At 44.6% G+C, this 72,089-nt stretch overlaps 1 protein-coding gene across 1 annotated transcript; it reads right to left on the reverse strand.

Moving 5' to 3' along the window:
• Positions 1-6,213: 6,213 nt before the first annotated feature.
• Positions 6,214-13,474, reverse strand: PRR35 (proline rich 35). Its single transcript, XM_089682409.1, has 2 exons — positions 11,945-13,474; positions 6,214-9,987 (listed from the first exon to the last, which is right to left on the reverse strand). The coding sequence occupies exons 1-2, from the start codon at positions 13,432-13,434 to the stop codon at positions 9,351-9,353; spliced, it is 2,127 nt and encodes a 708-aa protein (XP_089538535.1). The 5' UTR covers positions 13,435-13,474; the 3' UTR covers positions 6,214-9,350.
• Positions 13,475-72,089: the final 58,615 nt, after the last annotated feature.

Here is a 72,089-nt window from a genome sequence, read left to right on the forward strand (position 1 = left end):
ACTATTCTCTGTATTAAAGGGTTGACCTACCCAAAAGCAATATTATCATATGCTTTTTGGAATATCCGATTGCCTCTCGAGGGATCAGGAAGGAATTTATTTTACCAACAGAAGCAAATTGGATCGTGCTTTGCTGGGAGTTTTTTTGCCTTCCTCTGGATCAACTGTTGGTGTAGGATTATATCTTTTTTTTTCTATGGTTGATCTGGATGGACTTTTGTCTTTTTTTAGCCAGACTAACTATGTAACTATATAGACTGGTAGGCTGAATCATTCCCTGGCATCTTATATGTCTCCCATTGTAATGTACAGCGCTGAGCAAACTGTTGGCGCTATATAAATACTGTGTAATAATAATAATAATATGTCTTGGATTCTCTAATAGTGAGATTTCCAGTATACGTAATACATAATTCCTTTTCCATTCACTGGAAATATTCTGGGGTTTTCAGCAAACCTTTGTGTGTTGCAGCTCATCCAGTTGAAACAAAAATTTAACAAGGGAAACAGATGGAAAAAAGAGTGGAAATTATTTTTTAGGTGCTTCTAAACATCCACTCCTTTAACCAAAGGAGAGGACACCACTCTTTCTCTTCACCTGGGCTTCTCTAGGGGACAGGGGCGGACTGACCATTTGGAAACTTGGGCACTGCCCAAGGGCCCGGGGTCAGTAGGGGGCCCCATGAGATGCCCCTGGTACCTTTTTCATAGGCTTTTTTGAGTCTGGGCAAGGACACAGGGGCCCCATGATCCCCTATTGCCCGAGGGCCCCATGAGTTGTCAGTCCGCCCCTGCTAGGAGAACTTCTTTTCAATGTATTTATTAAAGATTTTTCAATGATAATATATTATAAATACCAATCTCACATATCACCTGTAAGGCATTGGTGTATAATCAAAATTCTAGGGGAACTTCTAATTCCCAACCTAAAGGCCATCAGATCTGGTTGACTATACCCAGGTTCCCTGGCCCTTCCTACTTATCTCATTGCCCTGACAATCTCTGCATTCCTCGCCTGTGGACCCCTTTCCTCTCCTGAAGTATTTGTATTACCTTCAGAACAGGTACTCCTTATGCTGGTTAAAATGTGATCTATGTCCGCACAATTGTGGTCGACTTTCAAAGTTTCTCTTTTACTGTAATGTTATTCTGTGCAGAATGAGCAGCAAGAATCCTCCATTTCAAAGTTCAAGGCTCACATCATGCTTGAGTTCCTATGAGTACACTTTCTCCTAAACCAGGGGTAGGTCTCCAGCTGTTGCAGGACTACAAGTTCCATCATGCCTCTGCAAGTCATGGCTGTAAACTGTAAATTTTGCAATGTCTCATGGGAAATGTAGTTCCACAACAGCTAGAGAGCCGCAGGTTTCCCACCCCTGACCTAGACCAATTAGTCACATGGAGTAGCAGTGACTTTCCCTCCTTAATAGAGGAGGTACAGTATGGTCATATGGAGCACAGATGGAACACAGCCAAAGGTGCCAGACTATCCTGGGTTGGGGGAAGATGGCGACTTTTCATTTACCCACCCATTGGAGGGACCAAAAACATGACTCCTTGCACTTCAGGTTTTCTCTGAACTATCCAGTGTCACACACACCAATGGTTTGATGGGAAATCAACCAATCTCAGAGTAAAGGCTAGGTTTTACATATTCTTTGCTGTAGCTGGTACAGGGGCAGACTGACAACTCATGGGGCCCCCGGGCAATAGGGGATCATGTGGCCCCTGTGTCCTTGCCCAAACTCAAAAAAGCCTATGAAAAAGGTACCAGGGGCATCTCATGGGGCCCCCTACTGACCCCGGGCCCTCGGGCAGTGCCTGAGTTTCCAAATGGTCAGTCCACCCCTGAGCTGGTATGAACCAGACCATCAGCAAGATTAAAATTCATATCTTCTGAATGGCTGGGACAGAAGACCAAATTCAGAGTATCCTCTGCTGTTGCTTTCTACACATCTACAATGGATTATCAAATCTGTTATCTCTCTATTCAACACTTTATGGAATGGGGGCCTGAAGGGAGAGAGCCTGTGTGGGATTATATTTTAAGGGATGCAGTTAAGCATCTGTTTCTAGTTTATCTAAATGAATGCCAATAATGAACATTAAAGTCCAACTCTGGGAAACTGTAAGGGTGTCCCTTGTTGGGGCCATACCCATGTTGCAAGGGTTAATTGCTTGTTTAGGTCTAGGGGACACAGAAAAGCAGATTTACCTACCTGATCCTCAGTTCTTCCCTGCTGCTAGACCAGTCCCTGCTGCATCTTTTCCCCCACGCTCCACCGCTCTAAGGTCCTGACATTATTAAGGCCAGTGCAGGGTCCACAGCTCTGCACTGGATGTGAGGTTGCCAAGGGACAGTCCACTGTTTTAGTGTGGAGGAGTGCTATCTGTGGAGGATCAGGTAAGTAAAGGACCTTCTTCTCTCCCCTAGAAAGAACAATAAGTTAACCCTTGCTGTGCGGGTGAATCCCTTCTGTAAGGGATACTTTTTTTATAGCTTCCTGGAGTTGGGCTTTAAACGAATTGTAAAAGCTTTTTTTTAATAACAAATATAATATACTTACCTGCTCTGTTCAATGGTTTTGACCCCAAACCTCTTCTTCTCGGGTCCTCCGCTAGTGCTCTTGGCTCCTGCTCTTCTCTAAATGGCCGTTTCTTATGGGGGCACAGAGGCGGACTGACCATTTGAGCTCTCGGGCACTGCCCGAGGGCCCGGGATCAGTAGGGGGCCCCATGAAATGCCCCTGGTACCTTTTATAGGCTTTTTTGGGTGTGTTTTCAGTGTGGGCAAGGACACAGGGGCCCCATGATCCCCTATTGCCCGGGGGCCCCATGAGTTGTCAGTCCACCCCTGTGGGGGCACTAAAGCAGGCTCAAACCTGAGCCAGGCTGTGTGCAACTACAGATCAGCCTCACCCCACACTCCCTCCTCACAGGTTGTGACTGACAGCAGCAGGAGCCAATGGCTCCCCCTGCTGCAGAGTCTCCTGTGAAAAGAGAAAGAGCTGCTGCAGATGGACACAATGCTGAATCGAGATCAGACTCATGTAAGTGTTTGAGGCTGCATTAAAGTGATTGTAAAGTCTAGATTTTTTTAAATTACAATAACACACGTTATACTTACCTGCTCCGTGCAATGGTTTTACACAGAGCAGCCCTGAACCTCCTCTTCTGGGTCCCCTGCTGACAGTCTTCCTTTCTGTGTGCCCCCATAGCAGGCCACTTGCTATGGGGGCACACGTACGTGCTCGCTCCCAAGCTGCGTGTGTCTATGGAGTCCCTGGGAGAAGAGGAAGAGAGGGGAGAGAAGGCTGTAGCCAGCACAGCGCTTGACTGCTGACAGGCTCAGGTAAGTGGTTGGGGGGGATAGTTAGTGGGGTGTTTTTTCTCTTAATGCAGGGAATGCATAAAGGCAAAAAACTCCCAGCCTTTACACCCACTTCAATGTGTTACATATATAGGCTGATGCAGGTTCCAGGACTGTCACCTTAATCATGGCTTCACTATATACTTAGACACTACTCTGGATCAATTGTGCAGAACAGGAGTTTAAACTATTCAAAATGTATTGCTTGTTATGCTCTTTCTTACTTTTGGGCTCGGTTTACACCACTGCGATGCAACATTGCTGCCATTTTCAGTGCGATTATGTAATGTGACTTTGATTCAACTTGGCTGCATTTTTGCATATTCTATGGGGCCAAATCATACCAAAGTAGCACAGGAACCAAAATCATTCCATACTGAGTTGCATTGATTTGAATGGGCAACATTGAAAATAATGTGATTTTCATTGTCATGCAATTCGGTGCGATTCAAGTTGCATCAGAAGTCACACTAGTGTGAACCAGCACTTAAAGCGGTTGTAAACTCCAAATGTTCATTTTGGGGGGCCCTCACCCATGGGTTATGCCATAATGAGCTGGCATGCATGGCATATTAGTACATTTTGGCAGACTTACCTGTATAACAGTGCCCTCCAAAGCCCAATCTGGAGAGCCCCCCACGCTTCCATCTTCGCCTGGTCTTCTTTTCGGGTCCTGTGCCTTTGGCCTTGTGATAGGCTGGGCCACGATGACATCACTCCCCCGCATGCGCACGGGTGTCACATGGTCACAAATCAGGCCCATAAATGTTCGCTGAGCTGGGCATGCATGTACATGACAGCTGACAGACAGGAGGATGCATTTATGGCAGAAGAGACTAGTAGGGTCTCTTCTGTCATAAATACCCTGCATGTCAGCAACTTTTTAAAAATTGACTTTACTTCCACTTAAAAGTTGTAAGCTATTTTTTGTTGTCTCCACCAACAGGATCTCTGCGCCTGAATTCTTTGGTCTCTCTCCTATCAGCTGTTACAAGCCGATCTCCATGCAGCAAGAAAACTGATATTTCTCCTTCTGCAGAAGGAAGACAGAGACTCCATGGAGTACCCAAGATACATATCAGGGGTGGACTGACCATTTGGAAACTCAGGCACTGCCCGAGGGCCCGGGGTCAATAGGGGGCCCCATGAGATGTCCCTGATACCTTTTTCATAGGCTTTTTTGAATTTGGGCAAGGACACAGGGGCCCCATGATCCCCTATTGCCCGGGGGCCCCAAGAGTTGTCAGTCCGCCCCTGATACATACACTATATGTCCAGAAGTATTGGGCCAGCCCTCCAAATCATTGGATTCAGTTGTTCCAATCACCTCCATGGCCCCAGGTGTATAAAAGCAAGCACTTAGGCATGCAGACTGCTTCTACAAACATTTGTGAAAGAATGGGTCGCTCTCAGGAGCTCAGTGAATTCAAGCGTGGTCCCGTGATAGATTGTCACCTGTGCAATAAGTCCTTCCATGAAATTTCCTTATTACTAAATATTCCACGGTCAACTGTTAGTGGTATTATAACAAAGTGGAAGAATCCGGGAACAACAGCAACTCAGCCACCAAGTGGTAAGCCACGTAAAATGAGCGTGCTGAAGCGCATGTTGAAGCGCACAGTGCGCAGTAGTTGCCAACTGTCTGCAGAGTCAGAAGCTAAAGACCTCCAAACTTTGTGTGGCCTTCAGATTAGCACAACAACAGTGTGCAGAGAGCTTTATGGAATGGGTTTCCATGGCCAAGCAGCAGCTGCATCCAAGCCTTACATCACCAAGTGCAATGCAAAGGCTCAGATGCAGTGGTGTAAAGCACGCCGCCACTGGACTCTAGAGCAATGGGGACGTGTTCTCTGGATTGACCAATCACGCGTCTCTGTCTGGCAATCTCATGGACGTGTCTGGGTTTGGTGGTTGCCAGGAGAATGGTACTTGCCTGACTGCATTCTGCCAAGTGTAAAGTTTGGTGGAGGGGGGATTATGGCGTGGGGTTGTTTTTCAGGGGTTGGGCTTGGCTCCTTAGTTCCAGTGTAGGGAACTCTTAAGGCGTCAGCATTCCAAGACATTTTGGAAAATTTCAGGCTCCCAACTTTGTGGGAAGAGTTTGGGGATGGCCCCTTCCTGTGCCAACATGACTGCGCACCAGTGCACAAAGCAAGGTCCATAAAGACATAGATGAGCCAGTTTGGGGTGGAGGAACTTGACTGGCCTGCACAGAGTCCTGACTTCAACCCGATAGAACACCTTTGGGATGAATTAGAGTGGAGACTGCGAGCCAGGCCTCCTCCCCCGACATCAGTGCCTGACCTCACAAATGCACTTCTGGAAGAATGGTCAAACCTTCCCATAGACACCCTCCTAAACCTTGTGGACGGCCTTCCCAGAAGAGTTGAAGCTGTTATAGCTGCAAAGGGCGGGGCCAACTCAATACTGAACCCTACAGACTAAGACTGGGGGGCCATTAAAGTTCATGTGTGTGTAAAGGCAGGCCGACCAATACTTTTGGCAACATAGTGTATATACTAATACAACCTGCTGTCTCCTAACTCCTGAGTGTGAATAACAGTATAAAATAACAAAACACTCGTAGTTGTTTTACACTTTTACTCCAGTGGAGAATATAACCAACTGATTTTGATTTTTTCCAGCTCATTGTTATTATACTCTAGAGATAACTCGATTATAGGAATATGAGCATGTACACTCCAGTGAATCTGTTCATTGAAAAAAAAGTATTTGTGTATCTACAAATCTATTTTATGTCTTTAGCCAGATTTAGATGACTACCTCCAATCTTGTTACGTTGTGTTGTCTCCTTTTAATAATGAAATCTGCATCCCAGTCGGTGTGATGTAGCCGTGTTTAATCTCCAAGATATCTACCACCTTCTATGTACAAAAACGCACAGACAACTACTTTAATATAAGTCGCCAGAGATTCATTTCATTGACATAGTTTTACATAAAACTTAAATATCTCATTAACAGTACATTTCACACATTCCATTTCATATTTACAATAAACAGACAAACCCACCCTTGGATGGTGACTTGTTCACCAAAACATGATTGATTGAGCCAAAGGGAATATATCCTTCTTCCACCAGCATCAAGTACTGGAAGATGACAGAAAATTGGGATTAGCCAGTAAATTTACGGGAACTTTTTAGTGCTCCAATATGGCTGCACTTTGGTGAAAGAAGACCAGAAGGTCTCTCTGCAGAGACAAAAATGAGGAAAAGTCTGCAGATATTCTATTATGAGAATTTGAAGAAACGTATGTGGGGATTCCAGACTCTTAAAGTGTTCCCATAATACCAGACTTCATTTAAACTGTAGAATTTAACATTTTAACTTTCAACGTTACTAAAACTTTAAAGACTAAACAATATGAAATGAATAGATTTGAAAGCACACCGTTTTCTTTGTGGCAGGTAGCAAATATAAACTCTAAATGTACATGGTATGTTTCATCTTTCATATATGCTCTTTGATTATTTGACTCTTTTGTATATGTAGCACCTTTCCATGGACCGGCTCAGTCTTAAAATCTTGTATTTCTTCTTTCTTTCGTTTTTATCTTCCAATTTCTCATAGATCATCTTAGCGTCAAATCAATTCTTCTTTTCTGTGCATCTTAAATTATCCACGGTTGCAGTCAACCCATTACCTTTCTTGGGGGGTTGCATTTTTGCTGTCCTGGGAACACCAGCAGGATGATGCCCTTTTGTTATGTGATTTTAGTAACACTTTCTTATTGGAGACTTTATGTAGTCTGTTTTATACTTAGAATCACATTTTAATTGAGCAGACCACCAAACAAAAAAGAAAAGGGGGGGTAGTTTCATATTTCACAAGTATAAAGAGTTGTTTAATTCCTTTAACTCTTGCAGACATTGGGTGCAAGCCCTTTACGTGGACCATGATGCCTCAGGCTGTTGGGTGGGGACTCCCTATAATGGGGCAATGTGATTGACTGAACAGTGATGATGTTATCAGGAGCCCATTCTACTAGTTTTCGATCATGGGTAGTTGACTGTAAGCTATAGATGACAGCTTGGTCACAGTTCTGGAGGTGCCAATTAAGCATGCCCCAGAACAACACAGCAATGCATTATAGCCCACCCATAAGGCTGTCGTAAAGGGGGTTAAAAATCCCCTGCACCCCCCTCTGGTCTACAAGTTTTTTCCTAAATTTAGCCACAAGTTTCCAAAGGTGGACAAAAGAGGAAAACAAAAAAGAAACATTTGTACCATTTGTAAAGTTTGAGGCTTTGTGTTGCCCCCTTCCCCCAACCTCCTATCAAACTGGAGCATAAATGCCATTATATTTTTAATTATAAATATATCTCTAAACCTTTTAGGGCACTTATAGCCCAACTGAAGTCATGGTAGAAGATTTTTGGTAGACATTGAACGAAAAACCTCCATTGGTATATTCTTACCTTTACTGCCCTACTATAGTAGCTGCACTGTGTATGTAAATGTGACTATGCAGTTCAAGAGGCACCATAGCTGGACCATACTGTCCAATTGACCTGGTCACACACACCCGCTCCCTTATTCTGCACTACAAATCTGTGTGAGGACCAGGGGCGGACTGACAACTCATGGGGCCCCCGGGCAATAGGGGATCATGGTGCCCCTGTGTCCTCGCCCAAACTCAAAAAAGCCTATGAAAAAGGTACCAGGGGCATCTCATGGGGCCCCCTACTGACCCCAGGCCCTCGGGCAGTGCCCGTGTTTCCAAATGGTCAGTCCACCCCTGGAGAGGACTGTGTCCTGGGGGGGGTGGCTGTTACTCAGCTCTGCCGGGACAGAACACTTAAGTGGAAAGTAGGAAGAACATTTCCAATAAGAGAAAGGGGTATTTTAAAGCATTTCCAAGAAACAATAGTTCAAAATAATGACATACAGCACTACAGGACTAAAAAGAGGAAAAAAAGGTGTGGGACTTCAATTGGGCTTTAATCCTTTCCCAATATTGGTTCTATTTCCATTGCCTCTGTGGATATGTATATATTCTCTGTATTCACACACTGGTTTTGCACTCAGGAGATCCCTAAGCTGCAGGTAGGTACGACTCTCTTTCAGGGATATCACTCTGCTTTTCGGCCATTCTGTGCATACGCCACAAAGAGCACAGTGACAGTCATACAAAATGCCTCCAGTACAATAAATATAATTAAATAGTAAAAACTGTACATTTTAGTTTCTATGAAAACACCCCTTACAGAATTAAAGCAGTGTGTTTATCTGAGTAAGCTACAGCTGTGATACAGTGATCTAAGAAGTAGTTTCGTAGCGGTGCTGCAAGTTTTACTTATTTAGTGGTCCTCTGAGTCATCCACAGGCAGAAGTTAATACTGGAACACAGTATCACATAGGAACAGGAGCTTTGAGTACTCCTGAAAGTACTTTAGAAGTAAAAATATAGAATTAGAACCAACGTTAGACATAATAAATATGTATGCAACAAATGTGTTACAGCTTTTTTACTGTGTCTGCCTTTTGAGGACATTTTGAGTCAACTCCAAAGACCCCATAACCATCTGTGCTCTATTTTGTTGATACAGCTAAGCTTTGTGCACTATGGGCCTTATTAAGCTGTCTGAAATAAAAACTGCCTGGGTTGCCTCCCTCAGATTCAAACCCTATCTGAAAAGGACAATAATGGAGCCCAACTGGTTCCTCTAGGGCAGTACAGACAACTGTTAATTTGAACAGTCTGATATATTGGCCTCAATATAATCTGGGAAAACTATGGACAGCCCACAATGCTATTGATTGTCGACCCACTTAGATGCTGAGAATTTCACTTCGATCTCCAGTTTCTGTCTTTCTGAAACTCATTTAAAAGAAAGAAATATCAAGTGCATGTAATGTAGACTCAAGTAGGTTTACTGACATGTTTCACTAACTGGAGTTTTTTTCTTAAAACTGGTGACAGTGGTTAAGGTGTTAGGATCAGTAGTTCGGAGACTCTAAATGCTCTCCATTTGTATACGCCCCCTACTAAATCCTACACCTGCTCCACCCCCCTCCTCTTGTGCAGGAACCTGTGCTGGTGCAACCCCAGTGCTACCAACTCTGCCATCTGGGCAGACCAGCACACTGGAATCAGCCTCACACTTGGTGGGACGGGCGTAACATGTTACCATCTCTGGGGGCAAAAGCTCTACTTTCACTACTTGTTTTGCAGAGCACTCAGGAGGAGACGGTATTAGTAGATCCACACTTGGATGAACCTTTATTGGATCTTCCTTGGTCATATCTTCAGCTTTCTTGACAGAAAGATCTAGTGGACCTTCATGTGTACAGGAAGCCTTCTCCAGAGCATGGTGGATATGCAGCAGCTCCAATCTTATCTTGCCAAGTTGTTCTGACAGAGTTTTCTGTCGTCCGCTGTCATCAGATGCAAGATTGGCCAGCTTCCGCTCCACCCTCCCATATTCTTCCAGGGTTCTGGAGAGATCCCCAATGAGCAGAGATGCATTGACTGCCATAGGTTCTGAATTTTCTGAAGTGGTCTCGGATCCTCGTCTCCTCTTACTGGTGGCCACCTCAAGAATTGGGCTTTTCTCCCTCCAGTGATCTGGAGTGGTTATGGGAGAACAAGGGCTAACAAAGAAGGAAAAAAAAGAAGTTTTATATTTTTTAGAAGATCATAAACTTGAAAAAAAAGTTCTAATATTGGCTGGTGGTAAGAAATGTATTTACAGGAAACCGCTTTGTACTACTTCACTTTGCAATGTATATGGCTGTCTCGTTTTAGTGTGGTTTCCTTCATATTTGCCATAACTTTGAACCCTAGCTGTTCAGGCTATGAGTTATATAGTTTGATATGATGTCATATAGTTTTGACAGGTGATGACATATAATTTGCTGTTAGGGTATGCCCCCAAGCAATTGTATTATGAAGATTATGAAAGTCCTTACAGGACATGAAGGGTTTACTTTCCATGATACAATATATTTGCACAAATTCAGCTTTAGGTAATAAAGGAAAGCAAAGGGCAATCACTGCAAAAAGAGTAACCCTTCAGATTTAAGTTTTTAATGTAGTTTGGTAATATATATTTTGGTTAGTTGCAACAGGTTACTGTATTTTACACATGACTGTGACGGGAGTCGCTTAGGTGGGGGTCCCATGGAACACAGCTCATTTTGGAGAGGTGGGGAGACCCCTGCCTCAGCTCCCCATATCCCTATTATGTGTAAGTCACCCTGTGCCTGTTAGGGGTACAGGGTGATCTGTCCTAATATTGGGGTGGGGGGGTTGTTGATTGTTTAATGCCATGTGGTTGCATCCCATTGTTCTATTGTGTGTCTTGCTTGGGAGAAAACTATTATGGGATGTATGTGTTTGTGTATTGGCTTGGTGGGGGGGGGGGTTCCAGCAGCCCTCCCTCCTGACTGTCTGTTGATGTGTCTCTTGTTACTAAAGGTAGCTTGCCCCACCCTGTGTCATTATGCAGGGGGGAGGGGGGGGGTTGTTCCCTTGAATGTATATATCTTGTATCTGTGTTAAAATAAAGTAGTCTATTTCCTGGTTTACTTCAAACCTGTGGTGTCTGTGGTCGGTGTTCGGACGGGGAAGCAGTATTATAACAGAAGTACCCAAGCGCAGACTGGGACAGTTCCGTTACAATGATTATTCAATGTTGTCTTACCTTAAAAAAAAGTTTTAAACTTTGAAAATATCCTTGTCATTAAAAATTAGGACAAAATCCAAATAAAACCTTTTACACTTACCCTAATGAATGAAAACCAATTACAGCTGGATAAGCATCTAAATATTCATTTTTAAATTATTGTACATTATTTGTAAAGGATTTATATCTACCACTAATTAAGCTTGCCTGATTCTTGCAAAAGCCAAAATGAGTCCGGTTCTCTTGGATATCTAACAAATGCATTGTTAAAAAATGTAGACAGGCACTAATAAAGATGACATGTGTTAAGCACTATTTTTATCTAAATCTAGAAAAAAAATAGGATTTGTATGTGTGGCCACTCCCACTCGTTAGCACTCATAGAGCTAAAAAGCTTTCCCATTAGAGACTATAGACATGTTTTATTATGTAATGCTTAATACTATACAAGAATATCGGCAACAAATACATACAGCATAAAATAGCCAAATCTAAATACTCTATACTAGTAAAAAGCAAACTAATTAAAAAATGCTGAAGGCAATGTACACCTCCCTAAACTCCAAATGAAGGGTGCTTTATAGGCTTCAGGAAAGTTCATCAAAGCCTGCTGGAAGACTGTGAATGCTCTGTAACATGCTTAAAAAAAATAAATAAAAGAGCAGTATGCTACAAAATTTGAAAATGCCCAAAAGTGCTATATTTGGAGATGGGGCTGGTCTAAAGTATTGAAAATGTGATGATCACCGCTAAGTGTCCAGGTGATTGGACCTTAGAATATCTTGGGGCTTTTTGAATCATATTGCACCTTATATTTACTTTAAAATGTGTTTGACTCATGACTTTATCCCATTGACACTGTTTTTCCAGGTATAGAATGAGCTACTAAACAAACTGGTGTTACTTCCAGAGGTCATATTTACCTGTTATGGAAGGTTCTGTCCCTTTCTAGTGAAGATGTGGTCTGGTCAGTTATAATTTCTGGTTTATCTCTGTCCAACCATGTCTTTCTTTTGACACATCTTGTAGGGCTTGCTTTTTCCCATAGAGTTCCCTCCATTGTCCCTTTTTGTGTGGGGTTTTCATTCATTCTGGGAGCTTGCGACCCATAAACACCCAAAATTTCTTTCTGTTGTTGTATGATTTCCCTTACTGTATGGGGTACCCATTTTGGCTCAGCTTCTTGTGTTGACTTGTTATGGGCAAGAGTTGGGTTTTGCAGCTTGTCTCCTGCCCCCCAGGAAAGTAGGCTATTCGCTTCTTGGGTTTTAGGTAAGCAGTTCTTCTGAGATTCCACAGGTGTCTTTGCTTTTGCAGTAGTGACAAATGCTGCATTTCCTGGTTGACCTTGGTTCACTGGCTTCCCTGCAATCTTGGTGTCGGATGTGCCAAACGTATGGTCAAAAAGCAAGGGGTAGTAGAATTGGGGAATAAATGAGGAACGTTCAGTATTTTGTAGAGCTTGGAAATGGGAGAAATGTGCAGGATGCATTAGCTGAGCTGTAGATGCTAAGAAGGGCAATTGAGCTGTGCCACTAGCCATGGTAGGGTTCAGGTAGGAGAAGAGGTTGCTGCTTTTTGGGTAGTTGAGGCCCAGAAGTGAAAGTCCCTGGTGTTCCTGATAATCAGTATATGTTGGAGGTGGGTAGCAAGGAATAATATTAGCTCCACTGTAACCTATTGGTGTGTCAATTACATTTTTTTTAAGTGAATTTGTTAATAGTTTCCACTGATCAAGTCGAGAGTTTCCTAAACTGTTGGACGTCTTCCTGGGGGCCTTTGCAAATCTCTGTTCTTCTCTGTCCTTTTCACACTGCCCTTCTAAAGAGAAGACATCAGTGATAATAAACTCTGGCTCACCTTCTTTACCTATCATTTCCCTCTTGCTCTTCAAACCTGTTGCATCATTAGCACTGGCTTCATTTTTGCCAGCAATGATCTGATGAGGGGGCACGTTTGTGCACTTTTCCTTTGAAGCCTGACTTGCTATTTCCTCCTCTTCATCTTCCAACTTCTCCTCCTCTTCTTCTATGAACCTCTGAACCTCAGAGGAAGATTTTTCAGCAATGTGTCTCAATTTTGTAGATGATGCAGAAGAATCGCAAGCTTCTTGCTTGTCTCGATTTCCCTCTGTCTGTGCTTCATGATTCAGGCCAACTTCTGGAACAAGGAAATTGTTTTTTTTGTAGGGCCAGTCAGACTCTATTAGAAGGGACAATGAGTTCTTGCACAGACTGTATTTCATGTGGTTGTAGAGGTGTGACTTTTCCATGCAGGTAAAGGGGCACTGGAAGCATTTGTAGTTGTATGGCTTCCCCCATGGCCGGGGGATATAATGAGGCTTTTTGGGCTTGCGCTCTTTATGTTTACAGGTAGAGTTTAACTTACAGCCAACTTCTTCATCCTTAGACATGGCTTGTAGTGTGATTAGACAGCCAGGTGCCTTATAAGAACAAATGTTGCTATGCCCAAGTTTACACAGCGCTCTATCAGTCAAACAGTGCAAAGAACCTGTAGCAAGAAAATACACCAGTAAGAATCTTTAAGATATAACATGTCAAATAGTCTCTTTACCTAGCTGCAAATATATCTGCCTTATAGAAAACTGGAACCACTTCCATAGCAACCAATATTCTTACTTTTCTTGGTGCAAAATATTGAATGAAAACTAACCTCCAAAAGATTAACCTGAAAGAATATTAAACAAAACAAAACTATTTAAAGAGATGTTATCGACAATGAACTATAACAACAAAACAGTGTTCCTATCTATTCTATCTATCTATCTATCTATCTATCTATCTATCTATCTATCTATCCATTATCTATCTATCTATCTATCTATCTATCTATCTATCTATCTATCTATTGTCTATCTATCTATCTATCTATCTATCTATCTATCTATCTATCTATCTATCTATCTATCTATTACCATTATAAGGCTGGAGACCTTGAATTTCCTGTAGTGGTTAAGTGGTTAGCACTTCCACCTAGCAGCACTAGGGATGAGGATTTGAATGTCAAACCCTACGTGCATAGAGTTTGCATGTTCTCCCTGTGCCTGCGTGGGTTTCCTCCCACACTCCAATGGCATGCTGGTAGATTCAATGGCTCCTGTCTAAATTGGCCCTAGTATAAATGTGAGTTAGGGATCTTAGAATGTAAGCCCCTGGAGGGCAGGGACTGGTGTGAATGTACAGTATATGTAAAGCACTGTATATACTGTAAGTACCTGTAATAAATAAATGTGACTTGATATGCACGTTTGACATTTAGTCCTCATGCACGCTTGACGTTTAGTCCTCATGCACGCTTGATGTTTAGTTCTCATGCACACTTGACGTTTAGTCCTCATGCACACTTGACGTTTAGTCCTCATGCACACTTGACGTTTCGTCCTCATGCACGCTTGACGTTTAGTTCTCATGCACACTGGATGTTTAGTCCTCATGCACACTTGACGTTTTGTCCTCATGCACACTGGATGTTTAGTCCCAGGACTGACCATTTGGAAACTCGGGCACTGCCCGAGGGCCCGGGGTCAGTAGGGGGCCCCATGAGATGCCCCTGGTACCTTTTTCATAGGCTTTTTTGAGTTTGGGCAAGGACACAGGGGCCCCATGATCCCCTATTGCCCGGGGGCCCCATGAGTTGTCAGTCCGCCCCTGTTTAGTCCTCATGCACACTGGACGTTTAGTCCTCATGCACACTTGATGTTTAGTCCTCATGCACACTTGACATTTAGTCCTCATGCACACTTGACGTTTAGTCCTCATGCACACTTGACGTTTAGTCCTCATGCACACTTGACGTTTAGTCCTCATGCACACTGGATGTTTAGTCCTCATGCACACTGGATGTTTAGTCCTCATGCACACTTGACGTTTAGTCCTCATGCACACTGGATGTTTAGTCCTCATGCACACTGGACATTTAGTCCTGATGCACACTTGACGTTTAGTCCTCATGCACACTGGACGTTTAGTCCTCATACACACTTGACGTTTAGTCCTCATGCAGACTTGACGTTTAGTCCTCATGCAGACTTGACGTTTAGTCCTCATGCACACTTGACGTTTAGTCCTCATGAACACTTGACGTTTAGTCCTCATGCACACTGGATGTTTAGTCCTCATGCACACTGGATGTTTAGCCCTCATGCACACTGGATGTTTAGTCCTCATGCACACTGGATGTTTAGTCCCCATGCACACTTGACGTTTAGTCCTCATGCTCACTTGACGTTTAGTCCTCATGCACACTTGACGTTTAGTCCTCATGCACACTTGACGTTTAGTCCTCATGTACACTTGACGTTTGTACTGCTGCTGTTTTTGGCATTTGACATTTTTTTCCACAGCCAATAAACTCCTCAGCATGTTATCCTAGGTGTCCATGCACACATAGGCCGTAATCAACGTTTTTTTTAGCGGGGCGTTTTTTGGCTGGAAAAAAAAACAAAACTAGTGGGTTTGTAGAGGAGTTTTTGATCATAGCAGCTTTCCTTTTAAATCAATCGGATGGCTTCTTTTGGTTTGTACTGTTGCTGGCCATATACTGAGTGAACATAGACTGGGTCCAAATGAACCAGCCATAATTCAATCAGTGGTTGCCCTACCAGCACCACTCCACTCAACAAGAAGCAAGGTGGAAAAATTGTTGGCTTAATAACACCTGCATCCAATCAGCTGCAAGCACTATTTGAGTATGCCGAAATACGATAGCTGCAGTGGGAGATTCTTCTGTCCAGGCTGTTTAGCATGGATGGAGAAATCTTTGTGTGTAGGGCCAGCTTTAGAGATAGGATGGGACTGTTTTTGGTCCAATTAATTAATCTTAACTGCTATGTATAGCTTTTGGGAAGGAATTTTCTTCCACCCCTTGAGACATTATCTGCACCGGGAAGGTGGAGGACGTGTTGTCTTGCCTTCCTAAGGACCAGCAGTGCTAGAATTTGGGAAATACGCCATCTTTTCGACCCAACACACTCTATAACAATATAACAAGAGAGGTAGATGAACTTTTTGAGGTATGGGGGTGAAGATAAGAAGAGCATATGGTACGATAGTGAATATCTTGCAATTATTTGTTGGGTGTTAAATAATTGAGCTTTTTGGCTGTGGTCTTCTTCTTGGTCCCCCATGATGTATTGGGGAGAAGGAATTAATCCAACTGCTATGTATGGCTTTTGGGAAGGAATTTTCTTCCATCCCTTGAGACATTATCTGCACCGGGAAGGTGGAGGACGTGTTATCTTGCCTTCCTAAGGACCAGCAGTTCTAGAATTTGGGAAATGCGCCATCTTTTCAACCCAACAAACTCTATAACAAGAGAGATAAATGAACTTTTTGAGGTATGGGGGTGAAAATAAGAAGAGCATACGGTACAATAGTGAACATCTTGCAATTATTTGTTGGGGGTAAAAGAATTGAGCTGTTTGGCTGTGGTCTTCTTCTTGGTCCCCCATGATGTATTGGGGAGAAGGAATTAACCCAAATGCTATGTATGGCTTTTGGGAAGGAATTTTCTTCCACCCCTTGAGACATTATCTGCACCAGGAAAGGTGGGCGACGTGTTGTCTTGCCTTCCTAAGGACCAGCAGTGCTAGAATTTGGAAAATGCGCCATCTTTTCAACCCAACAAACTCTATAACAATATAACAAGAGAGATAGATGACCATTTTGAGGTATGGGGGTGAAGATAAGAAGAGCATACGGTACGATAGTGAATATCTTGCAATGATTTGTTGGGGGTAAAAGAATTGAGCTTTTTGGCTGTGGTGTTCTTCTTGGTCCCCCATGATGTATTGGGGAGAAGGAATTAATCCAACTGCTATGTATGGCTTTTGGGAAGGAATTTTCTTCCACCCCTTGAGACATTATATGCCCCGGGAAGGTGGAGGACATGTTGTCTTGCCTTCCTAAGGACCAGCAGTGCTAGAATTTGGGAAATGCGCCATCTTTTCAACCCAACAAACTCTATAACAATATAACAAGAGAGATAGATGAACTTTTTGAGGTATGGGGGTGAAAATAAGAAGAGCATACGGTACGATGGTGAATATTTTGCAATGATTTGTTGGGGGTAAAAGAATTGAGCTTTTTGGCTGTGGTCTTCTTCTTGGTCCCCCCATGGTGTATTGGGGAGAAGGGATAAAAGACGGAGGAGGCAGAGACAGGTGTTTGAGCCGCGCTCTCTGCAAACACTTCCCAACATATCTTCTTGGTCTGCTGGATTCCTCTACCTGCCACAAGACATTACTTCCACTGGTCTGTCAGGCAAGGCACGGGGGGGACCTGCCTGAGGGGAACACTGCGTCAGGGACCCTGCACCTGTGCATGGGAATTACTGTATCACTGCACAGTCTCACACTGAGGGCAGCCTCTAACCAGCCAGGGGGGAGAGACAGGCAGAGAGCATTGTAGGGAGGGGGCAGATGAGAGACAAGCAAGCAAGGAGCCGAGGAAGACTGCAGCAGTGAGCAGGAGGTGTTGAGAGACCTTCCGTTGTTAAGGCAAAGAGGAACATGCGAAGATTGGTAACCCATAGCAACCGGTCAGACCGTCTACTGCGGTGATCTGACGGCAGCAAATTGGTCGCCATGGACTAATGCTTTTGGTTTGCTTCACCAGTTTAATAAGGAAGAGTTCAGCCATAGCGATCACATTATAAAACCTCTTTGACTTGTTTGTATCTAAAATCTGATTGGCTGCCCTGAGTAACTGCACATAGCACAATGCATTATGGGGTTTGGGGGATGACATAGACATTTCAATACCTGGAGTACATGTCTTAAAGAGACACCAGAAAAGGCACAGAAAACCCCCCCCCCCAAGTATTTTAAAAGCTTGCTTGAAGTGTTTCCATAAATACATTTTTAATCGGTTTGCTTCTTTTCATAAATACATTCTTATTCACCTGCAGTTGGTTCGAATTCCAACCATGGCACCACCTTCCTGGAGTTTGCATGTTCTCCCTGTGCCTGCGTGGGCTTTCTCTGGGTACTCCAGTTTCCTCCCACACTCCAAAGACATGCTGGTAGGTAATTGGCTCCTGTCTGAATCGAATCCCAACCACAGCACCAGCTGCCTGGAGTTTGCATGTTCTCCCTGTGCCTGCGTGGGCTTTCTCCGGGTACTCCGGTTTCCTCCCACACTCCAAAGACATGCTGGTAGGTTAATTGGCTCCTGTCTGAATCGAATCCCAACCACGGCACTACCTGCCTGGAGTTTGCATGTTCTCCCTGTGCCTGCGTGGGTTTCTCTGGGTACTCTGATTTCCTCCCACACTCCAAAGACATGTTGGTAGGTTAATTGGCTCCTGTCTAAATTGGCCCTAGTATGTGTGTGTATGAATGTAAGTTAGGGACCTTAGATTGTACACCCCTTGAGGGTTAGGGACTGATGGGAATGTACAATATACATGTAAAGTGTAGAAATGCCCGCAGCAATAAAAGAAGAAAAGAATTAGCGCAGGGCAGGCATGACTAGGCCCAGAGTGGGAAGGAAGACGTGTGAGGGTTAATGATAGTGTTAGGGTTGGTAAAGGATAGCTGGGGGATCTGGTTGGTAGAGGAGAGTGTAGGTGGGGTCTTCTGCACCTTAGGGTGGGGTGTCCTGGGGAGGGGCGTCAGTTGGGAGCTGGACGTAGGAGAGAGAGCTTCCTTCCTGCCCTCCCTGTTTGGTGAGTGTTGTGGGAGGGGGGGGGTAATGCGGTTCCTGGGCGGTGGTTGGTCTTTGGAGGCGGTTCTTATCTTGGAGGTACAAAATGGTGTGGGACCCATCGTTGGTATGGGATGCCCGGGGACATTCCAGTTAACCGAGGTTTAACTGGAAGGTGGTGGTGCTGCACTGCGGACGGTATGGTTGTCTCCGAGCTGGTTGGTTGCGGCTGGAGGCCTAGTGGAATATGGTTGTCCACAGGTGCATTTCGGATCGTTTTCGGGGGTGCCTTCAAAGACCAACGACAACTCTTTATGTTTTCTGTTATAAGGAATGGTTGATGTGTTTAAACTTGATTTGTTAATAAAAGGCCGTGCTGGCCATTTTACTCCAAAATTGATGTTGTGTTTTCTGTAAGTATAGTAAGTAAAGGGGATTGGTATGGAAGGGTAAAGGTGGTGTAGTGGGGTCTGGATGAACCTATCTCTGGTGCACTAGTCATGTGTAAATTGACACCTGCAGACACCTAAGTACCTGTAACAAATAATAATAATGATGGCTGGTAAAGATGGGTGCTGCATGCAGAAGCACACTCAGCAGGTGACTTTAGCAGAACATATACATTATAGACATAGGACTCTTTCACACCAACGACCCGCCCCCCCCCCCCCCCCCGACCAGCCACCTAAATTCTAACATTACAGATGGACAGAGGTGTATACTTGCCGTAATTGGCTCCTGTCTAAATGGTCCCTAGTATGTGTATGTATGAATGTGAGTTAGGGACCTTAGATTGTACGCCCCTTGAGGGTTAGGGACTGATGTGAATGTACAATATATATGTAAGGCGCTGCGTAAATTGTTGGCACTATATAAGTACCTGAAATAAATAAATAAACTTGCAATGTGCCTTTGAATTTGCTGCAAGTATTGATTACTCCAGGAAGAGTCAATTCTCTAGGTGCCCCTTCCTCCTTTTATGCCATAGCCCTCTCCTCTTCTTGGAGTTTCCAATTACTCTCTGTACTGGCCCAGCTCCTCTGCCCCTCCCTTTACTTCCCCACATTAACTTTTTTGAAGCTGCAAGGGGAGGAACAAAGGGTGAGATTATAGAGTGTGATTTGAGTGACAGCTCTGAGTCGACTGGGGCTGCTGACATCATATGCACGATGGTGGCACCCAGCTTCAGTCTACACAAGGAAGGCTTTTATACGTAAATACCATGCATAAAAAACTGAATGCACATATAATCTTCAAGAATGTTTTTTTGGTTGAAATGACTGATATGAAGGCAGGGTCTCTTTATTTATTCCAGGCACGGACAATTTACGAAGCACTTTAGACATATATTCTGCCACATTCACAACAGTCCCTACTCTCAAGGAGCTTACCATCTAAGGTCCCTAACTCAAGTATATACACATACTAGGGCACGGGTGTCAAACTGGCGGCCCTCCAGCTGTTGCCAAACTACAAGTCCCATGAGGCATTGCAAGATTGACAGTTACAAGCATGACTCCCAAAAGGCAGAGGCATGATGGGACTTGTAGTTTCGCAACAGCTGGAGGACCGCCAGTTTGACACCCCTGTGCTAGGACCAATTTTGACAGGAGCTAATCGACCTACCAGCATGTCTTTGGAGTGTGGGAGGAAATCGGAGTACCTGGAGGAAACTCACACAGGCACAGGGAGAACATGCAAACTCCAGGCAGGTGGTGACGTGGTTGAGATTCGAACCGACTGCAGGTGAATAAAAATGTATTTATGAAAAGAAGCAAACCGGCTAAAAATGTATTTATGGAAACACTGCAAGCAAGCTTTTAAAATACTTGTTTTTTTTCTGTGCCTTTTCCGGTGTCTCCTTAAGACATGTACTCCAGGTATTGAAATGTTTATGTCATCCCCCAAACCCCATAATGCATTGTGCTATGTGCAGTTACTCAGGGCAGCCAATCAGATTTCAGATACAAACAAGTCAAAGAGGTTTTATAATGTGATCGCTATGGCTGAACTCTTCCTTATTAAACTGGTGAAGCAAACCAACAGCATTAGTCCATGGCGACCCGTTTGCTGCCGTCAGATCACCGCGGGAGACGGTCTGACCGGTTGCTATGGGTTACCGATCTTCACATGTTCCTCTTTGCCTTAACAACAGAAGGTCTCTCAACACCCTCCAGCTGTTGCCAAACTACAAGTCCCATGAAGCATTGCAAGATTGACAGTTACAAGCATGACTCCCAAAGGCAGAGGCATGATGGGACTTGTAGTTTCGCAACAGCTGGAGGACCGGCCAGTTTGACACCCCTGTACTAAGGCCAATTTTGACAGGAGCCAATCGACCTACCAGCATGTCTTTGGAGCGTGGAAGGAAATCAGAGTACCCGGAGGAAACCCACACAGGCACAGGGAGAACATGCAAACTCCAGGCAGGTGGTGCCGTGGTTGGGATTCAAACCAATGATCCCAGTACTGCCAGGCGGAAGTGCTAATCACTTAGCTTACTTAGCTTGATTCTGGTGCCTTTATAGTGCACAGGAGCTCATAAACAAGAGAAATCTCTGAGGCAGACCAGAGGTGCTGTATCCTCACTCATAGAGAATTTGCATTGGTATAGTTACTTGTAGAGATGGAGTAATATGTCTTCACAGCAGGGGCGGACTGACCATTTGCAAACTCGGGCACTGCCTGAGGGCCCGGGGTCAGTAGGGGGCCCCATGAGATGCCCCTGGTACCTTTTTCATAGGCTTTTTTGAGTTTGGGCAAGGACACAGGGGCCCCATGAGTTGTCAGTCCACCCCTGCTTCACAGCCTTTAAATAATCAAATGAGGCTCATAATAATAGGGGGGGTCCTCAGAAAAGCTGTGACAGATTTGTCAGACGAAGTACAAGATGTCCTAAAACAGTTCCAAGTACTCAGCAATCATTTTGTCTAAGTGGAATTTGTATTTTCTCCCTGTGCTTGTGTAGGATTCCTACAAGTGCTCAGATTTCCTCCTATGAGCTATATCATTTAGGGCCACCAGTTTGACACCCCAGAGTCAACTCATGGCATCCCTAAAGCTGGACCTACTACTATGTGCAAGTATGTCTGCCTTTGTGCGCCCACCACGGAGGCTCTGGACTGCTCACTTCTTCAGGGTCAGGGATTGGCGCGTTGTTTTCTGTAAAAGGCTAGAGAAACAAGCCACCTCTTTATAAATACCTAAAACAACTCTTCTTCTACTTGCCCTATCTGTATGAAAGGTGACGGTTTGTTGCTGCAGATTGACATAGGCTACAGCAGTTTGCATATCATCATTGCTCTTTGCGCTATTTGTGAACAGAGCTTCAGAATAGAACTGGAATTATTATACCAAACAGGTTTTTGGAAAGGTTTAGGGTGCCTTGGAACCGCGCAGGCGGTCACAGAGCAGCACAGGGTGTCTTATAGCTGCACAAGCAATTACATATTGGACAGGTGATCTTGAAGGTGTGCAGGCAGTTACATTGCAGCACAGGGGGTCAGAGAGCTGTGCAGGCAGTCGCATAGCTGAATATTGTGCCCCAGGACTGTGCAGGCAGTCGCATAGCTGAATATTGTGCCCTAGGACTGTGCAGGCAGTTACATTGCAGCACAGGGGGTCAGAGAGCTGTGCAGGCAGTCGCATAGCTGAATATTGTGCCCTAGGACTGTGCAGGCAGTCAAATAGCTGAATATTGTGCCCTAGGACTGTGCAGGCAGTCAAATAGCTGAATATTGCGCCCCAGGACTGTGCAGGCAGTCAAATAGCTGAATATTGTGCCCCAGGACTGTGCAGGCAGTCGCATAGCTGAATATTGCGCCCCAGGACTGTGCAGGCAGTCGCATAGCTGAATATTGCGCCCTAGGACTGTGCAGGCAGTCGCATAGCTGAATATTGCGCCCCAGGACTGTGCAGGCAGTCGCGTAGTTGAATATTGCGCCCTAGGACTGTGCAGGCAGTCAAATAGCTGAATATTACGCCCCAGGACTGTGCAGGCAGTCGCGTAGCTGAATATTGCGCCCCAGGGCTGTGCAGGCAGTCGCATAGTTGAATATTGCGCCCTAGGACTGTGCAGGCAGTCGCATAGCTGAATATTGCACCCCAGGGCTGTGCAGGCAGTCGCATAGCTGAATATTGCGCACCAGGGCTGTGCAGGCAGTCACATAGCTGAATATTGCGCACCAGGGCTGTGCAGGCAGTCACATAGCTGAATATTGCGCCCCAGGGCTGTGCAGGCAGTCGCATAGCTGAATATTGCGCACCAGGGCTGTGCAGGTAGTCCCATAGCTGAATATTGCGCCCCAGGGCTGTGCAGGCAGTCGCACAGCTGAATATTGCGCCCCAGGGCTGTGCAGGCAGTCGCACAGCTGAATATTGCGCACCAGGGCTGTGCAGGCAGTCAAATAGCTGGATACTGGACACATATTATATTTATTGAAACTAGAGGCATTCAGAGAGTCACACAGTGGCACAGGGTGTCAAAGAGCAGCACAGGGTGTCCCAGAGCTGCACAAGGTGCCTTAGATCTATTAAAGGCATTAACACAGCAGCACAGGGTGTCACAGAGCAGCACAGGGTGTCACAGAGCAGCACAGGGTGTCACAGAGCAGCACAGGGTGTCCCAGACCTGCACATAGTGTCACAGAGCAGCACAGGGTGTCACAGAGCAGCACAGGGTGTCCCAGAGCAGCACAGGGTGTCACAGAGCAGCACAGGGTGTCACAGAGCAGCACAGGGTGTCACAGAGCAGCACAGGGTGTCCCAGAGCTGCACAGGGTGTCCCAGAGCTGCACAGGGTGTCTTAGATCTGTTGCAGGCATTAACACAGTCGCACAGGATGTCTCAGAGCAGCAGAGGGTGTCACAGAGCAGCACAGGGTATCCCAGAGCATCAAAGGGTGTCTAAGCTGTGCAGGCATTAACACAGCAGCTCAGGGTATCTTGGAGCAGCACAGGGTGTCACAGAGCTGCACAGGGTGTCACAGAGCAGCACAGGGTGTCACAGAGCTGAACAGGGTGTCTAAGAGCTGTGCAGGCATTAACACAGCAGCACAGGGTGTCTCAGAGCTGCTCAGGGTGTCTCAGAGCTGTACAGGCAGTCTCAGAGCAGCTGAGAAGAGGGTTGTGTTGGTGCACACAGATTGCACCCCAGGGGATGGCACTGATGTCGGTGGGGGAGAACATGCCCATTTCCCGCAGCATCTGCTGGTGAGAGAGCCTGGTACAGACCCATTTTTCATATTCCACAGTTTGATGCCACAGGCTGCTCCCAACAACTACCAAATGGCGCAGCCTCCTGTGTATGAGATCCCTGGGGGTCCGACAAAAGCCCCTGCGGGGCCACAGACTGCTGGTTACATCTTGAGCACCAACACAGAACACAGCTAACCCTCTCCATGCCATTAGCCACTATTCATCAAACTGAGGACACTCAGCAAAGACCAAGAATGCACAAAAAGCTGCAAGTGTGATGATAACATATAGCACATGTATTTATATCCACTACAGGTTTATAATAAGTCCTCATGCACACTGGATGTTTTTACAGCGGCTGTTTTTGGCTTTTGATGTTTTTTTCTACAGCCAGTAAACCCCCCAGCATGTTATCCTATGTGTCCATCCCCAGCATGTTATCCTATGTGTCCATCCCCAGCATGTTATCCTATGTGTCCATCCCCAGCATGTTATCCTGTGTGTCCATCTCCAGCATGTTATCCTGTGTGTCCATCCCCAGCATGTTATCCTATGTGTCCATCCCCAGCATGTTATCCTATGTGTCCATCCCCAGCGTGTTATCCTGTGTGTCCATCCCCGGCGTGTTCTCCTATGTGTCCATCTCCAGCATGTTATCCTGTGTGTCCATCTCCAGCATGTTACCCTGTGTGTCCATCCCCGGCATGTTATCCTACTGTATGTGTCCATCCCCGGCATGTTATCCTATGTGTCCATCCCCGGCATGTTAACCTATGTGTCCATCCCCAGCATGTTATCCTATGTGTCCATCCCCAGCATGTTATCCTATGTGTCCATCCCCAGCATGTTATCCTGTGTGTCCATCTCCAGCATGTTATCCTATGTGTCCATCCCCGGCATGTTATCCTGTGTGTCCATCTCCAGCATGTTATCCTATGTGTCCATCCCCAGCATGTTATCCTATGTGTCCATCCCCAGCATGTTATCCTATGTGTCCATCCCCGGCATGTTATCTTATGTGTCCATCCCCGGCGTGTTATCTTATGTGTCCATCCCCGGCGTGTTATCCTACGTGTCCATCCCCGGCATGTTATCCTACGTGTCCACCCCCAGCATGTTATCCTACGTGTCCATCTCCAGCATGTTATCCTACGTGTCCATCCCCAGCATGTTATCCTATGTGTCCATCCCCAGCATGTTATCCTACGTGTCCATCCCCGGCATGTTATCCTACGTGTCCATCTCCAACATGTTATCCTATGTGTCCATCCCCGGCATGTTATCCTATGTGTCCATCCCCGGCATGTTATCCTACGTGTCCATCCCCGGCATGTTATCCTACGTGTCCATCTTCAACATGTTATCCTATGTGTCCATCCCCGGCATGTTATCCTATGTGTCCATCCCCGGCATGTTATCCTATGTGTCCATCCCCGGCGTGTTATCTTATGTGTCCATCCCCGGCATGTTATCCTATGTGTCCATCTCCAGCATGTTATCCTATGTGTCCATCCCCAGCATGTTATCCTATGTGTCCATCCCCAGCGTGTTATCCTATGTGTCCATCTCCAGCATGTTATCCTATGTGTCCATCCCCTGCGTGTTATCCTATGTGGCCATCCCCAGCGTGTTATCCTATGTGTTCATCTCCGGCATGTTATCCTATGTGTCCATCCCCAGCGTGTTATCCTATGTGTCCATCCCCGGCATGTTATCCTATGTGTCCATCCCCGGCATGTTATCCTATGTGTCCATCCCCAGCATGTTATCCTATGTGTCCATCCCCGGCATGTTATCCTATGTGTCCATCCCCAGCATGTTATCCTATGTGTCCATACACACATAGACTGGAATCAGCGTTTTTTGGCAGGGACGTTTTTTGGCTGGAAAAAAAACCCAGGACTAGTGGGTTTCTAGAGGAGTTTTTTAGCTGTAAAAACGCTCCAACTCTGCAAAACGCTGAAAAAAAAGTGGTAAAATGCCACAAACTGGCGTTTTTGGACTTCTTCTGACCCAAAAAATGTTTTGGGGTAAAAAAAACGCTAAAAACCAGAAACACGAAAAAAAACGGGGGGAAAACGCCACTAAACGGGGCAAAACGTCGCTAAGCGCTAATGCAAAAACGCTAAAAAAATGCTGAAAAACTCATGTTTTTAACGTGACTTTACACAGCTAATGTTACCAGCATTATCAAAACATCCCGTGTGCATGAGGGTTAAGAGAGGAAAGGGCAAGGGGTATATGCAGAATGTAGTAACCCATGCCGACCAATGAGATCTAACCTTTCTTACATTTAGAGCAGTCAGATCCATGAAAGATGATTACTTATTGGTTGATTTCAGTTAAAAGACTTTGAATATATTAAATGTGTCTGTCTCTCATTTCAGATATATTTGTAGAAAGATATGTCAGTATTAACACCCAGCTTGGTCTTCAAAGTCAAGAATGGAGTGTGCGGCTGAATAATGAACACTGGTACAATGAACCATAGGGCGGTTTCCCATAGCAACTATCAATTCTATAACTGATGTGAGAAAATGAAGCATAGAACCTGGATGGTTGCTATGGGCAACATCACCACTATTCATTTCTCCATTCTCCTTTAAGGAATGTTATATATAATTGCTTGGTTAATAATAGTGTCCATTCTTTGCCCAATAGCAAGACATGCAATATGACCAATTCCAGTATTGTCTGCAAATATTACAAGGCGCATTATGGCACACACAGGTTTTCCAAAATCTTAGATCATTTCTATGCTATCAGATGACCTTTGTGTTCATGAGATGGACCCCACAAACATACTGCCCCAAAAACCAAGGGAGGCCAAGCAGATCTATCATTGGTGGGACATCTGCCTGTCTATAGGAAACCTAAAGCCTCCTCTGGGGAAAAAAACAATAGGATATGCCCAAACCTTGTCCAACCGCCCTTATTTTTGGGTTGCCCCCCTAGCCTTTTTCTATAGGACCGAAGTGACAATTAGAGAGGGTCTGACCAGCAAACCTTGGCAGAGGGTCAGTTTGAGCTTGCATATCCTTTTACTGTTCTGCCAATTACAATGGCAAAAGCAATGACAGATTGTTCCCTTGCCTAAATCTTGCCATAGATCTGTCCACCAAGGACCATTCTAGAGTCCATCAAACACTCCAGTACAGTGTTCTAAGCTCTGGTGATGGGGGTTGTCCTTTGGCCTCTCAAAATGTGTTGGATGCTTTTTGTGCTATAACCAGTTGTAATATTAAAAACATTGGACATTGCAATGTTCATTTGGTGCCCTCATTGGTTTGAGTGAACCTGTTTTTTCAGGATTTGGTGTGGGGCTGCCTAAGCCAAGTAACTAGACATAAAGACTGACCTCCTGTGACCATCTGAAAGTCTGTGTCCAGTGCCTCACCCTTATTCTCTTTTTGAGCTTGCATATCTGATCGTCCTCTAGTACCTACTATCATCTGAGGTCGTTCACCAATGAGAAGCTGTGCCATGCTGAGAAACTGTTTGGGATTGCAATCAAGTATCCATTAAGGTCAGTTCTCATTGGAGCAATGCTTTTCTTGTTCTCTTTAGAGTCGGGGTAGCACAGTGGCTAAATGGTTTGCACTTTTACTTGATAGTACTAGGATCATTGGTTCAAATCCCAACCACAGCACCACCTGCCTGGAATTTGCATGTTCTCCCTGTGCCTGCATGGGTTTCCTCCAGTTTTGTCCCACACTCCAAAGGCATGCTGGGAGGTTAATTGGCTATGGGTGATCCCTCAATGCTGGGCTATTAACCCTGCGCTGTATGTGGGGAAGGCAGGAGTGTGACTGCAGCCATGAGTTCCTTAGAGAGGAACCAGTCATGTAGCTGATGGAACCTTGGAATAAGCCAGCTCTCGCCTCCTGAGCAATACCTGTCCTAGGTAAATGCATGCAACAGTGCAATATGGGGTGGTGCCATTGGAAGACACCCTAAAGTACAGGTGGTGCAAAACAATGGACATACATTGGGGTGCACTGCCTAGGTGCACAGGGGTGCCTTTCAAAATTAATGGAACCACCCAGGTGCACTGAGGTACCTTTGAAAATAAATGGAACCACCCACGTGCACTGGGGTGCCTTTCAAAAAAAATGGAACCACTGGGGTGCCTTTCAAAATAAATGGAACCACCCAGGTGCACTGGGGTGCCTTTCAAAATAAATGGAACCACTGGGGTGCCTTTCAAAATAAATGGAACCACCCAGGTGCACTGGGGTGCCTTTCAAAATAAATGGAACCACTCAGGTGAACTGGGGTGCCTTTCAAAATAAATGGAACCACCCAGGTGCACTGAGGTGCCTTTCAAAAGAAATGGAACCACCCAGGTGCACTGGGGTGCCTTTCAAAAGAAATGGAACCACCCAGGTGCACTGGTGTGCCTTTCAAAATAAACGGAACCACCCAGGTGCGCTGGGGTGCCTTTCAAAATAAATGGAGCCACCCAGGTACACCGAGGTGCCTTTCAAAATAAATTGAACCACCTAGGTGCACTGGGGTGCCTTTCAAAAGAAATGGAACCACTCAGGTGCACTGGGGTGCCTTTCAAAAGAAATGGAACCACTCAGGTGCACTGGGGTGCCTTTTAAAATAAATGGAACCACCCAGGTGCACTGGGGTGCCTTTCAAAAGAAATGGCACCACCCCACATTGCACTGTTGTGCATGCCTAGCGGTAGTGAACAGTAAAACATGCGATGCATTGCATTGTATGGCACCAGCTGTGCGTTTGGGTGTGCTGCATTAAAGACACAGTGTGTGTCTGATTTTATGTAGGTTGTGGTGCATAGGCAGCCTCTTCAAAATGCAATGCACTTTAAAACGTATATCACAGTACTGTAGCGTGAACAGTAACTAAGTGCAATGTCTAGAAATTAATTCTGATTAAGTCAGACCAAAACATGATGCTTTGTGATTGGCTACTGGGGGAACTGAAATTTGCACCTAGCTCTTTGCATTGGGCCTGTATATGGTGTTTACGGATTTCTTCTATCTGGTCCCAAACACAAAAGGACAAATATTTCATAATATTAATGGGCTCTAATAAATAAGGACATAACAAGCGATCAACTCTTTAAATGTAACAAAAAGCAGATTCATGTTCCTAATAAAATGACTCATAAATGCTCACAGAATATTACTGGTAGACTGTGAGTGTGAATTAGGAATAGTCAATGGGGTTGATGTTTACTTTGCAACACAAATTTCTCCTTAGTTAAGTGAAAATGGTGAAATTTCACTTTGTAAAGGATATCCAATCATGTGCAAAGAAAAAAACAACAACATATTTTTGCTTTCACATGATTGGATGGTAGCAGACAACAGCGCTTTGCCTCATTTAAGTGCAAATTCCCTTGACAAAATTCTGTCATAGAGCAGCTTATTTGCCTTTAGACAATCAACCCTAGTGAAATAAAACATATGCCCTTTATTGGTGTCACTTCTCTAATACGTCTCATACATAATATTGGTAAGGGATTATATCTGACCAGACAATATAGGCTGCACTTTGAGTATTCTCATTGCACTTTGCATTGCTTTAATAAACAAGCAGCCCTGTCCTATCTACTCTTTCATCATAAGAAAAGGCTAGAAGAGCATAAAACCCAAATGTTTCCATCTTTTGGAATAACTAATTGTACTTCCAGTTGGGGGCGCTGTTAAACCAATCAGATATAAAGCATTAGTTGTGCCTCAAAGGTCAATGTATAAACACAATGGTTAGATTTAAAGAATTTAGTGACATGAATAAAATGTAAACTTACCAATAATACAATCAATTCAAATCACAAAGCTAACAAACCGGAATAATTTTTTTTTTAAGTAACAGTTATTTTCAGTTAAGTCCAATGAGATGTGAAAATTACAGTTACATGGCTAAATTAAAATACTTTTCCATGTGTTAAAGGTTTGTAAATCGAGCTTTCTACATTCTAACTGAACAGTTCACCGTGACTGCATTATTGTCAAGCTAAGATTTGGTTGTGCACTGTTTGCTTTGTTTTTTAACAATAAAAATCAGATTTATGTTTTCCACGCATTCCATTCACTATATTAAACAGGTTTCTTCCATTTGTTGTTACTGCAAAGTCCTCAAGGTTTAATCATTGATAAGAGGCATTAAAATGACTTGACTGCTGCAACTAATTGTATTATTTTTATTGCTGATAGTGTGGTTGAACTGGTAAAACACGTCGCTTCTTAAAACTGGAGACAGCATCGGAGCAATATCCACACTGCAGGATTCTCTATACAAATAAACCTGTCTAGAATGTCAGTAGTTGTTAGAATTTATATTGTATTGTATCTGAAAGCACTAATATTGTGGAAAATATGTTATTATCATTATTTCATATTGACGAGACAAAATGTACACCTGTCAATCATTCTAAACCTACAGCATTTTATTCTTCATAAATAAAAACTTTATATTAAAGTAGCAGATATTTATAAAATTATTTCACTGCCCAGATACAGCATTTAGATCTGACTTTTAAGTTGCTGCTTTTATTGTATTTTGTAGTTGCTTTTAGTGAACAAATAAAATTATAAAAAAAAATACTGTATAACTTACTTTTCTTTCTTTCTTTCTATCTATCTATCTATCTATCTATCTATCTATCTATCTATCTATTATCTTTCTATCTATCTATCTATCTATCTATCTATCTATCTATCTATCTATCAATCTAGAACATTATACGGTATAACTTACATTTCTTTCTTTCTATCTATCTATCTATCTATCTATCTATCTATCTATCTATCTATTATCTTTCTTTCTATCTATCTGTCTATCTATCTATCTATGAATCTAAAACATTATACTGTATAACTTACTTTTCTTTTTCTTTCTTTCTTTCTTTCTTTCTTTCTTTCTTTCTATCTATTATCTTTCTTTCTTTCCATTATCTATCTATCTATCTATCTATCTATCTATCTATCTATCTATCTATCTATCTATTATCTTTCTATCTATCTATTATCTTTCTTTCTATCTATCTATGAATCTAAAACATTATACTGTATAACTTACCTTTCTTTCTTTCTTTCTTTCTTTCTTTCTTTCTTTCTTTCTATCTATCTATCTATTATCTTTCTTTCTATCTATCTATCTATTATCTTTCTTTCTATCTATCTATCTATCTATCTATCTATCTATCATCTTTCTATCTATCTATCTATCTATCTATCTATCTATCTATCTATCTATCATCTTTCTTTCTTTCTATCTATCTATCTATCTATCTATTATCTTTCTTTCTATCTATCTGTCTATCTATCTATCTATCTATCTATCTATCTTTCTTTCTTTCCATTATCTATCTATCTATCTATCTATCTATCTATCTATCTATCTTTCTTTCTTTCTTTCTTTCTTTCTATTTATGAATCTATCTATCTATCTATGAATCTAAAACATTATACTGTATAACTTACTTTTCTTTTTCTTTCTTTCTTTCTTTCTTTCTTTCTTTCTTTCTTTCTTTCTTTCTTTCTTTCTTTCTTTCTTTCTTTCTTTCTTTCTTTCCATTATCTATCTATCTATCTATCTATCTATCTATCTATCTATCTATCTATCTCCCCATCTATCTCCCCATCTATCTATCTATCTATCTATCTATCTATCTATCTATCTATGAATCTATTTCTCTCTCTGTTGATATAAATCTAAATTGATCTAAATATGTTTTAAAAATACTATATTTCTAATTCAATATAATTATAGAAGCCAAATATACTGTCCAGTGAAATATAAATATCTATCTGTCTATCTATCTATCTATCTATCTATCTATCTACTTTCTGACTACTGATTTTACATGTATAGAAATATATAATTTTTCTTAATAATAATTACGGCAGTAACTATCACACATAGTTATCTTTGCATGCAGAATACCAGCAATATTGAAATCATTAACTATTGTGATATATTTCTTATTTGTGGTTATCAGTGTAATTACAGTAATCAATAATATGCCAAAATCATTAGTGATCTGGATAAGATATAATAATTATCATTGAATAAAAGTATATTTAAGTATGTGATCAGATAGATTGAAAGAATTGATAATATCTAACCCTATCTATGTTTAATCTTACTACAACATAAAGACTTTTTCAACTCTGTCCAGATACATTTTGACTTTTATATTCTATAGAATAATAAAAAGTAATAATTAACTTCTCCATTCTAATAAAATATCCCAATGAAATTAAATCTCTTACGTATAACTAATGATAAATGCCATGAGATGTATACAAGTATTGGTATGAGTACTTACATTGATGTGCTGTATTGACAGATGAGTTCCTTGCTGGCTCCTCTCCCTCTCCAAAATGTACTAAAGCTCCAATGTAAAAGGACAAGACCGGTCAAGTGTGGAGCCTCCATCTAAAGAGAGGATTGGCCAAGCTAGACTCTACCCATTGCTTAAAGAAGGAGGAGGAACCTATTTCTCTAAATAATACAACATTCAGCTCTACAGGCTACCAATAAATGCATAACATCATTAACAACCAGACTGTCTATTTTTATAATGAAAGAAAAAATTGGTTGCTGCACTGGTAATATTTGTTCATGAGTACTGTTTGGATTTTTTTTTTGATTTTACTGTTTTGATGGAAATTGAAAAAAAAGGGAAATACATTTAATATTTAACTGACTTTTTTCTTTGAAAAAAAAAAAAAAAACACAAAACTTACTAGCTTCTATAATAGGGCTGTGAGCAAATGAAGTACAGGAGCAGCCAATCAAAAATTAGCTTTAAGTATAGTGAGATAATTTATGAAAACTTGCTTTTATAATCTTAGGTCTAAAGTGCTCAGTGAGGCTGATTCGCTAAAGGAGGTAAGAATATTCATCCAAAAAACAGATAAAAATAATTTTTAACCTTTCTTAACACTGAACTCCAGGAATGAACTGTGTTGCATACCTACATTAGCCCAGCTTGGCACAATGTAAGTATACATATCTCATACTGGAGGGACAGCTGGGGAAGCTGAAAATCACTGTAGTAGTTGGCACTACTACAGTCTTCTGGGTCCTGTGCCAGGCAGCTTCCCCTGCACACAGGTCATTCATAGAATGCCTTGAATTTGTTCAGTTATTGCAAGGCATTCTTTGATTGGACGAGTTAGCAAGCAGGGGTGGTGATGTCATGGTCTACGCCTTCATGGTCTACTGCCTACTATTCATCAAAAAAAAAAAACAAGGTGGTCCATGAATGGCAGCAGAGCTGAACAGTGCAGAGGGGAAGCCTGCCACTAACCTGCCACTAACCTCAACATATGGTGAAAACATGAATAAGCAGAGGTCACCACATGTCAAAATGATCAGTAGATCCAGAGCTATAGGAAACTGAATGTATATACAATTCTAGGCTTCTCCAGAGAAAGATAAGTGTGGCTCTTTCCCCATTCTCCTCCTGGGCTTCCCTTCTGGTCAATAGAATGTCTTAGCACACTAAGACCACTAGGCATCTTTGGGACGTGACCCAGACTACAGGAGCTGCCAATGAGGACCCTTTAAAGTGTTACTAAACCCAGGACCCTGTATTCACTATATCTGGTCTCCCTGGACCCTGCATTCACTATATCTGGTCTCCCCGAACCCCGCATTCACTATATCTGGTCTCCCCGGACCCTGCATTCACTATATCCGGTCTCCCCGGACCCTGCATTCACTATATCCGGTCTGCCAGGACCCTGCCTTCACTATATCCGTCCCCCCCGGACCCTGCATTCACTATATCTGGTCTCCCCGGACCCTGCCTTCACTATATCCGTCCCCCCCGGACCCTGCATTCACTATATCCGGTCTCCTCGGACCCTGCATTCACTATATCTGGTCTCCCTGGACCCTGCATTCAGTATATCTGGTCTCCCAGGACCCTGCATTCACTCTGTCTGGTCTCCCAGGACCCTACATTCACTATATCCGGTCTCCCAGGACCCTGCATTCACTATATCTGGTCTCCCTGGACCCTGCATTCACTCTATCTGGTCTCCCAGGACCCTGCATTCACTCTATCTGGTCTCCCAGGACCCTGCATTCACTATATCTGGTCTCCAAGGACCCTGCATTCACTATATCCGGTCTCCCAGGACCCTGCATTCACTATATCTGGTCTCCCCGGACCCTGCATTCACTATATCTGGTCTCCCCGGATGCTGCATTCACTATATCCAGTCTCCCCGGACCCAGCATTCACTATATCTGGTCTCCCCGGACCCTGCATTCACTATATCTGGTCTCCCCGGACCCTGCATTCACTATATCTGGTCTCCCCAGACCCTGCATTCACTTTATCCGGTCTCCCCAGACCCTGCATTCACTATATTTGGTCTCCCTGGACCCTGCATTCACTACATCCGGTCTCCCCAGACCCTGCATTCACTATATCTGCTCTCCCTGGACCCTGCATTCACTTTATCCAGTCTCCCTGGACCCTGCATTCACTATATCTGGTCTCCCCAGACCCTACATTTACTCTGTCTGGTCTCCCCGGACCCTGAATCCACTATATCTGGTCTCCCTGGTTAAAACTTGCAGGAGGAGTTTTCTTTCTGCTCTAGGAGGATGTAAAACTCCTGACCTCTGTCTTGATTGGCCCTGTGCTGATGCACTCTCCCAAGAACAAAAAAAAACCCTCTCTAGCAATACAGACTAACTGAGCATGTGCAGAAGGGCACGGGTTCAGTCCGTCTTATCAGTGTGGACATTTGAGCAAGAGGAGGGGCAGAGAAGACAGGATCAAACAGCCTTTTTACACAATGCAGAGGATTAACCCCTTAGGTTCCACAGTGAGTATAACAAGCATGCTTTACTGCATATAAAGACTGATTTTACTGTTGTGGGTTTAGTGACACTTTAAGGTCATAGATCAGTAGATAGAGCTCACCGGAGCCCTAAGAATGATTGCAGAAGCAGGAGTCCCAAATGAATCATTTTACTGGAAATGGGAAACAAAAACCCAACACAGGAGGAGGTTAAAAATAAATAAAAATAATAATTAAAAAAAAAAAAAACTAAAATCAATGGGGTCTGAATTCACAAATGGATAAAAGTAATGAAATACATTAGAGAGGGTTGACGTAAAAAGCATTCAAATATCTAGAAGGACAAACATATAGAGCAGAGGTTGTCAACTTATGAGCTCAAAGGAGGCTCAAATGCAGCCCCTGACATCACCAAAGGGCTGCGTATGGAATAGGTGCAGCGTGGTGCGGCGGCAGTGTACACACAGAGGGCTGGGAGGCCGTAACTGATATATTCAAGAACTTACAAACAGTACAACAGCCTGGCGGGGGTCTCACCTGAGTCCATGTAGGGGAGAGTCAGCTGGTGCATAGGCTTGAGCTGAAGACAGTGCCTGCCAAGGACAGCAGAATGTGGCCAGGCTGGTCCAACCCAAGAGAAAGACAGACGGGTATCCTCTCCCTACTACACTAGCCACTTCACAAATGCGTGCCAAAACTCAGCGACATAAAAAGACTCTGCGTGACCCAAGATGGCCACTAGAGTCACCTGGATGTAGGGTAGCCAACCAGGGAACTGAGGAAACCATAGAAAAACCTAGTTTCCCTTCCAGCTACATTGTCGTTCCGGAGGAGCACCACCCACAGTGGAGAAATCAGACTGCACCTGCATAATTCATAAGAATGCACAATACAGACCGCACACACATAACGTTCAATATACGTAATGCTTGAAAGGACTGAAACTGCAGACCTGATAATGGAAATGAGGGTCAAAGAGTGTGGATCAGGGGTGGACTGACCATTTGGAAACTCGGGCACTGCCCAAGGGCCCGGGGTCAGTAGGGGGCCCCATGAGATGCCCCTGGTACCTTTTTCATAGGCTTTTTTGAGTGTGGGCAAGGACACAGGGGCCCCATCATCCCCTATTGCCCGGGGGCCCCATGAGTTGTCAGTCCACCCCTAGTGTGGATATACTACATTGGTTGGGGATATGCTGCAGAAGACAATACGAAACTGGGAACATGTTACATGAGGTTAGTAGAGATCAATGCTATTACCAATCTATGTTCCCACTAAAGACGGCTGAGGTCCAAGGGCCACACATCATATTCCAAAGGACCGCTTGTGGACCTCGGGATACAGATTGGGCACCAGGGATACAGAGGATGTAAGATATGATCAAGATGTTATAGCCTTCATATTTTTGTGGTGGATTGACCTCCTGTCTGATGTTTTCTGCATATCACTGGGGCCAATATCACTGGGAAGAACAAACGATATGGCGTCAGTGGAACCTCTCCTTTATTCTCTGAGATAAGTGACAGTAAGTGACCAGTAACAGTAAAGAATCGAATGACCATCAATGTAAAGAGGCATGTCTTCACAGACCCCCATCTAAGGCCTCTTTCTGGTTTTCTCATCAGTTTAGTCACGTTTTTTCCAAGAAAAGAACTAGAACAGTTTACATCAGTTATTCATCCATTTACATCCATTTTTTCATCCATTTTCATCCGTTTTTCAACCATTCACATCTATTTTCATCCATTTACTTCTGTTTTTTGTCCATTTACATCTGTTTTTGTCAGTTTACATTCATTTTTCATTCGTTTTACATCTGTTTTTGTCCATTTACATCCGTTTTTCATCTGTGTACAACTGTTTTTGTCCATTTACATCCCTTTTTCATCCATTTTTTAACTGTTTACATCTATTTTCATCCATATACATCCATGTTTTTGTCCATTTACATCTGTTTACATCTGTTTTTGTCAGTTTACATCCATTTTTCCTCCATTTACATTTGTTTTCGTCCATTTACATAAATTTTTTCATCCATTTTCATCCATTTACATCCTTTTTTTGCCCATTTACATCTGTTTTTGTGAGTTTGCATCTATTTTTCATCCGTTTACATTTGTTTTTGTCCATTTACATCCGTGTTTCATCCGTTTACATCAGTTTTTGTCCATTTACATCCGTGTTTCATCCGTTTACATCTGTTTTTGTCCGTTTACATCCCTTTTCATCCATTTTTTAATCGTTTACATCTATTTTCATCCATTTACATCCGTTTTTGTGAGTTTACATCCATTTTTTGTCCATTGACATTTGTTTTTGTCCATTTACATCCATTTTTTCATCCATTTTCATCCGTTTGTCAAACATTTACATCTATTTTCATCCATTTACATCAGTTTTTGTCCATTTACATCCATTTTTCATCCGTTTACATCTGTTTTTGTCTGTTTACACCCATTTGTTGTCCATTTACATCTGTTTACATATGTTTTTGTCTGTTTACATCCATTTGTTGTCCATTTACATCTGTTTACATCCGTTTTTGTCAGTTTACATCCATTTTTTATCCATTTACATTTGTTTTTGTCCATTTACATCCATTTTTCATCCATTATCATCTGTTTTTCAACCGTTTACATCTATTTACATTAATATTTTTGTCCATTTACATCAGTTTACATCCGTTTTTGTCAGTTCACTTCCATGTTTCATCCATTTACATCAGTTTTTGTCCATTTACATCCATTTTTCATCTGTTTACATCCGCTTTTCATCCGTTTACATCAGTTTTTGTTGTTTAAATCCATTTTTCATCCATTGCCTTACATTTTTTGTCCATTTACATCTGTTTACATCTGTTTTTGTCAGTTTACATCCATTTTTCATCCGTTTACATCAGTTTTTGTCTGTTTACATCTGTTTTACATCTGTTTTTATCTGTTTACATCCGGTTTTGCCAGTTTACATCCATTTTTCATCCGTTTACATCAGTTTTTGTCCATTTACATCTGTTTTTCATCCTATTACATCTGTTGCCCATTTACATCAATTTTTCATCCATTTACATCTGTTTTTGTCTGTTTACATTCGTTTTTTGTCCGTTCGGTTTTTTTAAGGGAAGAAAAATAGGGTTTTCTTCCGTTCAAAAAACTGATGTTAATGGAAGCGGACATGAACGAAAGTAAACAGATGATCATCTGTTTACATTCGCTAGTCTACAGAAATACATGGGTGTCCGTTTTTCATCTGTAAACAGACAGATGAAAAACAGACATACGGAACGCACGTGGGAAAGGGGCCTAAGTGAGCACTATATTGACCACCAAAATAAGGGGGGGGGTCTGTCTTAATTTCCTTTCTGGCAATTATTATTAAATGAACCATTTTACTTTCATGAATTCATGAATTTTACTGAATACAATTTTGTCAGATAGATAATGGAGATGTTACAAAAACGACCCACCTTGGGTGCAAATACTTTAGGTATGCCATATTCCTTATTCTTTGGTTCCTTGTTAGTACATTTAATTCTTACTGATCATGCTAATATATTCATGGAAATTATTTCAAGAGTTCTTTTGGGGTTTGAAGGTTGATAAAAGCTGCAGTCGAGTAACAAGGGAGGTATAACAGGGATAAAATGTGAACCCACTTTTTGTAACATACCTGCTGACTGTCCCGTGGATCCGTCATGTAGCATCTGACTTACGTTCAGGTGACATTATGTTGCCCGGTCACCTAAGATGATGTGTTTTACAACATTCCACTCCTATAGAGGCAACTGGAGTGAAACGAAAATTTCTCTGTTTATAAAATATTATATCTGTGTTGTAATCATTTACCTGGCTAATATTTCCAACTCTTGCTCGGGGGCTTTCTGAGAAAATAATTAGACTGTGTCATTACCAGACGGTACAGCAGGGGGCAGGTTATGCAGGTAGATCTTACATGGGGCCCCACTGTTTGATGAAGCCCCGAATTTACAAAATAGGGAACATCCATGTATTAGAAGTTACATTGAACAGTAACATAAATACGAGGGGCGTCCAAGTCAAACCGGGACTTTTAAATTTACAGGTATATAAGAGGATGCTGGCATGGTGCTGCTACACGCAGTAGTAAAAGACACGTATGTCCTATTACTGATAGGCAGCACACATGTGGAGGGCCAGTCCAGAGACCATTGATCAAGATGGCAGACAACAGTGGGCAGCACAGTGGCTAAATGGTCAGCACTTCCACCAGCCAGCACTAGGGCTATTGGTTCAAATCCCAACCATGGCACCACCTGCCTAGAGTTTGCATGTTCTCCCTGTGCCTGTGTGGGTTTTCTCTGGTTACTCCAGTTTCCTCCCACACTCCAAAGACATGCTGGTAGGTTAATTGGCTCCTGTCTAAATTGGCCCTATTATGTGTATGTATGAATGTGAGTTAGGGACCTTAGATTGTACGCCCCTTGAGGGCTAGGGACTGATGTGAATGTACAATATATATCAGGGGTGGACTGACAACTCATGGGGCCCCTGGGCAATAGGGGATCATGGGGCCCCTGTGTCCTCACCCACACCCAAAAAAGCCTATGAAAAAGCCAATGAAAGGTACCAGGGGTATCTCATGGGGCCCCCTACTAACCCTGGGCCCTCAGGCAGTGCCCGAGTGCTCAAATGGTCAGTCTGCCCCTGCCTATATATATGTAACGCTTGATGGTGCAATATGAATAGCTGTAATAAATAAATAAAATACAGTGTTAGTGTGTGCATGGGACAGCATGTGGTGATGAAGCTTCTTGTGAACAAAGGCATAAAATATCTACAGACTTCAAGCACAGTATAGTGATAAGACATTCAGCTGCAGTAAGACACTTGAGCCCGGGTTCACACTGATGCGGTGTGGAATTCGCAGCGTTTTAAGTGCGAATTCTGCACCGCATCAGAATCGCACCCCGTTCATACGAACCGATGCGCGTGTGTATGTTAAGTTAACAACACCTCGAACGCAGTCCGCAAAACGCGGTGCGATGTGCAGAATTGGATCTCATAGGTGTGAACACCCATGTGATCTGATTATAGAGCGGACCAAAAAAAGGGTCCTGCACCCTTTTGGTGCAGAGCGATTAGAGCCATACATAATGTATGGCTCCAATCGCACCACACAGAATTCGCATGCCAAGTCGCACCCGATGTGACCGGGGTGTAAGTCCTATTCTGTAATCTTTTTTTTTTTGTAATATTCAGTAATCTTTAATGAGACGTTCTATGGAAAGCGGGAAGCCACCAAGAAGGTCCAATCAAATAGAAAAATATTTTAAAAGGAAAATGGCGCCCCTTTATGGGAGTATGCTTGGGAGTTTACAGTAATTAGAAGGAGACAAAAGACGAAGAAAGAAAGACCCAACCAAACAAAATAAAAATTAATGATCCCAGACCGTAAAGGGTAATGGAAGGGTGGGAGAGGGGAAAGCTCAGATATATACAAATCCAAAACAGCAACATTGACAGTAATATAGGAAGGAGCACTTTCACCCAATGAGTACATACAAGGGTATTAGGAAGACCAGGGGCGGACTGACAACTCATGGGGCCCCCGGGCAATAGGGGATCATGGGGCCCCTGTGTCCTTGCCCAAATTCAAAAAAGCCTATAAAAAAGGTACCAGGGGCATCTCATGGGGCCCCCTACCGACCCGGGCCCTCGGGTAGTGCCCGAGTTTCCAAATGGTCAGTCCGCCCCTGATCGATACATAACCTGTCTTGAATTCGCAGAAGAGACGAATCTTTCTGTGGGAGCCGTGAACATAATGATTCACGAATGTCCTAGGATGGTTCAGGCGTACTGACAAATCTTTCTATGCCAAAGCTTTACAGGCATTAGTTAAACGCTGGGATACGTGTATAAATGTAGCAGGGGAGTATCTCGAAAAATAAATGCAGTTCCCGTTCCTTGAAATTTGTTCTTTTATTAGGTAAACTCAAAAGTCCCGGTTTGACTTGAATGTCCCTCGTACTTTTAGTGCTTTGTAGAAGATTGCTTTCTTAATACCTACTGTAATAAAAAAAGATTGCCTAAATAGACACATGCCACGGTGATCTGATAAATGATATTCGGTGAAATCATCTTATTAGCCCAGAGCTAATAGGCCGAATGTATTTTCTTGTTGTTTGCATTGTTTTTTCAGCTTTAGGAGCAACAACACGGCACCTGCTTTTCTGGTTAGCATGATGATGGTCTGCCAACTATATATGAGACTAAGGCCGGCCATACATGGGTCGAAAATCGACCGATTTTTCATCCGAAAATTGTACCTAAGGATAATCGGCCGATTTTCGCTCTGTTAGTGGGTCAATGGCACCGGCCGATTTTCATGGTTCCTCCCCTTTTCGGTGATCGGGCATGTTGGAAAATTTGTGAAAAACGGTTGATTTTCGACTCATGATGGTCAAATCATACGATCGTTTTTCCGAAAAGAATATGCACATGAGCCGTGACCTGGAAGGAACAGAAGTGTCGCCTGTTATATGGGGTGAACTTTATGACTTGGTCGGCCGATTATCGAAATCAATGATGGCACCATCGGATTACCGAGCAAACAACGTGTCCGATTTTCAGTCGAAAAATCGTTTGGAATTCGAACCATGTATGGCCTGCAAATCCATGAATTCTGTAGCAGTGGTGGCAGTTTTGTAGCCTGAACTGACACCTCAGTGTTTTCTGTTGCGTTTTGCAGAAACGCACAGCAGTCCATTTAACATGATTTCCTATGCGACAGGTTCACATCTCCACGTGTTTTTTGGAAAGGGTCAGGGACTTTTTTAAACGCAAAACGTTGCGTTTTTGGTTTAACAGCTTCCCGACCGACCTATAGCAGAAATACTGCTGCAGGGCAGCACGTGTGCGCAAAATCAAGTATATATACATGTGATTTTGCATTTCCAAGTAGGGGGTGCGCAGCACCATTCGCGGCTGCGGCTGTCACTCACTGGGTCCTGGCCAGTGATTACTCACCGGTGCCTGGTGATTACTGAAGATCTCTGACGGGGAGGAGAACTGTTTTGTTTACTAACAGTTCTCCTCCCTGTTGGCTCAGGCACACTGCTCTGGATGGCTGTGCAGAGCCATCCAAAGCAGTATGCTTACAGTGAAGCACATGGACACCTCCCCATAGTAAAACACTTCCAGCACACAGTTAACAATTTGATCACCCCTCATGTTAACCCCTTCCTGCCCAGTGCCATTAGTACAGTGTCAGTGCTTTTTTTTTTAGCACTGATCTTTGTATTGGTGTCACTGGGGATATCAGTGACACCAAGTCAGTTCCCCCCCACCCCCAGTGTCACAATGCCCGCTGCAGTCCCACTATAAGTTGCTGATCGCCACCATTACTAGTAAAAAATAAAAAAAAATCCCAGCATCAGGGGCGGACTGACAACTCATGGGGCCCCCGAGCAATAGGGGATCATGGGGCCCCTGTGTCCTTGCCCAAACTCAAAAAAGCCTATGAAAAAGGTACCAGGGGCATCTCATGGGGCCCCCTACTGACCCTGGGCCCTCAGGCAGTGCCCGAGTTTCCAAATGGTCAGTCCGCCCCTGACCGCCATTTGTAGATGCTATATCTTTCACGTAAAACCATTAATTTGCACGTATTGGGATTATTTTTTAGCAAAGACATGAAGCAGAATACATTTTGGCATAAATTTATGACAAAATTTGATTTTTTTAATTTTTTTACTGGACATGTTTAAAGCGGAGTTTTAGCCATTTTAGTGTTTATTAAAAGTCAGCAGCTACAAAAACTGTAACTACTGACTTTTAATAGACTTCAATGGAAAAGCATGTAGTGCGTTTTTGATGCAAAACATATTAAAAACGCTTCAAAAACACGTGAAAACCTGGAAACCCTTCACTGTAAAGAAGCCTATCCTGCTTCTACCTAGTAAACTGCCATTTATTTCCTCCATTAGCTCATCCCCCCCACAGCTATTACCTTTTGTATCACTCAACCCTTCCTCCTAGATTGTAAGCTCTAACGAGCCGGGTCCTCTGCTTCCTCTTGTACCAAATTTTATTGTAACTGTAATGTCTGCCTTCATTTTGTAAAGCGCAGAGCAAGCTGTTGGTGCGATATCAATCCTGTATAATAATAATAATAATAATAATAATAATAACAACACACACAGTGGCTAAATGGTTAGCACTTGCGCCTGGCAGTGCTAGGGTCGTTGGTTTGAAGCCCAACCACGACACCTCCTGCCTGGAGTTTGCATGTTCTCCCTGTGCCTGCGTGGGTTTCCTCTGGGTACTCCGGTTTCCTCCCACACTCCAAAGACATGCTGTTAATTGGATCCTGTCTAAAATGGCCCTAGTATATGAATGTGAGTTAGAGACCTTAGATTGTACGCCCCTTGAGGGTTAGGGACTGATGTGAATGTACAATATATATGTAAAGTGCTGCGTAAATTGACAGCGATATATAAGTACCTGAAATAAATCATGTGCAAAAATGCAAAATGCCGTGTAGAAACGGATCAAACGCAAAATGCATAGGTGTGAACCTAGCCTAAGCATTTTTTGTAACATTTTGCAGAAACGCACTACAGTCCATTTAACATGATTTCCTCTGGGACATGTTCACACCTGTGCGCTTTCACCCGGTGCGTTTTTTGGAAAGGGTCAGGGACTTTTTGGAATGCAAAAAGTTGCGTTTTTGGTTTTATACACTTCAATGGAGACGCTACAGAAAAGCATGTACTGTGTTTTTGCTGCATTTTTGATGCGTGTTGCATTTTGCGTTTTAAATCTGCCTAGCAACAAGAAAAAAAATTGCAAACCCCCCCCCCCCCCGCAAAATGCATTAAAAACACAAGTTCAAAACCACAAAACTCAATGCAGAAACTGATCAAACACAACCTGCATAGGTGTGAACTTAGCCTAACTCCCCCCCGGTCACGTCAAGCCTGACTCTGAAATCGTGCGACTTACAGTGAAGTCGCACGATTTCAAAGTCAGGTGAGATGCCGATTTCAGGTGCGATTTGCAAGACATCTGACCAGGGGCGGAATGACAACTCATGGGGCCCCCGGCCAATAGGGGATCATAGGGCCCCTGTGTCCTTGCCCAAACTCAAAAAAGCCTATGAAAAAGGTACCAGGGGCATCTCATGGGGCCCCCTACTGACCCCGTGCCCTCGGGCAGTGCCCGAGTTCCCAAATGGTCAATCCGCCCCTGCATCTGACACAGATGTCTATGCAAATCGCACCAAAAGTAGTGCATGTACCAGTTTAGAAATCAGTGCGGCTCCGACCAAGTCAGAACCGCACCGATATGACCGCTGTAGCGGACAATAGGGTGTGACTTGGCATACGATTTGCAAGCCGCATGGCATCCAAATCGCATGCCAAGTTGCACCCGATGTGACCGGGGTGTAAGTCCTATTCTGTAATCTTTTTTTTTTTTAATATTCAGTAATCTTTAATGAGGCGTTCTATGGAAAGCGGGAAGCCACCAAGAAGGTCCAATCAAATAGAAAAATATTTTAAAAGGAAAATGGCGCCCCTTTATGGGAGTATGCTTGGGAGTTTACAGTAATTAGAAGGAGACAAAAGAAGAAGAAAGAAAGACCCAACCAAACAAAATAAAAATTAATGATCCCAGACCAGAAAGGGTAATGGAAGGGTGGGAGAGGGGAAAGCTCAGATATATACAAATCCAAAACAGCAACATTGACAGTAATATAGGAAGGAGCACTTTCACCCAATGAGTACATACAAGGGTATTAGGAAGACCAGGGGCAGAGTGACAACACACGGGGCCCCCGGGCAATAGGGGATCATGGGGCCCCTGTGTCCTTGCCCAAACTCAAAAAAGCCTATGAAAAAGGTATCAGGGGCATCTCATGGGGCCCCCTACTGACACAGGGCCTTCGGGCAGTGCCCGAGTTTGCAAATGGTCAGTCCGCCCTGCTGTGAAGACATATTACTCCATCTCTACAAGTAACTATACCAATGGAAATTCTCTATGAGTGAGGATACAGCACCTCCGGTCTGCCTCAGAGATTTCTCTTGTTTATGAGCTCCTGTGCACTATAAAAGCACGGGGCCCCCTACTGACACAGGGCCCTCGGGCAGTGCCCGAGTTTCCAAATGGTCAGTCCGCCCCTGAGGAAGACAAATCCCAAGACCCACACAAATAGTTTGCTGCACCATATCGTAGATAGAATATATGTAAAAACAGCGCAGAGCACAATGATGTGCAATAAGCAGCCAATCAGCTTTTAGCATTTGATAAATCTAATGAAAAATTATTTCTGATTGGGTAAACAGCATCCCATCATCAGCTTAAAGAGTCATTACAGAATCGGTTTGCGTTCCGGCGCTGCATTACTTTAACTGACAATTGCGCGGTCATGCAACGCTGCACCCGAATTAAATTTCCTACAAATTGAGACTTCTTTTGGTGGTATTTGATCGCCTGTGCGGTTTTCATTTTTGCGCTATAAAAAAAAAGGGCCGTCAATTTTGAGAAAAAAAAATATTTTGGACTTTTTGCTATCAAATATGTCCAGTAAAAACATTAAAAAATCAAATTTCGTCATAAATTTAGGCCAAAATGTATTTTGCTCCATATCTTTGCTAAAAAAAATCCAAATACGTGTAAATTTAATTAGTTTACGTGAAACTTATACCAGTGGTGGTGGTATATATACTGGAATTTTTTTTTTTTATATACTAGTAATGGTGGCAATCAGCAACTTATAGCGGGGCTGCGATGGGCATTCTGATACTGGGGGGGACATCCTCAGTGACACCAATACAGTGATCAGTGCAAAAAAAAAGCACTGACGCTGTACTAATGGCACTTGGGAGGAAGGGGTTAACATTTGGAGGCAATCAAAGGGTTAACTGTGTGATGGGAGTGTTTTACTAGGGGGCGGGAGGGGGAGTGTGCTTTACTCTAAGCACACTGATCGGGATGGCTGTGCTCAGCCATCCCGATCAGTGTGCCCAAACTGACAGGAAGGAGAGCTGCATTGTAAACAATGCAGCCCTCTTCCCTGTCGGTGTTTGCCGGTAATCACTGGGGTCCGGGGGGGAATCACTGGCTAGGACCTGGTGATTGACACCCATGGCCGAGATCAAAAGCGCGGGTAGGGCGGTCACGGGCCTCTCGTGTGCCCCTATTCGGAGATGCAAAATCACATGTATATATACGTGATTTTGTGCAGCAGTGACGTCCTGCCGCAGTATAAGTACTGTGGCTGATTGGAAACCAGTTAAACCCACATAATAAAAATACTATCAATAAATGATGGATTACATGCTGTTCATACTCACTCATTCACTATGAGATTCGTTTTCCGTATTCTGCAAAAAACCTGGTTAATCCTGCTGTTCTCTTGCTCCCCCTACTGTTCATGTCCCCAGTGCAGTTGGGGATGTTGCAGAGCAGTGTTGGCAACTTTGCACATGCTCAGTTTTCAGTGAGTGTCTATGCTGAGCATTTCCTCCCTATCACATCTGAGCAGCCCATGTGACTGTAGAGTCACACATGTGGGCATGTACACTGCCCACTCCCTCCCTCCCTCCCTCCTCCTCCATGCCCACTAACCAGCTAAACACAACGGGGGGGGGGGGGGGTATTACATCTTGATTGATGGAGACTTTACCTTCATGTTATTCTAAGACACAGGCTGGAGGGGTGTGACACAGCCTGTGACTGGCAGAAATCCGCCCACACCATGTTATTGTCAAAAAAAATAAAGATTTGATTTCAAATATTTACTTGTATGATAATTTAAAACATTTTATTGATAATAATTATTTATTTTTAATCTGTATCCCAAAGACTTTTTTTATTTTATTTTGACCATGTGACCAGCAGCAGAGGACTAGAAGTGAAGTTACCCTTGCAGTGGGACTCCTCGCACACATCTAGGGTTACACACTTGTTTTTCTCTAGAGTCATTAATAATAAGTATTACTTATATTATCCCTTGCTCCTGCAGGCCCCTTCTCTCCATGTGACTGGTCCCCAAAGCCCCTTCTCTTTGTCGCTCCATTGGTTACACTCTGACGTCATCACGTACATGGCCGAGCCAACAGTCCTGCATTGTAATGGAGGACGCTGACTGTCTACAAAATCCTGAAGCGTCAGAGAAAGGAGGAGACTACCGGCTGTTGGGGCAACAAAGGATAACATAAGAAAAGATGCTTTTTATTATTTCCCTAGACACAAACCGGGGGGGAAGCCTGGGACTGGTCTTGTCTCCGCACACTCCTGTAGTCTTCTGCAGGCAGCTTGTAGTGAGTGGAGCCTTCTAGGCCCCTCCCACAGCTCTTTTCTCTGCACAGGCTATGTACAGCACGGTAATGATGTCACTGCTACATTTACAAGATAATATCTGGGTTTGCAAAAAACATTGGTAGATTTATATCCTTTGTGGGTATCAAGGAATATATACATTTTTGTGGCTGGTGTTCACCTTGAAGCATGTGATAGCCGAGACTGGTCTTGTCTCCACCCCCTCCTGTAGTCATCTGCAAGCAGCCTGTAGTGGGTGGAGCCTGACGGGCCAATCCCACATTTCTTTTCTCTGCACAGGTTATGTACAGCACAGTGATAATGTCACTGCTACATTTACAAGGTAATATCTGGGTTTGCGAAAAATATCGGTAGATTTATATCCATTGTGGCTTTGAAGGAATATATAAATAAAAGTTTTTGTGGCCGGTGTTCACCTTGAAGCACGTGATAGCCGAGACTGGTCTTGTCTCCACCCCCTCCTGTAGTCATCTGCAAGCAGCCTGTAGTGGGTGGAGCCTGTTGATCCAGTCCATCCTGCGGGGATTGTCAGCTTGCTTTACAACTTACCTTTTCATGGAGCAGGTCCGGAGGCACCCCGTGCGGTAGGTGTCACCCGGAGCTGCGCGCACCCCTCGCACCTGCCTTGGCACGTCACTGTGTTCAGCACAGTGATGATGTCACTGCTACATTTACAAGGTAATATCTGGGTTTGCAAAGCATTTGTTGGATTTATATCCATTGTGGCTGTTGAGGAATCAACTTAACTGAAAGTTTTTTGTGGCCGGTGTTCACCTTGAAGCATGTGATAGCCGAGACTGGTCTTGTCTCCACCCCCTCCTGTAGTCATCTGCACTCAACCTGTAGGGGGGTGGAGCCTGTTAGGCCCCTCCCATATTTCTTTTCTCTGCACAGGCTATGTACAGCACAGTGATGATGTCTCTGCAACATTTATAAGGTAATATCTGGGTTTGCAAAAAATGTGGCGGATTTATATCCTTTGTGGCTTTTTAGGAATATATAAATTAAAGTTTTTGTGGCCGGTGTTCACCTTGAAGCATGTGATAGCCGAGACTGGTGTTGTCTCCACCCCCTCCTGTAGCCATCTGCAAGCAGCCTGTAGTGGGTGGAGCCGGTTAGGCTCGGTGATGATGTCACTACTACATTTACAAGGTAATATCTGGATTTGCAAAAAATGTGGCAGATTTATATCCATTGTGGCTATGGAGGAATATATAAATGAAAGTTTTTGTTGTCATGTGTTGAAACCTATGAGCATTGCAGGGAGCGCCGTCGTGGTGTTCTCGGTCCTATACAATGCACTGCCTAGAATGCCGGCACTGCACCAACACAGAAAATACTATTAATAAACAAACAAGTCTTCCAGAAGCTCCCTCCATATTCCGCGCTTCTCTGGGGTTACTTAAAGTTGAAAAAAGTATTAAACGCTTCCAGCCAATCGGAGGCGGCACGAACATCAAGGTGAGCAGGGGAGACAAAATCTTTTTTTTTTTTTAGGGGGGGGGAAATCAACATTGTGCAGACCTGTGTTAAAAATCCCAAATCCCCCAAATCGATACAAGAGCGGACCGGCGCTTTAGGGAGCGCAGAATATAAAGAAGTGCGAGTTGTAAAGGTTTCTCTCCTTCATAAATAATGTACCGGGGTCTGGGACAAGGAATAAAAAGGGTCTGGGATTCCCCCTCGCAATACAAAATAAAAAAGAAAGCTCAACATCCCTTTTTATCTCCAGGAGTTCAGCAAAATGAAGAATGTTCAGGGGGCAGAGGGGAGGGAGGGGGAGGGGGGGGCACAATTCTCCTGGGTGGTCAAAGTTCTTAACCCTTTCTGTTTTATACAGGTACCCTCCATTGGAAAACGTTCCCGATTTATGTGCTGCGGACCAGATATTTGTGTGCGCTGCGATATCGGAAATATGCTTTAAAAAGGGTCCTCTTATAACGTCATCCCAGGGGAGTCCCTAGGGTTGGTGTCACCCGGTGCGGTAACACTTGGTGACCCCCCCTCCGACGATCCCCGCAAGATGGATCGGATCTGCGGACTGAGCATTAAGGATCGGAGTCCGATCCATTATCCTCCCCAGTCTGCAGATCCGATCCATCCTGCGGGGATCGTCAGCTTGCAACCTATACGGGGTTAACTGATCTCTCCACGAAAAGGTAAGTTTTAAAGCAAGCCGACGATCCCCGCAGGATGGATCGGATCTGTGGATTGGGGAGCATAATGGATCGGATTCCAATAGATTATGCTCAATCCGCAGAACCGATCCATCCTGCGGGGATCGTCGGCTGGCAACCTATACAGGGTTAGCTGATCTCTCCACGAAAAGGTAGGTTTTAAAGCAAACCGACGATCCCCGCAGGATGAATCAGATCTACGGATTGAGCATTAAGGATCGGAGTCCGATCCATTATCCTCCCCAATCTGCAGATCCGATCCATCCTGCGGGGATCGTCGGCTTGCAACCTATACGGGGTTAACTGATCTCTCCACAAAAAGGTACGTTTTAAAGCAAGCCAACGATCCTCACAGGATGGATCGGATCTGCGGACTGAGCATAATGGATCGGACTCTGATCCATTATCTTCCCCAGTCTGCAGATCTGATCCATCCTGCGGGGATCGTCGGCTTGCAACCCATACGGGGTTAACTGATCTTTCCACGAAAAAGTACATTTTAAAGCAAGCCAACGATCCTCGCAGGATGGATCGGATCTGCGGACTGAGCATAATGGATCGGACTCAGATCCATTATCTTCCCCAATCTGCAGATCTGATTCATCCATACGGGGTTAACTGATCTCTCCACGAAAAGGTACGTTTTAAAGCAAACCGACGATCCCCGCAGGATGGATCGAATCTACAGATTGAGCATTAAGGATCGGAGTCCGATCCATTATCCTTGCCAATCCGAAGATCCGATCCATCCTGCGGGGATCGTCGGCTTGCAACCCATACGGGGTTAACTGATCTCTCCACGAAAAGGTAAGTTTTAAAGCAAGCCAACGATCCCCGCAGGATGGATCAGATCTGCGGACTGAGCATTAAGGATCGGAGTCCGATCCATTATCCTCCCCAATCTGAAGATCCAATCCATCCTGCGGGGATCGTCGGCTTGCAACCCATACGGAGTTAACTGATCTCTCCACCAAAAGGTACGTTTTAAAGCAAGCCGACGGACGATCCCCACAGGATGGATCGGATCTGCAGATTGGGGAAGATAATGGGTCGGAGTCCGATCCATTATGCTCAATCCACAGATCCGATCCATCCTGCGGGGATTGTCAGTTGACAACCTACACGGGGTTAACTGATCTCTCCATGAAAAAGGTAAGTTTTAAAGCAAGCCGATGATCCCCGCAGGATGGATCGGATCTGCAGATTGGGGAGCATAATGGATCGGACTCCAATCCATTATGCTCAATCCGCAGATCCAATCCATCCTGCAGGGATCATCGGTTTGCTTTAAAACTTACCTTTTCTTGGAGCGAGTTTGGTGTCATCCCGTGCGATAGGTGTCACCCGCTGCGGCATGCACCTGCCTAGGGATGCCCCTGCGTCATCCATACCCATAAATAGTGCAGATATCCCCCCCCCCCCCCCGGGTTCACTGCCTCCCCTCCTGACCTGAAACACAAGGACAGCCCACTGGTTTGGATTCCTTTTATTATTATTATTAATATTATTTAGGATTTATATATTATTATTATTATTATTATTATTATTATACAGGATTTATATATTATTATAATACAGGATTTATATAGCGCAGGGGCGGACTGACCATTCGAGCACTGCCCGAGGGCCCGGGGTCAGTAGGGGGCCCCATGAGATGCCCCTAGTACCTTTCATTAGCTTTTTCATAGGCTTTTTTTGGGTGTGGGCAAGGACACAGGGGCCCCATGATCCCCTATTGCCCGGGGGCCCCATGAGTTGTCAGTCTGCCCCTGATATAGCGCCAACAGTTGCTCAGCGCTTTACAATATAACGGGAGACAATACAGCAACAATACAGTTCAATACAAGAGGGATAGGAGGGCCTGATCCTAGGAGCTTACAATCTAAGATAAAGCCTCATACACACCATGAGAATATCCACAAAGATCATACAGGTTTTTCCATCCTAGTCTCACATTGAAGATGACGAGGTTACTAAAGTTAGGAAAATTCTCCTACGACAGAAAACAACTTCGGAAGTGATGTCATGTATTGTAATGTACACTATATGGCCAGAAGTATTGGGACCCCCCTCCAAATCATGTGATTCAGGTGTTCCAATCACCTCCATGGCCACAGGTGTATACAATCAAGCCCCTAGGCATGCAGACTGCTTCTACAAACATTTGTGAAAGAATGGGTCGCTCTCAGGAGCTCAGTGACTCCAAGCGTGGTCCCGTGATAGGTGGCCACCTGTGCAATAAGTCCATCCGTGACATTTCCTGGCTACTAAATATTCCACGGTCAACTGTTGAGCAGGCCATACATGGATCGAATTCCGAACAATGTTTCGATGGAAAATCGAAAACATCATTCGTTCTGTAATCTGATGGTGCCAGAAATTATTTTGAAAATCGGTCGTTTTTCACAAATTTTTCAGCATGCCCAATAAACAAAATGGGGAGAAACCACGAAAATGTGCCATTGCCCCACTAATGGAGCGAAAATCTGTTGATTATTCTTAGGTCCGATTTTCGGTTGAAAATTGACCCATGTATGGCCGGCCTTAGTGGTATTGTAACAAAGTGGAAGAATCTAGGAACAACAGCCACCAAGTGGTAGGCCACGTAAAATGACAGAGCGGGGTCAGCACATGCTGAAGCACACAGTGCGCAGAAGTCACCAACTGTCTGCAGAGTCAATAGCTAAAGACCACCAAACTTCATGTGGCCTTCAGATCAGCACAACAACTGTGTAGAGAGCTTCATGGAATGGGTTTCCATGGCCGAGCAGCTGCATCCAAGCCTTACATCACCAAGTGCAATGCAAAGCGTCGGATGCTGTGGTGTAAAGCACGCCGCCACTGGACTCTAGAGCAGTGGAGACGTGTTTTTGCCATGCTGTAGAACAACGTTCATCAAGTCTTCTAATGTACTGAGAGTATTTACATGAACGTTTGTTTGAAAATCTACTAGTGCATGGCCAGCTGAACCGGGTGAAATACTTAGGGCTTGTACACACTAGCTTTGCTCTCTGAAGAGCAATCTCCATTCAGATTGCTCTTCAGGCTAGGTTCACACTAATGCGGTGCAGTACTGTATATCACATGTGATTTCTGTGTGGTGCGATCAGAGTCGTACATTTTGTATGGCTCAAATCGCACCGCACCAGCACCAAAAATGTGCAGGACCCTTTTTTTGGTCCGCACTAGAATCGGATCGCATGGGTATTCACACCTATGTGATCCGATTCTGCACATCGCACCGCATTTAGACTGATTTCAGGGTGTTGTTAACTTAACATACACACCCGCATCGGTTCGCATGAATGGGGTGCGATTGTGATGCGGTGCGGAATTCAGACAGAAAATGCTGCAAATTCTGCACCGCATCGGTGTGAATCCGGGCTCAGAAAGCATTGGGCAGGCAGCAAGGAAGCGTTGTATCCAGGGGCGGACTGACCATTTGGAAACTCGGGCGCTGCCTGAGGGCCCGGGGTCAGTAGGGGGCCCCATGAGATGCCCCTGGCACCTTTTTCATAGGCTTTTTTGAGTTTGGGCAAGGACACAGGGGCCCCATGATCCCCTATTGCCCGGGGGCCCCCATGAGTTGTCAGTCCGCCCCTGGTTGTATCACCTCCTCACCGCCTGCTTTAACCCCTTGAACCCCACACTAGCACGCCGCATGTAGCTGCAGGGGGTGGCAGAGTGACCTCATTCACTTATAGAGGGTATAATACTTGTGGGGGTTGTGAAGCAAAGCATCGCAGTCGCAGCATGCGCACACCCCTGACCATAGCCGGGACAACGGTGGGCAGGAGGGGCGGCTGCCCTGGGCACTGTGAGGTGGAGGGGCATGAGGAGACTGGGGGAGGGGATTTGTGTTGGAAGGAGGAATTTAGGGGGTGGCAGGGGGTAAGAACTATGCGATTTACTAGGGCAGCACAGTGGCTAAATGGTTAGCACTTCCGCCTGGCAGTACTAGGGGTGTTGGTTCGAATCCCAACAACAGCACCACCTGCCTGGAGTTTGCATGTTCTCCCTGTGCCTGCGTGGCTTTTCTCCAGGTGCTCCGGTTTCCTCCAGCACTCCAAAGACATGCTGGTAGGTTAATTGGCTCCTGTCTAAATTGTCCCTAGTATGTGTATGTATGAATGTGAGTTAGGGACCTTAGATTGTACACCCCTTGAGGGTTAGGGACTGATGGGAATGTACAATATATATGTAAAGTGCTGCGTAAATTGATGGCGCTATATAAGTACCTGAAATAAATAGTTTGGGGAGGTGTGCTAGGAGGGGGGATTTGTTTTGAGAGGGAGGAAGAGGACTTAGGCGGGGGGGGGGCGGGGATTTGTGCTTGGAGTGGAAATTATTTTGTGCTAGTAGGGATGACTGTTTGATATTTGTGCTAGGAGGGAAATTTTAAGGGGGGGATTTTGCCAGGATGGAGGAGGGAAATTTGTGCTGGGTGGGGGGATTTGGAGTGTGTGTGTGTATGTGTGCGTGGGTGCTCAGTGGGGAAATTTGAGGGTAGAGGATCTGTGCAAGGAGGAGGAAATATTTGGGGGGGCATATGGGCAGAGAGAGGATCTGAGATGGGGGGGATTTGTGTGGGAGGCATATGAGCAGAGATGGGGAGGCATATGAGCAGAGGCGGATCTGAGATGGGGGGGCAATGATTTCATGCTGGAAGGGGGGATTTCAGCAGGGGGTGGATTGGTACAGGGAGGAGAGAGAATTCACACTTGGGGGGCAAGATTTGTGTTCAATTTATTTTGGGGGAGGGATCTGTGCTAGTAGGGATGATTGGGGGTATTTGTACTAGGGGGGCAGGTTTTTCTTGGGGGGGGATTGTGCCAGGGTGGGGGAGGGGGATTTGTGCTGGGTGGGGGGATTTGCAGTGTGTGTGTAGGGGGGGTTGTGCTAGTACGGATAATTGGGGGTATTTGTGCTAGGAGGGCAGGCTTTTTGGGGGGGGGATTGTGCCAGGATGGGGGAGGGGGATTTGTGCTGGGTGGGGGGATTTGCAGTGTGGGGGGGGATTTGTGCTAGTACGGATGATTGGGGGTATTTGTATTAGGAAGGCAGGTTGTTTTTTTTTGGGGGGGGGGGATTGTGACAGGCTGGGGGAGGGGGATCTGTGCTGGGTGGGGGGATTTGGAGTGGGGGTGGATTTGTGCTCAGTGGGGAAATTTGAGGGGTAGAGGATTTGTGCTAGCAGGGGAAATATTTTGGGGGGAATTTGTGCTGAGGGCATATGGGGAGAGAGAGGATCTGAAATGGGTGGGGGGATATTTCAATGATTTGATGCTGGGAGGGGTAATTTCAGCAGGGGGTGGATTTGTACTGGGAGGAGAGGGAATTTATGCTTAGGGGGCAAGCATGAAGATTAGCGCTCAATTTTTTTATTTTTTTTTTTGGGGGGGGGGGTGATTTTTGCTGGCACATAATGTTCATACATCTTGGGGGAGGGTGCAATTTGGCATGTTTGCCCTCAAGATGACCTTGTTCCGGCACTGCCCTGACCGCTGATTCTGCAGCTAAAGGGGGTAGCGATTGGGGAAAGGGGCAATAAAAACACAGCTCAACCTTGGGGGGTTTACCATCCCCCATCCAATAGAGTGAATTAGTCCTAACAGTGAATGTATTTTTGGAGGTCTATTCGCTGCAAAATTGAATGTTATTCTAGGTTTGATGCGTTTCTGCATTGTGTATTTGCCGCGTTTTTGATGCGGTTTTTTTTTCATTTTTTTTCTTGTTGCTAGGCAGATTTTAAATGCAAAACGCATCAAAAACATGGTAAAAATGCAACAAAAATGAAATACATGCTTTTCTGCAGCATTCCCATTGAAGTCTATAGAACCAAAAACGTAACGTTTTGCGTTAAAAAAAGTCCCCGACCCTTTTGCAAAAAACTCACGGGGTGAAAACGCCAACCTGTCCCATAGGAAATCATGTTAAATGGACTGCTCTGCGTTTCTGCAAAACGCTGCAGAAAACGCTGAGGTGTGAACCTGGGGTAAATAGCAACTGTTTTTAAAGTACATCAGAACGACATTCGTCAAGTCTTCAGATGTACAGAGAATATTCGCACGAACGTTCGCTTGAAAATCTTCTAGTGTATGGCGAGTTATAGACTAATGCAGGCCATAGACGGGTCAAACATCGGCCGATTTTTGGAAAAAATAAATAAAAATGAAAAATCGGTCGTTCGTTTGGCCAACGTTACCACCAACGGTAAAAAAAAATCGGCCGACAAAATCATAAAGTTCACCCCATAACTGCTGTCCCTTGCAGGTCAGGGCTCATGCGCAGAATTTTTATCAGTAAAACGATTGGTCGATTTGCCCTTCATTGCCGGGAAAATCGGCCGATCGTCAAATCGGCCACGAATTTTCCAGCATGACCGATAAAAAAACTGTGCAAAGAACCTGAAAAACGGCCAACCAATTAACCCACTAACAGCACAGTGGCTAAATGGTCAGCACTTCTGTCTGACAGTACTAGGGTTGCTGGTTCAAATGCCAGCCACAGCACCACCTGCCTGGAGTTTGCATGTTCTCCCTGTGCCTGTGTGGGTTTCCTCCGGGTACTCCGGTTTCCTCTCACACTCCAAAGACATGCTGGTAGTTTCATTGGCTCCTGTCTAAATTGGCCCTAGTATGTATATGTATGAATGTGAGTTAGGGACCTTAGACTGTACGCCCCTTGAGGGTTAGGGACTGATGTGAATGTACAATATATATGTAAAGAGCTGTGTAAATTGACGGCGATATATAAGTACCTGAAATAAATAAAGTACCAGTTCGAAAATCGGCTGATTTTTTTTTCGGCCAAAAAATCTGCCGATTTTTGACCCGTCATTAGATTCAACCCGTCATTAGATTTTTGGCCTGTCTATGGCCGGCATTAGACCCCGATCACACCGGGTGTGACTTGGCAATGCGATTTGCATGCCATACGACTTGAAAATCGCAAGTCACACCCTATTGTCCGCAATTACAGCGGTCATATCGGCGCAGTTCCGACTTGGTCAGAGCCGCACCGATTTCTAAAGTAGTACATGTGTTACTTTTGATGCGATTTGCATAGACATCTGTGCAAATCGCATCTCAAATCGGCACGTCATCCAACTTTGAAATCCGAGCAGGAGCGGGCTGACCATTCGAGCACTCGGGCACTGCCCGAGGGCCCGGGGTCAGTAGGGGGCCCCATGAGATGCCCCTGGTACCTTTCATTGGCTTTTTCATAGGCTTTTTTGGGTGTGGGCGAGGACACAGGGGCCCCATGATCCCCTATTGCCTGGGGGTCCCATGAGTTGTCAGTCCGCCCCTGAAGCCGAGCTGCATGATTTCAAAGTCGGTGTGACCGGGGGGCAGGGGCGGACTGACCATTTGGAAACTCGGGCACTGCCCGAGGATCCGGGGTCAGTAGGGGGCCCCATGAGATGCCCCTGGTACCGTTTTAATAGGCTTTTTTGAGTTTGGGCAAGGACACAGGAGCCCCATGATCCCCTATTGCCCGGGGGCCCCATGAGTTGTCAGTCCGCCCCTGAACCCGAGTCGCATGATTTTAAAGTCAGTGTGACCGGGGGGCAGGGGCGGACTGACCATTTGGAAACTCGGGCACTGCCCGAGGGCACGGGGTCAGTAGGGGGCCCCATGAGATGCCCCTGGTACCATTTTAATAGGCTTTTTTGAGTTTGGGCAAGGACACAGGGGCCCCATGATCCCCTATTGCCCGGGGGCCCCATGAGTTGTCAGTCCGCCCCTGAACCCGAGTCGCACAATTTCAAAGTCGGTGTGACCGGGGGGCAGGGGCGGACTGACTATTTGGAAACTCGGGCAGTGCCCGAGGGCCCGGGGTCAGTAGGGGGCCCCATGAGATGCCCCTGGTACCGTTTTAATAGGCTTTTTTGAGTTTGGGCAAAGACACAGGGGCCCCATGATCCCCTATTGCCCAGGGGCCCCATGAGTTGTCAGTCCGCCCCTGCCGGTGGGGTATTGAGAATTGAGACTTGGAAGTTTTGGGTGCCAATGAAACAAACTTTTAATAAAAGTGAACGCTTTGGTCCATCGTTGTGCCGTTCGGCCGATAACACGGAGACCCTGAAAAAGTCGATGTGACTCTCCTCGCCGAATGTATGATTCTTGTGAATGATGCGAGGGCGATTCTAAACAACAAACACTCTGTCACAACTTATTTGCTAACGCTTCCATCTTCCCGGAATCAGGCATTCATGCATAGGAGATTATATATGCATGATCAGTGTCATGGCATCAGTCAGTACAATGCAACACAGACCCACACCGACATCAAGACACATCGACTACAAATCACATCAAACAATACAATTCATCACATGGTGGAATTTCACGTAAGAATAAAGACTGAATAAAAGTCGGTGGAATGGATCCAGGCAGGCTTTGTGTAGAGGTGATACACCTTACCTCTGCGTGCTGATCTGCCCGTGCTGAGCCAGCTGTGTCTATGAAGAGTGTGCTAGGTATGTGCTGTCTGCTGGTCTGGCCGTAGGGCCTCCTTCACTGGACATGCCTTCCCATTGACGGGTGGGAGACCACTCTGTGCCCCCCAGCCACCATCCACATGGCACACAGGAGAGGGAAAGGGGGGGGAGCAAACTCCGAAGGAGAGAGCGGAGAATCTCAGCGAAGGAAATAATGACCGGGAATGAGATGAACACGGGAGATCGGCAGCGAAGATTTATTTTTAAATATTGGGAAGAGAAATAGAACACACGAAAGATCCGCTCCACCCAAAACTGCCCATAGGGAAGAAAATAGATTTTAAAAATATTCTTCCCAAATACATTGCCATATATTTGAAATGCTACAATTTTGGTCATATTCAATATATTTCAAAATATATTTCAATAAATATATACATATATACTGCATGTTGAAATACGTTTCTATTACAAAATATATGAAAATATTTTTAAAAATAGGCAGAAAGATCCAGTTGAAGAGTTGGGGGTTAAATAATCCGAAATGGCCCGTCAGTTGGATATATTAGGTGGCGCCCTCCGTCCAGAACTGATTGCACCCATATGGAAGAAAAATAGATTTGAAATATATTTTAAAAATATTCTTCCCAAATATATTGACATATATTTGAAATGCTACAATTTTGGCCGTATTCAATATATTTATTTTTTTAAATGTATATAAATATTTTATATTTTTTTAAATGTATTCTTTAGATTTTTTTTAACATATAAAAAAGGCATTTTAACATATATTTTTACATATACTTAGAAATGCATTCCAAAAATGTAGATTTGTATTTTTAAAGACATACAGTATATTTGAAATGTATCTTTAAAAATATTTTTCATATATTTTGTAATAAAAACGCATTTCAACATGCAGTGTATGTGTATATATATATATATATATATATATATATATATATATATATATACACTGCATGTTGAAATGCGTTTTTATTAAAAATTTTGGCCATACTCAATATATTTCAAAATATATTTCAATAAACAAATAAATATATAAATAAATAAATATAAATATATTATATGTGTATATATATATATATATTTATATATATATATATGCATATAATATATTTATATTTATTTATTTATTTGTTTATTGAAATATATTTTTTTATTTATTTGTTTATTGAAATATATTGAATATGGCCAAAATTGTAGCATTTGAAAATATATGTCAATATATTTGGGAGGAATATTTTTAAAATATATTTCAAATCTATTTTTCTTCCATGCGGGTGCAATCAGCGGTTCAGTTCTGGACGGAGAGCGCCACCGTAATATCTCCAACCACCAGGCCATTTCGAGTTTTTTAACCCCAACCTTTCAACTGGATCTTTCTGCCTGAGGGGGGAAGTGATTGGCTGTCACAGTGATCATATGATCAGAAGCCCTCCCAATTATTACTGGATGTCTATGACAGCTCGGTCGCTGTATTGGGAGCGTGCATGGAGTGCGCTCTCAGCATGGAAACCTCGGCCATCCACAGACGCATATGGGCGACGGCCCCCCGGCTTCTTGGCGGCAGGCTGTTAGGCTAGGTTCACATCTGTGCAGAGGTGCCGCTGCGGATCCACACGAAAATCTGTGCAGTCGCACCACCCACACAGAGGAATGCGGACCCGCAGGGGGGGGGGAGGCCATTAGTTCTAATAGCACGCCGCCCGCACTGGAAAACACAGCCGCACTGGGAACCGACTTCTTCCCTGCATGTCCCGGGGCACGGGAGTCCATTCAAATGAATGGGCTCTCGTGCCTGCGCAAAACGCAGCCCGCAGGAATGGGGATATGTGAACCGGGGGTAAATGTCAACTTTCAGATAACTTAAAGAAGAACTCTGGGGTAAAAAAATATTTTCCCATGCAGTGGGGCTGTGCCGGCACTGCATGGGTTAACTGCTCGTTTTTGTCTAGGGGCGAGGAGAGCAGAGATATACTTACCTGATCCGCTGAACGGTCCCCACCACTCCTGCCCCCCCTGCATGCTAGCAGTCTAGTGAATGGGCTGCTCCTGATATCATCATACCCATAGACTGGCTCTGGACGTGAGGACGCCAGGAACAGTCCACTGCTGGATGAGGGGGAGCGCTGTTCTCCAGAGGAGTGAAGGATCAGGTAAGTATAGCTTTTCCTTGCGCCCCCTGAACAAAATGAGCACAGTTGCACTGCATGGGAAGATATATATTTTGCATGGAGTTCTGCTTTAAGGCCGGCCATACATGGGTCGATTTTCCAATCATTTTTCGTTCGAAAATCGGACCTAAGAATAATCAGCAGCATTTTGCATTGAATTCAATAGGACGTGATTTTGCATTGAAGTCAATGGCAAGTGATTTTGCATTGAAGTCAATGAGACATGATTTTGCATTGAAGCCAATAGGGGGCATCTTCCATTGAAGTCAATAGAACACAATTTTGCATTGAAGTCAATGGCATGCAATTTTGCATTGGAAGTCAATAGGGGGAATTTTGCATTGAATTCAATGGGACGCGATTTTGCATTGAAGTCAATGGGATGTGATTTGGCAGTTAAGTCAATTATAATTTTTGGCACTTTTTTATCTATTGGCAATACGCTGATAACCCTATTTTTGGCCAATAATTTGATTTATCTCTGCATCACTACTGGATTCCAGTTATTTTAATCACAGAGGCAAAGCATTACACATGGGTGTTACCAAGAGTGGGCTGCTTTTTTCAGGAAGCAGTCCCTCTCGCCAGCCCTGATCTGACTGCATTGCATAGAGAATCACAGAGACCCAGTGATGACATCTGTGGGTCTTAAATAAGGCACATAATTAAAACAAAAAGGTTTTATTTAAAAATATGACGGGGGAGGGAGGAACCAGGGACAGTAAAATACAAGCAGATTAAACTTCAGGTCTATTACGCCCAACAGTCATCATTTTCTATCTTCATTTCTGGTTATTTAACGTGGCTTATATCTAAAAATGAAAAATAAAATTCGATTCCTGTCATGCCACAATCTACAGCAGTTCATTTTTCCCAAAAGAAGTCATCTCTGAGCTCCAGTGCAGTGACTTTGCCTAGGCTGAGGTGATGTCATCAGTCTGCTACAGGCACAAGGAAGCCTTTCCTCAGTATTTCAGTGTCCAAAGTCACATGATGAGAGGCATGGGCTGATCTGTGTCAGACATTTGTGAATACTGCCAAGAACGGCACAGACACCAGGGTGAACCAGCACCCAGTCCAGGAAGTAGATGCTGATCCTGCAGGATGCCTAAATAGAGATGATGCTGTCCTTCTGGAGAGGACAGCAAATGAAGGGAAGGTGTTACACTCACACATTACTCAGCATGCATGCAACATGAAAAGCACAGATCTGATGTTGGTTCCGCTTTATTTCACACCTTTTACTGGAGGATGTAGCAGGGTGAGACTACCTCTGCCACAGTAGAAGTGAGACTGTAAGAAGTCAGTGGCAGATCCAGCTCATCAGTGTCCACCTAGAACTGAACTAGTGAATGACAGACAGGTGACAGATCAATAGGTAGAATTTAGCATTTTTTACATAAAAAAATGGATCTATATTAAAAGGAAGCTAAGAAGAGACGTTCAGTGCTGGGGATCCATACACTTTACTGGTATTGCTGGAATATCTCATCACACTTTGGGGTCTATTATAGGAAATCTGCGGATTGGACCTTTGTCTTTTTTCAGCCAGACTAACTATGTAATGTAACTGTCATTGGGCCAAAAACGAATGTTCTGTGGGCGCTTCCCTCTTCTAAACGAATGTTCTGTGAGCGCTTCCCTCTTCTAAACGAATGTTCTGTGAGCTCTTCCCTCTTCTAAACGAATGTTCTGTGGGCTCTTCTCTCTTCTAAACGAATGTTCTGTGGGCTCTTCTCTCTTCTAAACGAATGTTCTGTGGGCTCTTCCCTCTTCTAAACTAATGTTCTGTGGGCTCTTCCCTCTTCTAAACGAATGTTCTGTGGGCTCTTCCCTCTTCTAAACGAATGTTCTGTGGGCTCTTCCCTCTTCTAAACGAATGTTCTGTGGGCTCTTCCCTCTTCTAAACGAATGTTCTGTGGGCTCTTCCCTCTTCTAAACGAATGTTCTGTGGGCTCTTCCCTCTTCTAAACGAATGTTCTGTGGGCTCTTCCCTCTTCTAAACGAATGTTCTGTGGGCGCTTCCCTCTTCTAAACGAATGTTCTGTGGGCGCTTCCCTCTTCTAAACGAATGTTCTGTGGGCTCTTCCCTCTTCTAAATGAATGTTCTGTGGGCTCTTCTCTCTTCTAAACAAATGTTCTGTGGGCTCTTCCCTCTTCTAAACTAATGTTCTGTGGGCTCTTCCCTCTTCTAAACGAATGTTCTGTGGGCTCTTCTCTCTTCTAAACGAATGTTCTGTGGGCTCTTCCCTCTTCTAAACAAATGTTCTGTGGGCTCTTCCCTCTTCTAAACGAATGTTCTGTGGACTCTTCACTCTTCTAAACGAATGTTCTGTGGACTCTTCACTCTTCTAAACAAATGTTATGTGGACTCTTCCCTCTTCTAAACGAATGTTCTGTGGGCTCTTCCCTCTTCTAAACGAATGTTCTGTGGACTCTTCCCTCTTCTAGACGAATGTTATGTGGACTCTTCCCTCTTCTAAACGAATGTTCTGTGGGCTCATCCCTCTTCTAAACGAATGTTCTGTGGGCTCTTCCCTCTTCTAAACGAATGTTCTGTGGGCTCTTCTAAACGAATGTTCTGTGAGCTCTTCCCTCTTCTAAACGAATGTTATGTGGACTCTTCCCTCTTCTAAACGAATGTTCTGTGGGCTCTTCCCTCTTCTAAACGAATGTTCTGTGGGCTCATCCCTCTTCTAAACGAATGTTCTGTGAGCTCTTCCCTCTTCTAAACGAATGTTCTGTGGACTCTTCCCTCTTCTAAACGAATGTTCTGTGGGCTCTTCCCTCTTCTAAACGAATGTTCTGTGGGCTCTTCCCTCTTCTAAACGAATGTTCTGTGGGCTCTTCCCTCTTCTAAACCAATGTTCTGTGGACTCTTCCCTCTTCTAAACGAATGTTCTGTGGGCTCTTCCCTCTTGTAAACAAAGGTGCTTTTATTATGGTGGTAAATACCGCATTATGGTCACTAGATGGAGCCGAGGAGCTTAATGCTTCATTCACAAGTGCAGCCGGGGGCAGTGGTGTATATAGCTCTTGTGCTGCCCTAGGCAACACTAAAATTGAGTGCCCCCCCCCCACCACTAGAACCCCCCCACCTGCCCCTGCCACCACTAAAATTGGGTGCCACCCACCAGCACACCGCTGCCTTCAACGCCACTAAAATTGAGTGGACCACCACCAGCACCCCCCCCAGCCCCCACTAACATTGGATGCCCACCACCTCCACCACCCCCCCTGGCTCCTGCCGCCACTGAAATTGGGTGCCCCCACCACCACCACCCCCCCAGCCCCACATGCTACTAAAATTGGGTGCCCCCCACCACCACCAGCACACCCCTTGGCCCCCTCCACCACTAAAATTGGGTGCCCCTCCCCAGCCCCCGCCACCACTAACATTGGGTGCCACCATCAAAATACACCCCCATCTCCCCTCCCCAACCCCTGCCGCCACTAAAATTGGTCACCCCCCAGCCCCCACCGCCACTAAAATTGGGTGCCCCCCACCACCACCAGCACACCCCTCAGCCCCCGCCACCACTAAAATTGGACACCAGCCCCCTCCGCCACTAAAATTGGGTGCCCCACCACCACCACCAGCACACACCCCCATCCCCCCTCCCCAACCCTTGCCACCACTAAAATTGGGTGCCCCACCACCAGCACCCCCCCAGCCCCCACCACCACTAACATTGGGTGCCACCATCAAAATACACCCCCCATCCCCCCTCCCCAACCCCTGCCACCACTAAAATTGGGTGCTCCACCACCAGCACCCCTCCCCCCCCAGCCCCCCGCCACCACTAACATTGGGTGCCACCATCAGCACACACACCCCATCCCCTCTCCCCAGCCCCTACCGCCACTAAAATTGGCTGCCCTCCCCCCCCACCACACATGTGAATGAGCCCCAACATTCTTGAAATGACATTTCATCAATATCTGTGCGTCACGCATGCAGTGCGCTACAGTCATGCCGCACCCGTATCATGTGAACAGGGTGCGTAGAAAACAGTTCATGCGCGGAACCGGCGCTGATCAATGCAGATCAATGGACCTGATGTGAATAAGCCCCAAGCCTTCTGTATGGATTCCCCTTTATTCTTATAACTTACGTCCCTCCGACTGCATTCATGTGCGCTTTTTGCGCATTTTTTATATGACAAGCATAGGTCAGCCTGCGAATGGGCTGTCCTACACACGAGAAATGCACCAAAGAACCTTTTTTTCAGGTGCAGAGCTTGGAGCACTTTTTACTGCGCATTGTAGCGTGTTATTTTGCTTTTTGCACTTGACAGGCACAGGGCAGCGCATTCATTTCAATGGGCTGTCCTACGTGTGACAAATGCGCCGAATGCACCAAAGGAACTCCTACACTTTTTTCGAGTGTAGAGCTGGCGTGTTTTTTACTGCATGTTTTTGTGCATTTTTCATGTAACACACATAGGGCAGCCAATTCATTTGCATGGGCTGTCCTATGCGTGACAAATGCAGCAAAGAAGCTCCTGCACCTTTTTCAGGTGTAGAGCTTGGCGTGTTTTTTACCACGCACTTTAGCGCTTTTTTGTGCCTTTTTCACATGACATGCATAGGGCAGCCCATTTATTTGAATAGGTTGTCTAACATGCAACAAATGCGCCAAAGAAGCTCCTGCACCTTTGTTTGGGTGTAAAGCTTGGCGTGTTTTTTACCGCGCATTTTAGGGCTTTTTTTACACCTTTTTCATGTGACATACATAGGGCCGCCCATTCACATGAATGGGATGTCTACATGTGACAAATACACTTCTTTTGGGTGTAGAGCTTGGCGTGTTTTTCACTGCGCACTTTACCGCTTTTTTTGCGTTTTTCACATGACCTGCATAGGGCAGCCCATTCACATGAATGGGATGTCTACATGTGACAAATACACTTCTTTTGGGTGTAGAGCTTGGCGTGTTTTTTACCGCGCACTTTAGCGCTTTATTTGCGCCTTTTTCACGTGACATACATAGGGCCGCCCATTCACATGAATGGGATGTCTATATGTGACAAATATACTTCTTTTGGGTGTAGAGCTTGGCGTGTTTTTCACTGCGCACTTTACCGCTTTTTTTGCGTTTTTCACATGACCTGCATAGGGCAGCCCATTCATATGAATGGGATGTCTACATGTGACAAATACACTTCTTTTGGGTGTAGAGCTTGGCGTGTTTTTTAACGCGCACTTTACCGCTTTTTTTGCTCATTTTTCACATGCCAGGCATAGGGCAGCCCATTCATATGAATGGGATGTCTACATGTGACAAATAAACTTCCTTTGGGTGTAGAGCTTGGCGTGTTTTTTACCGCGCACTTTAGCGCTTTTTTTGCACCTTTTTCACGTGACAGGCATAGGGCAGCCCATTCATATGAATGGGATGTCTACATGTGACAAATACACTTCTTTTGGGTGTAGAGCTTGGCGTGTTTTTTACCGCGCACTTTAGCGCTTTTTTTGCGCCTTTTTCACGTGACATACATAGGGCCGCCCATTCACATGAATGGAATGTCTATATGTGACAAATATACTTCTTTTGGGTGTAGAGCTTGGCGTGTTTTTCACTGCGCACTTTACCGCTTTTTTTGCGTTTTTCACATGACCTGCATAGGGCAGCCCATTCATATGAATGGGATGTCTACATGTGACAAATACACTTCTTTTGGGTGTAGAGCTTGGCGTGTTTTTTACCGCGCACTTTAGCGCTTTTTTTGCGCCTTTTTCACGTGACATACATAGGGCCGCCCATTCACATGAATGGGATGTCTATATGTGACAAATATACTTCTTTTGGGTGTAGAGCTTGGCGTGTTTTTCACTGCGCACTTTACCGCTTTTTTTGCGTTTTTCACATGACCTGCATAGGGCAGCCCATTCATATGAATGGGATGTCTACATGTGACAAATACACTTCTTTTGGGTGTAGAGCTTGGCGTGTTTTTTAACGCGCACTTTACCGCTTTTTTTGCACATTTTTCACATGCCAGGCATAGGGCCGCCCATTCATATGAATGGGATGTCTATATGTGACAAATACAGTTCCTTTGGGTGTAGAGCTTGGCATGTTTTTACCGCTCACTTTAGCGCTTTTTTGCGTTTTTCACATGACATCCATAGGGCAGCCCATTCATATGAATGGGATGTCTACAAGTGACAAATAAACTTCCTTCGGGTGTAGAGCTTGGCGTGTTTTTTACCGCGCACTTTAGCGCTTTTTTTGCACCTTTTTCACGTGACAGTCATAAGGCAGCCCATTCATATGAATGGGATGTCTATGCGTGACCAATACATGTCTTTTGGGTGTAGAGCTTGACGTGTTGTTTATTGCGCACTTTAGCGCATTTGCGGCCACGTTTGGAATGTCGTTAACAATTAATGAGTGGAGCCGCAGAGGTCGTCCAATAAACTCCTTCCCTATCACAGCGATCGTTTTAGGTGGGGTCCCATCAGACCCCCCCCCCCTCACACGGCTGACCCCGATACCGCTGACACAAGTGAGAGTGACGCGTTGACCCCTTTTGACTCTGCGCTCCTCCCGTGTGAGAGGTGTATGGTGGCTGCTGGGGAATCTCAGTGCATTGTGCAGTGTATGTCTTGTAATGTTACAGTGACTCGCTCTGACACCAAACATCTGTTCAATGGAAATGATCCCCCTTGCGGGTACAGCGAGCGGCGGCGGCGGCGGTGGGGCCCGGAGTGTTGGGAGTTCTGTCCAATGATGCTGACGGTTGGAGCCTCTTCTCTCCTCGCAGACAATTCCCCGTCACTCTCTATCAGCTCCGCTGCACAAGACGACGCCGGGGAAGGCTGCGCGGAGCTCACAGCAGACACAGAGGGGAGCGCGCTGACCGACCGCTTCTTCACTAGGTATGGGCGATCGACCTAGGTATGAGCGATCGATCTAGGTATGGGCGATCGACCTAGGTATGAGCGATCGATCTAGGTATGGGCGATCGATCTAGGTATGAGCGATCGATCTAGGTATGGGCGATCGATCTAGGTATGGGCGATCGATCTAGGTATGAGCGATCGATCTAGGTATGGGCGATCGATCTAGGTATGGGCGATCGATCTAGGTATGAGCGATGGATCTAGGTATGGGCGATCGATCTAGGTATGGGCGATGGATCTAGGTATGGGCGATCGATCTAGGTATGAGCGATCGATCTAGGTATGGCCGATCGATCTAGGTATGGCCGATCGATCTAGGTATGGGCGATCGATCTAGGTATGGGCGATCGATCTAGGTATGAGCGATCGATCTAGGTATGTGCAATCGATCTAGGTATGAGCGATCGATCTAGGTATGGGCGATCGATCTAGGTATGGGCGATGGATCTAGGTATGGGCGATCGATCTAGGTATGAGCGATCGATCTAGGTATGGGCGATCGATCTAGGTATGAGCGATCGATCTAGGTATGGGCAATCGATCTAGGTATGAGCGATCGATCTATGTATGGGCGATCGATCTAGGTATGGGCGATGGATCTAGGTATGGGCGATCGATCTAGGTATGGGCGATGGATCTAGGTATGGGCGATCGATCTAGGTATGAGCGATCGATCTATGTATGGGCGATGGATCTAGGTATGGGCGATGGATCTAGGTATGGGCGATCGATCTAGGTATGGGCGATGGATCTAGGTATGGGCGATCAAACAAGTGCTTCCTCATCAATTAAAATATCAGCTGATGCAACGCGTACAGTATTGACTGGAATACGATTCATCTGACACAGTCTAATAAAAACCATCTGCGTGACGATCGGCTGCCTGACACACGCATGAAGATATTTGTACGATTGATCAGAAATAATCAATAATCAGCCACCATGGCCAATCAACTTACCCACTTTGAAATCGATCGAAAGCTTACTAAATTGATTGAATGGAGGGTCTTTAGAGCATATTAAATGATCAGATCCATACATGTGTGGCAACCTTTATCGGTTTGCTGTCCTGGAGTAGCAACAATAGATCACCCAACAGCAACAATAGACATCCCTGGAAATGATAGATCCCCCACCAGCAACAGTAGATCTCCCACCAGCAAAAATAGACCCCACCAGCAACAATAGACCTCCCCAGAAACAATAGATCTCCCACCAGCAACAATAGACCTCCCCAAAAACAATAGATCTCCCACCAGCAACAATAGACCTCCCCAGAAACAATAGACCATCACACAAAAATAGATCCCCTTTAGTGACAATAGATCTCCCAATACCCAGCAACAATAGATCCTCCAGCACACCCCAGCACTCTTTGCCATTACATACATTCAGTGCTGGAGGTGCCAGAACTGCATTCCCCAACATTCCCACTGAAAAAAAAACCCCCGACTTTAACAATCGTATCAATCCATCTACTTTCCTACTTTCCAGAACTGCATCCCCCACATTCCTGCTGAAAAAAAGTCCTGCCTTTAACAATCATATCAATCCACCAGAAACAATAGACATCCCCAGAAACGATAAAACCCCCACCATCAACAATAGATCTCACACCAGCAACAATAGATCCCCCTCCAGCAACAATAGACATCCGCAGAAATGATATATACCCCACCAGCAACAATAGATCTCACACCAGCAACAATAGATCCCCCATCAGCAACAATAGACACCCCCAGAAATGATGGATCCCCCACCAGCAACAATAGATATCCCACCAGCAAAAATAGATCCCCCACCAGCACCAATAGACATCCCCAGAAACAATAGATCTCTCACCAGCAACAATAGACCTCCACACAAAAATAGATCCCCTTTAGTGACAATAGATCTCCCAATACACAGCAGCATTAGATCTCCCAATACCCAGCAACAATAGATCCTCCAGCACACCCCTGCACCCTTTGCCATTACATACATTCAGTGCTGGAGGTGCCGGAACTGCATTCCCAAACATTCCCACTGAAAAAAAACCCCCCGACTTTAACAATCGTATCAATCCATCTACTTTCCTACAATCCTTTCCTTCCACTCAGACCAATCGGAATCATTTCAGTTTTGCTAAGTCAATCGCTGACATAGTGTGTGTCTCTATTGGATATTAAGGCTCGGCTCAGCCCACACAGGTGCAACCGAGCATGTGCGTCTTTCTGCATGTTTCCGCGTGCGTTGCATATAGTGCATCCCGTTCTTTTCAATGATCTGCCCTGCGTGCAAAAAACACAGAAAAGATGTCTTTTTTTTCCAAAAGCACACTGGACTGAACCATGTGATGCTGCACCACCATGCGATTCAGCGCATGTAAAAAAGCATGCGTTTGCAGATGTGTGTGGGGGAGGGGTTACCACCACACGTCTGTGATTTTACACGCATTCCCAACACGCCAAGATGTGAACCTAGCCTAAATAGATTCAACCATATTGTCCGATTCTGTCAAGAATTTGTTGGATCAGATTGTTAAATGTATGGCCACCATTAGTCACAACCAATGATCAATTGAATTGATCATATCGGTACATGTGTGGTCACCTTTACTGACATACTGCTGGTAATCAGGGCCATGGATAGGGGGGCACCACCTGTCCTCCTGTAGGGGGCCCAAGCCAGCAGGGGGGCCTGGCAGCTGGGTGAATCGGACGTGGGCAGGGAGGGTGATGGGTGCAGCAGGAGGCAATTACTGGAACTGATCCCCTGTATGGCTCTCTCTGCAGCTGAAAGCTGGCTTCTTCTCCTCTCCCTCCCGCTGGCTTCCAGCTGCTGCAGAGAGAGCCATACAGGGGATTGGTTCCAGTAATTGCCTCCTGCTGCACCCATCACCCTCCCTGTGAACCAGGGGCGGACTGACAACTCATGGGGCCCCCGGGCAATAGGGGATCATGGGGCCCCTGTGTCCTTGCCCAAACTCAAAAAAGCCTATGAAAAAGGTTCCAGGGGCATCTCATGGGGCCCCCTACTGAGCCCGGGCCCTCGGGCAGTGCCCGAGTTTCCAAATGGTCAGTCCGCCCCTGCTGTGAACCATACATTTCCCCCTGCTACCCAGACCCCCCTGTGTGCCCCCCACCCCTGCAGTGCTTCCGGCTTCCCTCCTCTCCTTCCCACCGGCAGCTGTCAGCACACTCTGGAAGGAGAGTGGGGGAGGGGTCTGGTAAAGATGTCACATTTACAAGCCCCTTCCTTTCCTGAATGGACACAATAAGTGATTGGTACCGATCACTCATTGTGTTCATTCATAAAATGTGTGTGTGTGTGTGTGTGTGTGTGTGTGTGTGTGTGTGTGTGTGTGTGTGTGTGTGTGTGTGTGTTGGGGGAGAGAGGGGGGCCCTGTCAGGTTGACTGTATGCCCTGTCTGTAAAAAAAATCAACAGACATAAAGGTGACCACACACACACACACATTTGGATGATTGATTGGTTTCTTTTTCAATCAATCTCTTCCAATAGGAATTTTGATCTATAGCAAAACCCACTCGATCATCAATATGCCACACACAGAGAGGTGGATTTCGATTGATAGTCAAAACCAGGGGCCCCCGGGCAATAGGGGATCATGGGGCCCCTGTGTCCTTGCCCAAACTCAAAAAAGCCAATGAAAAAGGTACCAGGGGCATCTCATGGGGCCCCCTACTGACCCCGGGCCCTCGGGCAGTGCCCGAGTTTCCAAATGGTCAGTCCGCCCCTGGTCAAAACATGATCATAATGGACAGAGTTAGAGAGCAGGCAATCTCATCATCCCTTCGAATGACATATGGTCGAATTCTCAGTGCGGCCTATTGATGCAACAGAATCAGTAATGTTCCTCTCTTGCCAGTGTGATCGAATCTGGATGAAATCGAGTTTAAATTGATCGGAATGGAGGATATGAATATTCTAATGTTTGTAGATTTGATCATGTTGATCGAATCGCACATTGATTGGATAAAAGAATTGAAGTGTGTGTGGACATCATATATATCGCTCACCAGATCTGAAGTCCTGTCATACAAAACATTCGTTCACTAATGGTGGCCACATACTCTTCAGTTTTGTTATCTGATCGATGTGTGATTCGATCAAAAGGATTGAATCTGCAAACAGTGGAATAGCCATCGCTTGTCTTCCAATTGTCTTATGCAGGCCACACATGGGCCAAATTCTGAACGAATTTTCTTTCGAAAATCAGAAATTTTGTGCGTTTGGTAACCCAATGGCTCCACCATTGATTTCGAAATTCAACCAACTAAGCCTTCAATTTCTCACGTTGCTACAGAAAAGAATTTTCGTGGCCAAGAATGATCTCTTCTTTCCAGGTCACAGCTTTATATTTCTCGCACTATTCTCCCATCCCATCACTGATTCGAAAGTCGTTTGTTTTTCAAAAAATTTCCAACATGCCCGATCACTCAAATTTGATGGTCACATGAAAATCGTCTGTTTCTGTGGCCCACTAATGGTGCGAAATTAGAACGAAAGTTCTTAGAAAAGATTTTCGAAAGAAAATTATTTTGGAATTCGAATAGAAGTGATGGCTATTCCACTGTTTGCAGATTCAATCCTTTTGATCAAATCACAGATCGATCAAACTTTAGACTCGATTTCAATCAGATTCGATCAAACTGAAAATCAGCAATAGTTTTGCATCGATCAATAGCATTGTGTTCAGAAATAGGATCGTATTTTAATCCATCAGATTAGGAGATTACACGGTGGAAACAGACGCCATAAAAATTTACAATGGCATATTTTCATCATATCTTAACTATCAATCAAAATCTGTTTCCCCATGTGTGGCATATTGATCGAATTTATTTTTATTTATGTCAGGTACTTATATAGTGCTGTCAATTTACGCAGCGCTTTACATATATATTGTACATTCACATCAGTCCCTAACCCTCAAGGGGTGTACAATCTAAGGTCCCTAACTCACATTCATACATACACATACTAGGGACAGTTTAGACAGGAGCCAATTAACCTACCAGCATGTCTTTGGAGTGTGGGAGGAAACTGGAATACCTGGAGGAAACCCATGCAGGCACAGGGAGAACATGCAAACTCCATGCAGGTGGTGCTGTGGTTTGGATCCGAACCAACGACCCTAGTACTGCCAGGTGGAAGTGCTAACCATTTAGCCACTGTGCTGCCTGAATGGGTTGTTGACTATAGATTGCTTATTCCTATCAGAAGAGATTGATCTGAAAAGAAACTGATCCTTTACTGACACATGTATGGCAACCATAACAATTTTCTCAACTGAAATGATTGTACATTTATAAAATTCACAAGAGGTGCCAGGCCAGAATAATGGGTGAGGATGTTCAAATT

Source organism: Staurois parvus, unplaced genomic scaffold, assembly GCF_062004578.1.
Source record: "Staurois parvus isolate SC_StPar_1 unplaced genomic scaffold, SC_StPar_1.0 ptg000289l, whole genome shotgun sequence".
NCBI classification, from domain to species: Eukaryota; Metazoa; Chordata; class Amphibia; order Anura; family Ranidae; genus Staurois; species Staurois parvus.

Excerpts from the sequence above, each read along its gene's own strand:
- PRR35 (XM_089682409.1), bottom strand. The coding sequence starts at position 13,434 with ATGTCTAAGGATGAAGAAGTTGGCTGTAAGTTAAACTCTACCTGTAAA. Across the intron at positions 9,988-11,944 it reads GACAGAACCTTCCATAACAG|CCCTTGTTCTCCCATAACCA; the intron begins GTAAATATGACC and ends CTTCTTTGTTAG.